The sequence below is a fragment of the Bidens hawaiensis genome, unplaced genomic scaffold (assembly GCF_021521415.1).
Source record: "Bidens hawaiensis isolate Kalapana, Puna unplaced genomic scaffold, B.hawaiensis_p1.1 tig00011791_1, whole genome shotgun sequence".
Lineage (NCBI taxonomy): Eukaryota > Viridiplantae > Streptophyta > Magnoliopsida > Asterales > Asteraceae > Bidens > Bidens hawaiensis.
In genome coordinates this window covers 628,631-700,719 of record NW_027491936.1, presented here as the reverse complement: position 1 = coordinate 700,719, position 72,089 = coordinate 628,631, and the positions used below count along the sequence as shown (strand labels likewise).

General features: G+C 38.9%; 1 protein-coding gene and 1 pseudogene across 1 annotated transcript; both read right to left on the bottom strand.

Annotated features, from left to right (window-relative positions):
* Nucleotides 1-24,119: 24,119 nt before the first annotated feature.
* Nucleotides 24,120-25,357, bottom strand: LOC143539019 (transcription factor MYB41 pseudogene; annotated as a pseudogene).
* A 34,726-nt stretch (nt 25,358-60,083) lies between these two features.
* LOC143539004 (transcription factor MYB41-like) lies at nt 60,084-61,549 on the bottom strand. Its single transcript, XM_077032432.1, has 3 exons — nt 61,228-61,549; nt 61,004-61,133; nt 60,084-60,907 (listed from the first exon to the last, which is right to left on the bottom strand). The coding sequence occupies exons 1-3, from the start codon at nt 61,358-61,360 to the stop codon at nt 60,157-60,159; spliced, it is 1,014 nt and encodes a 337-aa protein (XP_076888547.1). The 5' UTR covers nt 61,361-61,549; the 3' UTR covers nt 60,084-60,156.
* Between the last annotated feature and the right edge of the window lie 10,540 nt (nt 61,550-72,089).

Genomic DNA, 72,089 nt, shown 5'->3' with positions numbered 1-72,089 from the left:
TTAGTTATGAAGTTTTGGAGGAAAAAACTAAAGTGATTGCTGATCGGGATAAACAGATTGCTGACCACCAGGTAAAGGTGGTGGAACTGAACCGCAAACTTGAGCAGTTCAGGAATTCCTCAGCCATCCTTGATCACCTCGTGAGTGATCCAGGTACCTCTGCAAAGAGGGGAGGAATCGGATATAATGAAGTTCCACCACCCTTTAACCACAACTATACTTATAATCCGAGTGTTCAGAAATCTGTCGATTTCGAAGTTCCTCAGACAACTCCAATCAAGATTACAAAACCAAGTGTTAGCTGTGGAGAAACAAGCTCGAAAGTTTCTAATGTGAATAATTCTGTTTTGAGTCCAGTCTCATCGGATTCGGATAAGTTGTCCGAATCTGATCAGACAAAAGAGAAGGTAGGGTTACCCACCGATGGAGATAAAAATAAAGTTTCAAAAAAGAGTTCTCCACTCAATCCGTACGTCCCACCTTATGTGAGACGAACGGCTGGTAACACTACCTCTACATCCAAACCAACATTTGACAAGAAATTGGAGAGTCGGTGTTGCTTTAGATGTAACAAATTAGGGCATTTAGTTGCAGATTGCCCTCTGGAGCCGAAATTAAGAGGTGTAAAGCCAAATAAAACTGAGTATAAGCGTCATTTTGTTACTGCTAAAAATGAAAACTTTAAAAAATGCCAAAATGTAACGAATTCAAGTTTTCATAAAAACCAACCTCAGTTTTACAACCAAACCTCAAGATATAGCACCTTCAATTCTCAAAGGTTTGGAAGGCATTACACACAATCTGCAGGGAGGTTCCCTAACAGGACTTACAGAAATTATCCTGATGCTAACTTAAGAAAGCCAGGGTACGGGACGTATCGATCCAAGACCAATTGGTCTTGGGTCCCAAGATTCTAACTCTTTGTTTTATTGTGCAGGAACAGTTGAACAGGGCTGCAAACAATCTTTGGATTGTAGATAGCGGCTGTTCCAGGCACATGACAGGCAACAAACACTTGTTGCAAGACTTAAAACCTATTCAGGGAGCTAGAGTTAGTTTTGCTGGTGAAAGCGGAGGAAGGATTACCGGTAGAGGAACTGTGTCGAATGGGAGAATGACACTTGAAAACGTAAATTTTGTGGAGGAATTAAAGCACAATCTGCTGAGTGTGTCGCAGATCTGTGATAAAGAATACACTGTCCATTTCACTAAGAATGAAGCGATTGTATTGAAGCCTGGTTTTCATATACCAGAAGAATGGATAGTAATGAAAGCTCCACGTGAAACGAATACATATGTGATGGATATGAGGTCTACTGAAATGGCCACCGGAGAATCCTGTTTAATGACGAAGGCAAGCGAATCAGAATCAGAATTATGGCACAGGAGAATGGGACATATTCATCTTCGTAAGATGAACTTCATTGTCAAAAATGGGCTTGTGATGGGCGTTCCCTTAAAGAGTTTTAACTTTGAAGATAAATGCATAGCGTGCAAGAAGGGAAAACAACACAAGAAAAGCCATCTCACCAAGACAATCAACTCAATTGCTGGTACTCTAGAACTACTTCATATGGATCTCTTCGGTCCGGTGAATGTACAAAGTCTAGGTGGTACTTCTTACTGCTTGGTGATAACTGATGATTACTCGCGATACTCGTGGGTATATTTTCTGAAAACGAAAGACGAGACGACTCAGATGGTGAAGAATCTAATTACAAAAGTTGAGAACGTCATGAGTAAATCAGTTAAATTCATCAGAAGCGACAATGGGACAGAGTTCAAGAACTTTGAGATGGAAATCTTTTGTCTTCAGAAGGGTATTGAGCATCAATACAGCGCTCCGTATACTCCACAACAGAACGGAGTAGCTGAAAGGAAGAACCGAACGTTGATTGAAGGAGCCAGAACTATGCTGGCAGACTCAAAACTTCCTGTGATGTTCTGGGCTGAAGCAGTTGCTACAGCCTGCTATGTTCTGAATCGGGTGTTAACCGTTAAGAGACTTGGAAAAACTTGTTACGAGCTTATGCACGGAAGGAAGCCCAACTTGTGCGGTCTTGAACCTTTTGGGTCTCCTTGTTCGATTTTGAAGACTAACTCGAAATTTGGTGAAGTAGCCGATGAGGGAATCCTAGTCGGTTATGTTGTTGGGACTCCCAACAGACGGGTCTTCAATACGACAACTTGCAAGGTGGAGGTGGTTTGTAACACCGACATTACTAGTTACCAACCGCCAAAACCAAGCAATGGACCTGCTGAGCTGTTTGACTATGTTAAACTTTTTAAGTCGTTTAACGTACCTAATTTGGAAATTTCTGAAGAAGACGAAAGAGCTGTGACGAAGATGATACTTGATGAGGAAGAGAATATATTGCAACATCAGATTTTTGAGAAATCTCAACCTTCCACATCAAACACGATCGATACCCCTGCGGCCTCAACTGAAGATGAATTTATTAATCCTTTTCACTCTCAGCCAGAAACAACCATAGATGAGATCTCTTCGAACTTGGAAGACAATTTGCATGTCGGTGCTGTTCCGACCACGAGAATTCACAAAGATCACCCATTGGAGAACGTTATAGGTGATGTGTCCTCGAGTGTACAAACCAGAAGTAGCCTGAATGAGCACACCTGTGTTTATTCAAGTATAAAAGAAACAGGTATAATGAATGAATGTTTGTACTCCTGCTTTATAAGCCAAATTGAACCAAAGAATTATCAAATGGCTTTAAAGGACAGCTCGTGGGTCGAAGCCATGCAAGAAGAGTTGGCTCAGTTCGAGAAAATGGAAGTTTGGACCTTGGTTGAAAAACCAAGAAATGTGCATGCTATAGGCACGAAATGGGTGTTCAAGTGCAAGAGGGATGAAAAGGGGATTATCGTGAGAAATAAGGCGAGGTTGGTTGTTAAAGGTTTTAATCAACAAGAGGGTATTGACTACAATGAGGTTTTCGCTCCTGTTGCCCGGTTAGAAGCGATTCGATTGTTTTTGGCGTTTGCTGCATCTAAAAAGATGAAGGTGTTTCAGTTAGATGTGAAGAGCGCGTTTCTTAATGGGAAAGTTGATGAGGTTGTGTTTGTTGAGCAACCTCCAGGTTTTCCTGACCCAGACTTTCCGGATCACGTATACAGGTTGAGCAAGGCGTTATATGGGTTACATCAGGCACCTCGTGCCTGGTATTCAACGTTATCAGACTACTTGCTGGAAAATGGTTTTGAAAGGGGATTGATTGACAGTACGCTGTTTGTGAAGAGAGAAGGATGTGACTTCTTACTGGTTCAAGTCTACGTGGATGATATCATTTTTGCTGCATCAAGAGTATCCATGTGTCAGGATTTTGAGGCTGTCATGAAGAAACGATTCGAGATGAGTGCTATGGGTGAACTAACCTTCTTTCTAGGATTGCAGGTTGATCAGAAGAAGGATGGGATGTTCATTCATCAAACAAAGTATGTTCATGATGTGCTGAAGAGATTCAAGATGGAGGACAGTTCTCCATATGACACCCCAATCTGCGTCAATCACAAGTTGGGCGCTGAATCAGATGGTGACGCAGATGTGGACCCTACTCTGTATCGGGCGATAATAGGTTCATTAATGTATTTAACTGCTTCTAGGCCCGATATAATGTTTTCTGTTTGTCTTTGTGCTCGTTTTCAGGCAAACCCAAAGGAATCTCACATGAAAGGTGTGAAGAGGATTTTGCGGTATCTTAAGGGCAAGCCGAAACTAGGGTTGTGGTACCCAAAAGGGGGAGACGTTGAACTGGTGGCGTATACAGATTCTGATTATGGTGGCTGTAATCAGAGTCGGAAGTCAACAACAGGAGGCTGTCAGTTTCTTGGAGGAAGATTAGTTTCCTGGCAGTGCAAGAAACAGACATCAGTTGCAATTTCAACATGCGAAGCTGAATACATGGCAGCATCCAACTGCTGCTCTCAGGTTTTGTGGATTCAGCAACAATTGCGCGACTATGGTCTGAATTTCTTACTTACTCCTATTTTAATTGATAACACTGCCGCCATCTCAGTAATTAACAATCCCGTGAAGCACAGTAAAACTAAGCATATTGACATTCGTCATCACTTCATACGGGATTGTGCTGAGAAGAAACTGATCAAGATCGAAAAAGTTGATACACTTGAAAATTTTGCTGACTTGTTTACAAAAGCGTTTGATAAATCCAGATTTCAAAACCTAATTGAGCTAAACGGGATGATCAATCCCGAGTAACCATGTCTTTGATTTAAAAAAAAAAAAAAAAAAAAAAAAAAAAAAAAAAAAAAAACATGGGTCATTTTTGCTTAAAATTAGTCGGTTACCTCAGTTTGATGGACATATCCTAGGATATGTTTTGGTCCTCGTTTCAACTTAGAGAATGAGGATAGCCATTAACCGGAAGACTGAAAGTGACCGGTGCAGCTATGACGTGTGTTCTTTCAGTTGCTGAAAATTAGTCGGTCATACTTAGTAAGAAGGACACATACTTGTATGTGGTCGGTCCAGTTGATCCATTGGATCTTCAGGATAGCCGTTTACCTGACGACTTTGACGTGATTGGGGCGATTGAATTTAAAGTTTTTTTTTTTAAGGGGAAATGAAATTAATTTTCAAGTCTGTTACTTCGTATGAAGTTCTATGCTGTGTTTAACAGAAAATTGATCCAACCTTGGAAAATGATATATATACTGATCGTGTGTGCTTAACTAGTGAAGTTATTAGGCTTAAAAGGCTTTAGAACAGTCATTGTATGTCGTGGTAATTTTTATGGTGCGTAAAAGTGTATGTGATACTAACTTAAACTACTCGAATTTACGTGGAAACTCCTTAAGAGTTTTGTATGTCTTCACACATATCTTTCCGAATGATAGGCAGAAAAGCGACTACCCAGTCATACACGAGCCCCTGAGTAATCTGATTCCCGTGAAGAAAGCATTTCAAGACACTGCAGTGATCCAGATTCGGGACTTGCAGTAGTTTAATACTCCGAAGTCAATAAGAATGTTTGGTTAAAAAAAAAAAAAAAAAAAAAAAAAAAAATGTGTGTATATTTTTAGTACTTATGAGACAATAGTAACAATCAAGACTTCTCATGCCTGGAGTAAGAAGAGAACGGGAAGCAGTCAACGAGTATATACAAGTTAATCAGACATTATGGGTCGAAGTCAATTCGGGGTGACTTGGGTATAGCCAAATACGCTTTGAGAATAGATAGAAGACATCATTATCTCTGAGATGTTGCCAACTTAAATTTTTGAGCTTAACTGAACCTTAATCCGTATCACAGAAACGATGAAAACCATTTACGTTATTTACATGCTTACAACCTGTGTCTCTATGTCATAATACAGCCAAAGACGGATCTAAGTGACAGTCACATCGTTAGTATGATTCCTGTTAGGATCTTTTCTAAAACGTAGTGGTCCCTGACTAGACTGAAATTTGATCCCTTATTTCGTTAAAATTTTTCTAAGATTTTTTTTAGTTTTTGTAGTTATATTATTTTATTGTTGGTTACTGGGTCTTGATCATATTTGTTTAACTCTTTTTGGTAATTTCTAAGGTTAAATTCAGGATTATTCAAACTTAAAGGGCTGATTTTGAAAATTACGGGCGAAGTTGTTGAATTCGGCGAAGTTGTGCTTAACTTCGCCTTGGCGAAGTTATGCGTAACTTCGCATGAACCAACTCAGCCCTATATAAGGACTTTCTAACGGGAACAGTAACATATATTGAAACTTTCCGGCGAAGATAATATCAAAAACAGATTATCCGCGATCTTGTTATCTTCGATTTCGATCCTTGATTTCAGTTTCTAGTACTCATTGTCGGTATGTATGGTCAATATCTTTCTCGTTATGGTTCTACCCGGTTCGAGACCTCGGGTCGTCGAACCTTAGAAACCAAGTTTTCCGACCTCACGTTACGTGTTCATGGACGACCTTTTCGTCCTAACACCATTGAAATATGTTGGACTTCATTGTTAGATCGTTAAATCGGTCCGAAACGTCGGATAACACTTGTTTGAATCTGAACAGTCGCCGTTTCAGATTCAGGCGAAGTTAAGGTTTACGCGAAGTTATTCTCAACTTCGCCAGTGGCTTAAGTTCGCCTTCAGCGAAGTTATCCACAACTTCGCTTGAAGCTTAATTTCGCCTATGGCGAAGTTATCCATAACTTCGCCTTGAACACAACTTCGCCTATTTCAAATTTTTTATAAGTTTATAGACGAACTTACAGATGAAGCGAAGTTGTTCCCAACTTCGCCTCAACTTTAAATTCGCCTGTACATCACAACTTCGCATATGGTACACAGCGAACTTGTGAGATGATTATATGGTCTCTAACTTGATTTGTTTTGTGCAGATATGGCTGCTGTTGGAGGTACTGGAGGTGATGATGGTGATGAGCAACGACAATTCTTCCCAGCTCATAACCAATACATCACTTTGGATCCAGACGCACGAGGCGTTGAAGACTATAGGGAGATTATCACATTTCTCCAACGATCACGAGTTTTCCACGCGATCACTAATACACTACCCATATCTCTGCCCAACATTCAAGATTTCTGGCAGACGGTGTATTATGATTGCAGACCTGAGCCTCCAGTGATGCGAGCAACTGTCAATGGTCAAGACATACAGTTTTCCTCGGAAGACATACGGTTGGCTCTGCAGTTCGGTAATGAAACGAGAGACGACCCAACGGAATTCGTAGCTCCTTTCCGTGACGGAGCTTACTTAAGGATGGGTTATTCGGGTCCGCTGGGGGACTCGCAGAGGAGGAAAGGCTTTCTGCTGGATCAATGGCGCTTTTTGATGCATGTGTTGATAGTATGCATGTCCGGCAGAAAGGCAGGAACAGATGGGATGGGTGCGACGATGCAATCGGCTATGATTGCGCTGACTTACAACCGCAGATATTCGTTTAGTCAGCTAATCTTTTACGAGATTGATCGTCAGAGACGGGCGACGGCGCGCGAGCGTTTTATTATGTATCCTCGGTTCCTACAAATGATTATCAATCATGTCGCTCCGTCTGTACCGCAAAGACGCCCTATCAGATACGTTGAGTGCGTAACAAAACGTATCTTTGCTCAGTGCAGAACGTCGAGCACTCGAAGCAACCCTGAGCGGCGTCCCAGACATACTCCACTTTTCGGGTATCTCATTAACCCGGAGTATGTTCCTGCAGGAGGGGACGAGTTCAGGGATCCGCAACCACATCAGGCGGCAGCACCTCATGCTGTATCAGCTGCGCCTGTTGTATCTTCTGCTGCTGTGCCAGCTACTGTATCTCACGCTGTGTCTACTGCTGAAGACGTTGACCTTAATGCTGCCTTTGGCGTACATGGTGTGTTTGATATGGATGTCTCGGGTCCTCAGTTTATGGATGTTACCAGAGCAGCTACTTCGGTAGCTGACTCTGATCTAGACGAGACGTTTGCTGAGGCAAGAAGACTTATGGTGTCTCGTGAACGGACTACGGGAAAGAGGCCGAGAACTGTGGGGGAGGATGAGGATGAAGTAGATGAAGAGGAGGCAGTACAGATTGTGCTAAGACGCTCAAGAAGAGAACAGAGAGGGATAGGTTCGGGAGCTGGAGAATCTTCAAGACTAGTACGTTTTGCTCCACCTGCCCTATCTGGTATGTCTCTTATTCCTACTACTGCACAGGTTTCAGCGATCGAGACGTCGGCACCAACAATTGTGTCCCTACCACCTCAACCGCTTAATCCACCGGTGGTAGTTGCACGGTTTGTGGAGTCGACAATCACCTCTACTGCAGGGTTACCAAGTGTACCACCTGCGGTCACTTCTGCTGATGTTCCACCAACTCCATTGCCTACTTCAGATACCGAGAGGATTCTTTCGCTAGAGCGGATTGTTGCTGAACAGTCAAAGACTATTGACCGCCTAGTGGAATCCAATCGACTACAAGCTGCCCTCCTGGTAGAACATGGACGAATAATAGATGCCTTCAAGGATTACTTGGCATCTCAGGGGGAGAAGACGTGTAGGGGCGATGAGTTGAGAACGAAAAGACGAGAAGATCATGACGATGATCCCAATGCACCTTCAGGTGCAGGTGATGAGCTGCCAAGAACCTCTCAGGCTCTTGGAGCTTCCACAACTGAGGGGGAGTCTACAAATGCAGATGGTGATGATGTTGTAGTTGTGGATGACGACGCTGATGTTGAAGACGTTATTGATGCGTTGAAGGAGTTGGATGAGGAGGAGGACGATGAGTTGATGGATGATGATGACGTGTTGCCTATGGATGAGATTGAGAGGATTGGAGAACAGATTAATGTGGAAGATGTGTTAGAAGAAGGTGAGATTGTAGATGAGTCAGTGGAACATGAGATTCCAGCTGTTGAGAGATCAGAATTGGGGGATGAGAGTGTGATAGAAGATACAGTATGGGAGGAGCAGCCGAACTGGAAAGAAGGCTGTGCTCAGTGGTTTGTTAAAACCAAGAAGCCTGCAGTGCCAACGATGTTCAGAAAGACTTATAATATAAAGGGCTATGCAGAGTCAAAGAAAGGAATCATATGCTGGTTGTACGACAAAGAGCTGAAACTATTTGTGATCAAACGGTACGACGGCATTCAGTACTTTAAGAGATTGTTGAGATCTCTGAATTCCTTACCAGAATGTGAGGTGAGAGATTTAGCGAGATTGGGGCTGATCAATAGAAGTAATGATGATATGGCAAGAATCATTGGGAAGATCGTCTGGAAAGAAGCCATTAAAGACAAAAAGTTTGAACTCCTAAAGCCTCAAAAAGGAAAGTTGATAGAAGACAAAGATCGTGGAATGAGGGCTGACGGCAAACCTTGGATGGTAATGAAGTATAAACCAGTCCGTCATTTGAAAGAAGTACCGATGAAAGTTATGCCCAAGAACGTCCTAAAAGATTTAAAATGGTGGTACGTGGATTGTGAGACAGCTGAGGCGGTAATGGAAGATGAGGATGAACAAGAAGTACTTCGGGTGTACGACCCGATGCATCTTGTTAATCTATCGAAGGATGATTTGAAAGTGCTCAACGAGAAGAAGATCTTCTACATTCCTGCTTGGAAGGATCAAGCTAGGAAATATCAAAGGGTAGTGTCGGTATGTGTGAGAGAAGGGGCGCACGCGTAGAGGTAAAGATTACAAGACTCAAGATTTGAAGATCAAGATATGAAGCTACTGCCAAGGGGGAGTCTGTTGGTACATGTATGTCAGTAGTTCATAGTCTAGCATTTGTAATCGAGTCTGTAATGTAATTATGTTTTGTTTATGTTTGTTTTGTAATGCGCGAAGTTGTCAACAAGTTCGCTATGGCGAACTTGTTGAATCAGCGAAGTTATTGACAACTTCGCCTGTGGCGAAGTTGTCGTGTTTATATACTGTTTCAGACGAAACAGTTTAAGGTTGTTCGTTTAGGGTTTTCGTTTCAGTTTTCAGTAACCGAGTTACGTGTCATAGTCTGTAACGGTGACCTCGGGTCACGTGTTTGTTATCAATATAACGTGGTTGGTTTATTGCTTGTGTGTTCGATCTCTACATACTCTACACTCGTATCTACCTACGCAGGGATTCCGCACCTGCGTTGTTAGAGACATCCCGTGTACGATCCGACCAGGAACCTACAAAGATTATGAAGAAATTTCTCTGGGCGGTTCAAGTACGAGTAAAATAATTCACTGGGTTTCTTGGGAGAGGGTGACCCTTCCAAAAGAAAAAGGCGGGTTAGGTATTTCGAGACTAAATGATGTCAATATGCCATTATTGGCTAAATGGAGTTGGAGATACAAGATGGAAGATATTGGGATGCGGAAAAGAGTTATTGATTCGATACACAATAAAAATGATCGGGATGTGGTTCCAGGTAAGAAAGGAAACACAGGAGTTTGGCTAAACAGAGCAAAGACAATTAATAAGCTGAGATTGGGAGGAAGCAAGATGTTTGATATGATAAAAGGAAAATTGGGTGATGGTCAAAAGATGCAATTTTGGACGGATAATTGGGTGGGAAACCGAAGTCTAAAGGAGGTATGTACCAACTTGTATAAGTTAGAAAAAAAATAAAGATTGCAGGGTTAAAGTTAAAGATCAGCTATGGAGAGGTGAAGGTAGGCTTGGTTGGACCTGGAAATGGACCAGAACTCCAAGATCAGCCCAAGAAAGGGAAGAGTGGGAGAAATGACTTAATCTATTGGTAGCAGCAGCCTGGAAGGAGGGTGCAGATGCTTGGGAATGGCTTGGAGACAAAGGTGGGGAATTCTCGGTAGACTCTGTTAAAAGACTGATTGTTAAAAATAAAACTGTGGGGAATAATTATGTTATGAAGTGGAGTAAATGGGTCTCGGAGAAGTGTAACATTCACGCTTAAAGGGCCGAAATGGCTAGGATTCCTTCTCGGGAGGCGCTAAGCGAAGAAATCTAGAGGTTTTGTATAGTGTTTGTGCTTTATGCGAGATGGGACAGAATCGGCGGATTATATAAGCACAGGGTGTTTGGTAGCGGCGGTTGTTTGGGAACATACGTATTAGTCGTTGGTGTAAAATCCCCCTATTTTTCGGCTTTTCGATAGAGACTTATTGGAGCTTTACAAGACCATCAAGATTGGTGAGACCGAAAAAAAAGCATTACATGGGATAGTTATCATAGCTTGTTGGATAATCTGGAAAGTGAGGAATGAAAAGGTGTTCAACAACAAGGATGCTAATTTGGAGGAGATCATTGGAGATATTAAATCACTTAGCTTTCTTTGGTTTAAAAATATGTCAAAGAATAGATCGATAGAATGGTTGAATTGGTGTAGATTTGATTTCATGTAATTTGTTTGTTTTTCGTCTGGTGTTGTGCGCTGTTCTCCGGCTTATGGAGTTAGTGCTTGGGCGGTTTGTTGTGTGCCGGGTGTTGGTTTGTTTATAAAAGTTCATAGTTCGAAAAAAAACCTACTTGTGTTGGAAATGCGTTGGAAGCTTCAGTGTGTTATAAAATGCGTTGGAAACGCGTAAAAACATATTTCCCATGAGGCTTTTTGTCACACCCCAACCTAAGATGAAAATGACGGGGCGTGAGCCGATTGTTCACAGCTCGAAGATACTATTATAAATAAGAATGTGACAATATCTATTAAATTAATTATTTCAAATTACAGTGCACAAATATTCATAACACAAACAAATAATAACAAATAATCCAAACAAAGTTAAAATAAAGATAGTCTTCATTAAGTTTCCCATGGTATTTTCTAAATGTCCTTTACATCAAACTTCAATTCAAATGACAACCTACATATGCGTAGAAAATGGAATAGAGTTTGTACCATTAAGCCCAATATTGTCCGCTTTTTTGTTGCCCAGGTGGAGACTTCCCAGGAGGTCACCCATCCTGCTACTACTCCCACCTGAGCACGCTTAACTGTGGAGCTCTCCTCTCGTACACTATCATTAAGCCCAAAACGCGTTGGTTATTTAAGATGCGGGACATTTACTTATGAACCAAGGATCTCTCCTGTCCACGGCCGATGTGGGATTTGCCTAGGGTGTTACACTTTTTCTCCCAAACTCATTTCTATTGGAAACGATGAGTTCCTATGCATTTCCAACAGACAATGGCGTGGGAAGTCGAGCAATTTTCCTGTAGTGCGCATGGTCACCCAGCTAGTTTTATCAAAAGCTCCAGCAACTTTGACAACCACTCAAATATATCTAAAAAGCTACCAGCTTCCGGTCATCAGCCACCAACTTCCAGTCAAAAGCCACCAGCTAGTTTTGCCAAATATACCCTTAACCTTGGTGAAGTCCAAGGGTCTAAGGGTAACGTGCAACATTGATTAAGTAGCAACTTGCGTTCATAGTAGTAAGTGTGCATCAGTAGCAACTTAGAGCGATCAAATAGTAACTGAGGTACTACTAATAGGCTAATCATCAGCTGTATCTAAGTTGTTTTGTTGATGATAGTAACTGAGGTACTACTAATAGGCTAATCATCAGCTGTATCTAAGTTGTTTTGTTTCATCAACTAACTTGGGTATTCAACATAAATTAAGCTACACAAACTCATATACTTTCAGAGTTTTGTAGTTTTAAGAAAACGTTGTAGTTAATGGTTCCCCAACTATATATAAAACATATTTTGGTAATTTTTTAGTATATGTTTTTCATAACAGAAAAACTTGCTCGTTCTTCGTTTCAATTTGAATGATTAGATTAGTGAGTTAAAGAGTTCCACAAAAAAGGAAAACATTTAATCTAAGAAAGATTCTTACATGACTCGATATGCACGACATTTCCAAACTATAAAACCTACAAACCCTAAGAAAAGTTTTATATTTCACTTCGCTTCCTCTAAATTAGCCACACACAGAGGTTTGATCACTAAAATAAAAAGAAGTGACAGACTTTTTAAAATGAGTTTGTATTGATATATAATGGCATGCATGAGCCTAAAGTCTTGAATGAATAGTGTCACTTGATGTTAGGATTAATGTAATAACAAGAGTTATGTCTTCCCGATAATAAGTCTTACATAATGACTGACTAACAACCTTTTGATGATATTTGAGATGAAAATTCATCTAAAACGCTCTGATGATATTGGAGACGAAGTATTTCTTATGGTAAAACATTTCTCTAGTGCATAGAAGAGAACAATAAGTAATTTGTTTAAATATTAATTGGACTTGGTATACATTTCGCAAGAATGCTCTCAAGAAAGTTAAGTTTTTTATATTTATTTTCTTTTTATTTTTAAATTACGTCCAGCTTGAGGTGCGCCCATATAATGTATGTATGTGTGAATCCTCGGGTGGGCAAAAGTGAAATTGCACTAATTTTGACGTTATTTTACTAATCTAGTGAAAATAACGTTAAAAATGGCGGAAGGTTAATCAAACATCATGTGATGGCGTTAATAGCCAAAAGACAAGGGTACATGCACCAATTAATCGGTGTCCGGGTGATTGAGTGTTATGTGCCTTATGTCCAAGGCTTGATGCAAAACTACTATCGAGCCAGGGGTTTCACCGGAAGCAGCTTCTCTATTCCTACGGGGTAGAGGTAAGGCTGTCTACATTTTACCCTGCTCAGACCCTACCATAGCTTTGCTATTGGTGGGATTTAGTGAGTACGATGATGATAATGATGATTTTTATTTTCAAATTTACTAAACCCCCTTTCTCTTTTAACTGATGTGACTTTCTCAAATGCTAACTTCTTGCAGAAAACTTATTTCCTTGAATTAGACGATAGAAAAACATTTGAACGTGAAAGTAAATTAGACTTACAACCCAGAATCCTCTAAGTTATAGTTGCTAGAGCACTTCATTGAAAGCAATGTCATTAAAAATTATCCGGGAATTGAGGGTAAAGAGTTTCATATCAACCTTAAAAAGACACGTTTTAATTGAATACGAATTGTTAAATGAAATATTTGACATGATTGTACTAAATTATATATATTCGCACTCAAACATAACGATGCTGAAAAAAAACTGATTAATAACACAGCAAACATGTGAGCTCGAACTATACAATATGAATAATTAAAAGGTTAATCATTACTTGGTCATAATAATACAATTTTGGCATTATCCTACATCAGGTTGATTACGAAACCAAATATGATGGGGAAAATTCTTAAAATTTAGCTAGTTTGAAAATAGATTTCATTTTTGTCTCATAAATTTTAGAATTTAAAAATGTCTTCCTCTAACTCATTTTTGATCATATGTTAGGAAGTCTAATACGACTTGATGACGTGTTTGTAGTTAGGCCTCCAAATACATGATCAACGACGTGTTGGCATCCAAATATATAGTCAAAGACGTATTAGCCATCTGTTTTTTTTAGATTATATTACTACTATAACTAATTTTACTTATATTTGGTTTTTCTTTTATAACTTTTAATATATAAAGTTTTATATTATTTCGAGTATACCGATGAGACATGCTTATTTTTATCTACGGACCGACATAAACTTACTCGAACCCGAGCCGTGCCGAATTAATATCGAAATGTTGAATAAAATTTAACCCCATACGGTTTTAAATAAAATTTATGTCAACATGTAGATAAAAATTAGCATGTCTTATCGGTATATTCGAACAATATAAAACTTTTATAAAAGTTATAAAAAAACCAAATTTAAGTAGAATTTGTTATATTAATATAATATTAAAAAAACAAATAAGAGGTTAACACGTCTTTGACTATGTGTTTGGATGCCAACACGTCATTGACCATGTGTTTGAAGGCTTAACTCATCTTTGATCGTGTGCTAGGAAGTCTAACACATCGTTAGTCATGCTAAAGACATGGAGAAGGAGAGGTTCGGCATTCTCGAAGTTGAGTGTCTTGAGAGTAAACCCGGAAGCCTCGCTAGCCTTTTTCTTCCGAGAAGTTGATGCTCTGGTTCGAGAAGCTGGAGGGAGTAGCTTGGAAACTTCACGAGCAACATGTTCCTTCTTCATGAAGATACTCTCAAGGTCATCCAAACCCATACCTTGGCCGGCTGCAGCATAAATCAGGATCCTGAAGCTTAAAAAAATTATCAAAATACGAAGCATTTAGGAAAGATTGTCTTACCTAACATTTTCTCGAACTATACGATATGAATAATTAAAAGATTAATCATTATTTGGTCATAATAATACAATTTTGGAATTATCCTACATCAGGTTAATTACGTAACCAAATATGAAAAGCTAAAAAGCATTAATGAATAAGCCTACCATAATAGACTTAATTTAATACCATAAACTATAAAAGTTCCTGCTTATTGAAACATAAGTTCTTTTTAGTAACGTACATGAGTAGGAAATTTTATTAAATAATGTCAGTAATAACATTTCATATTTTATATTTGTTTTCTCACTGAAATTATTAGATTCGTTTGATAAAAAATATTAATCATTGATTAAAAACATATTAATAAACGTTTCAAGAACATAAATAGCAGATTAATCACTCAGTCTAGAAAAGGTTTCTAGTAAAACGATTCACAAAAATAGATTAATTAACGATTCAAACCTTATGGCAAAACGTTGTTGATCGAACCTATATATCGAACATGAAAATGAGCGAGAAACCCTAAATATACTGAAAGAATGATAGATCGCCAAACGAATAACAAAGAGAAAGTTGATAAAAAAAAAACTAATCAATGGTTCTCTATAGTAAACTAGTTTGTATACCTTAGAGCAGTAGAGTCTTGGACGGCTTCAGTCTTAACAAGCCCGACAGTCTCAAGCCCGGCCTACTTCCAAGCCCAGCTACACAAATCTAGTAGTCCAACCTTCTAAACCCAGCAACCTTCATTTAAGCACAACAAAAATAAGTAAATTAAAAACTTTCAATAAATAAATAATAATCAGTAAATAAATTGTATAAAAATAAATATTAAATAATTTCAAAACCCTCCTCAATCCACACACCAAAAATACCATGCATAATTTCTTTCAAAGAAATCATATTGAGTTACAATTAAGCTTTTTGTTAAAATGTCAACTGATTAAACTTCAAGATTAATCTATTCCATTTCAAAAACCAGACGGTAACCTTCTCTCCAAAAAATACATGTTTATTTCAAAATGTTTTTGTCCACTCATGAAACATCGGATTAGGAGCATGTTTGGAATTAAGTTTGAAAAATGCTTATTGGCTTATTGGCTTTTTCAAAAGCCATTTTGAAAAGTCAGAATTTTGGGCTTTTAAAAAACTGTTTTTTAACTCATTCAAAAAGCTAAAATAAAAAAGATTTTTGTGATTGTCAAACACATTTTAACTTATTAGCATTTTGAAAACATCCAATAAGCATTTTTTAAACTCAATCCCAAGCATACTCAAGGTGAAATCCTAATAGCAGCCTTGCTATCACAAAACATATTTACAGGGAATGTTTGAACTTTGAACACATTTTAAACACACTCCAAATTTTACAATCCAAATTTAGCTCAAACATAACTATACACATAACTCTAAATGCAAACTCAACTGAAGAACTTGACAGGATGGTGTGTTTCTTTCTTAAAAAAACAATAGAATCTCCCAAATACACAAAAATCAGTAATACATCTTTGCGTAGCCACAATTTTACTTAACTCAAACTATCATAATCCTTAAAACTCATACATTTAACGGATGCAACTTTTAATTATCTTATCTAAACAACCTTAGTGCAATTTTCAAATGAGAAACTAGAGGCCTATGCATAAATCGACTCAAAGAATAAACTGCATAAGCAATATCTAGCCTGGTTAATGTGAGATAAATCAACTTCTAACACTCAGTCACATTCTTTAACTCAAAGTCAGTATCTTTTGAGTTCTACAAAATCTTCTACCACTAGGCTTTGTTTAACCGGATTAAGAACATGCTTATTGCCCAAAAGACCAAATTGCACACCTCCAACTATATCAAACACTTGTTAGGTTTTGGTTTTGTTCATGTCATTATTTGAATTTGCATGGAATAAGCTTAGCTTCAAACTTCAAAGTATCACGTGGGTGTTGCATGGCTTGATATTGAAGTCTAAAGCATTTAATAATTTATTAGTGGGAATTGGTATTCAAGTTTGACCATATCTCAAACCGTTGGATAAAGTGAACGTTATAGGAGTGGGTTACGGGTTGTCCGGTTCTTTAGGATTACTAGTATTTTGTAGCTACTTTTGTGCTTTACGTTACTTTTCTGTAAGGCTATTTATAGCCCTCAAGTTTATGGAATATTGTGTGCTTTTCTTTGTTTTTATTACTGAATATAGTTTTCATCTTTTGAATATTCATCTTTCATTTTCTTCCATACAAATCACTCAAGTATTCACAGTTTCATTTTCTTTAAGCTAGCTTGATATCCAACATTTGGTATCAGAGCTTCGTTCGTCCGAAGGGATTGTAAGCTGAATTTGATCAAAGGCTGATGGGTCACGGATTCAGCTTCTGCTCTTGATCAACCTGTTCGTGTTAAGAGTCTAGCCAAAGGAGGTGCGTGAAAAACGAACGTAAAGAATCCGTCAAAGCAGGTGGCTTTGGATTTTGTTCGTTTAGCTAGTTAAAGAAAACGTTAAAAGCGGTTGCTTGTTTTCTGGAGCGGTGGATAGAGCTCTTGAACAAGTTCGATCAGAAAAAGAGTTGAAACTGTGTCAAAAGGTAGAAAAGAATGGCGTTAGTACCTATGAAAGAAGGTGGCTCGGTGACATACCAGTATCCTGTCTTGAACACAACGAATTACCCGGTGTGGGTGATCAAAGTCAAGCGACAATGGATGCATATGAGTTGTGGGAGACAATTGAACCGAGAACATTGGGTGGAGTACCTGATGTAACGAAGTCAAAACAAGCAATTGCCTTCTTATATCAAACTATACCGGAGGAGATGGTATTACAAATGGGAAGTTCCACCGACCCAAAACAGGTTTGGGATGGATTGAAGACACGGTACTTAGGGGTGGATCGGGTGAGATCGGCTCGCCTTGCAACATTGAAAAGGGAGCTTGAAGGTTTACGCATGAAGGAGGATGATTCGGTCAATGAGTTTGCCACAAAGTTGGTCGGTTTAGCCTCAAAGGCAAGAAGTCTAGGATACGAGCTTGAAGAAGTGGATCTGGTGAAAAGGTTACTTGATTCGATGCCCAAGTCGTTTTCTGCAAATCGTGGCCTCGATTGAACAATGCTTCAATCCGGATTCAATGCTATTTGATAAAGCCGTTGGAAGATTGAAAGCGTATGAGGAGCGTCTCAAAGGAATCGAGAAGAAGGAGGACATTCAAGGTGGTTTGTTGTTAGCTAGACAAGAGAAATCACACGGGTGCAAACATTGTGGCGGTGGAAGTCCAAACCGAGAAGACTTTGGACATAGCCGGGGTAGAGGTCGTGGGTCCGTGAAGGGTCGAGATGGTAACAGGCATTTCCGGGAAAAAAGCCACGTGAAATGTTATAAGTGTGATGAATTTGGTCACTACAACAATGAGTGTCCAGAGTTGAAAGATCAAGAGGCAAATCTCATTGAAGAGGAGCCGGTGTTGGGTCTCGTTTAAAATTCATGAATATGGACAAATCAATTAAGGAGGTGAATGTTAGGTTTAATTGCTTTTGTTCATGTCATTATTTGAATTTGCATGGAATAAGCTTAGTTTCAAACTTCAAAGTACGTATCACGTGGGTGTTGCATGGCTTGATATTGAAGTCTAAAGCATTTAATAATTTATTAGTGGGAATTGGTATTCAAGTTTGACCATATCTCAAACCGTTGGATAAATTGAACGTTATAGGAGTGGGTTAAGGATTGTACCGGTTCTTTAGGATTACTAGTATTTTGTTGCTACTTTTGTGCTTTACGTTACTTTTCTATAAGACTATTTATAGCTCTCAAGTTTATGGAATATTGTGTGCTTTTCTTTGTTTTCATTACTGAATATAGTTTTCATCTTTTAAATATTCATCTTTCATTTTCTTTCATACAAATCACTGAAGTATTCACAGTTTCATTTTCTTTAAGCTAGCTTGATATCCAACAACACTTACATACCATGACTTTCATATTTCAGTTTTCCTAAATGTTTTATTAAAACCAAATGGACTATGATTCAGCTTTGATTTCATAAATTAATTTTTCATAATAGTAAACAACGTGCTTATCACCTGTACTAAAAAACAAACAGACCCTTTTAAACCCAATACTTATAAGTAACACAGAAGTCAACTTCTTTGTTTAACTCACCATGTAAGAATGGTGTCTTGATGTCGAGGTGACGTACAGTCCATCCTTCATGAGCGGCTAATGTGAGTAGTTATAACATAAGTGTCTGTATATATATATATATATATATATATATATATATATATATATATATATATATATATATATATATATATATGATTAGGATCATGTGAGAACTTTTTAGGAATTGAAAAACTATGAGAACCATTTTGGAACACAAAAAAATCATAAAACAAAAAATAACACAAAAATAAAAAGAGTAAAAAAACCAAAGTTCTTATTTATCATCCCAGTTTCTAAAAAAAACGTAAAAAAAAAATTCTCGGTTTAGCTAAATTATACATATACATATATGTATAATATGTACATATATGTACACACATGTTTTTTTCTATACACATATGTATAATTTAAGGTAAATGATAATGTACATATGTGTATATTACATAACTAGAGATTAAATGAAAGTATACATATATGTATAGGTATAATACGAATTTAAAAGAAAAAAAAATCGGTTTTTTTTATTATACATATATGTATAATATGTACACACATGTTTTTTCCTATACACATATGTATAATTTAAGGTAAATGATAATGTACATATGTGTACATTACGTAACTAGAGATTAAATGAAAGTATACATATGTGTATAGGTATAATACGAATTAAAAAGAAAAAAAAAATCGGTTTTTTTTAATGAAACCGGAATGAAATATAAGAATTTTGGTTTTTTTACCTTTTTAAAATTTTCGGTTTTGTTTGTTTTATAATTTTTTAAATATTTTTTAGAGGGTTTTTTTAGTGGTACAAAATGGTTTTCAAAGTTTTCAATTTGCCAATGGTTCTCTTAGGATCCTTACCCTATATATATATATATATATATATATATATATATATATATGACATGTTTATTCAATATAACTTATTATTTTGACAATATATAGATGTAGTTTACATTATTTTCTACATAAAATCACCAAACTCCAAACTTTCTATCTCATCCTCAAGACAAATCCGGATGGTGTGCAGCTTGAGATGTGTGTTTGAAAATGGAATCCATGTTTACTGTAGGGGTATGGTACTAAAACCCGGTTCTACGACACTAAATCTATTATGTTTGGCTTATTTTATTACATGGACTAATACAATGTTATTGAGCCGAGGGGGTTTTGTAGAGGTAACCCTAACTGGGCTAGGCCCATTAAGGTACCATGATGGTGGCCATGAGACTCTATATAAGGAGGTCTCCACCTCCTTATCATGGGTCATGCTCAATAAGTGCCACCACCACTTTTTGTGTCTGTAAACAAGAAATCCTCAGGATATCTTAGCAGTCACCTCCACACCCCCGAAACCATTGCAGGTCTCAACATGGAGAGATCACAGGCGCAGCCGCAGAGGAAGAAGATCAAGACGTGGTTCGTTCATCTCAAAATCCGTGGAAACATCGTCATGGATCAGGTAAGATTCATTTCATGATTCGACATTGGCGCCTATGTCGAATCATGAAATGAATCTTAACTGATCCATGACGATGTTTCCACGGATTTTGAGATGAACGAACCACGTCTTGATCTTCTTCCTCTGCGGCTGCGCCTGTGATCTCTCCATGTTGAGACCTGCAATGGTTTCGGGGGTGTGGAGGTGACTGCTAAGATATCTTTAGGATTTCTTGTTTACAGACACAAAAAGTGGTGGTGGCACTTATTGAGCATGACCCATGATAAGGAGGTGGAGACCTCCTTATATAGAGTCTCATGGCCACCATCATGGTACCTTAATGGGCCTAGCCCAGTTAGGGTTACCTCCAAAAAACCCCCTCTGTCCAATAACATTGTATTAGTCCATGTAATAAAATAAGCCAAACATAATAGATTTAGGGTCGTAGAACCGGGTTTTAGTACCATACCCCTACAAGCCCCCAAAGTCCAGTGTTGCTCCTGGGCGCGCAAGCGTCTAGGTGGAGCGCTGGACTTTATAAGGTGTGAGGCGGTTTTTTCCCTTTTCTTTGGCCTTGTCTTTATTGTCTTGAGTTTTGAGAGGTTTTCTTCATGATGGTGACATGTTGTAATAAAAGCCTGCGCGCGAGGCGACTTACGAGCTATAATAATAACGAAGCTTGCGCGTGAGGCGACTTACGAGCTATAATAATAACGAAGCTTGCGCGCATGGCGACTTATGAGCTGTAATAATAATGAAGCTAGCGCGAGAAGCGACTTACGAGCTAAAATAATAATGAAGCTGGCGCGAGACGTGACTTACGAGCTATAATAATAATAATGCCTGCGCGCGAGAGGCGACTTACGAGCTAAGAATAATAAAGCCTGCGCGCGAGAGGCGTCTTATGAGCTTTGAGAATAATAACTGAGCTGGCGCGTGAGGCGTCTTATGAGCTGTGAAAGTAATAAAGCTTGCGCGCGAGAGGCGTCTTATGAGCTATAAGAATAATAATTGAGCTGGCGCGTGAGGCGACTTACGAGCTGTGAAAGTAATAAAGCTTGCGCGCGAGAGGCGTCTTATGAGCTATAAGAATAATAATTGAGCTGGCGCGTGAGGCGTCTTATGAGCTGTGAAAGTAATAAAGCTTGCGCGCGAGAGGCGTCTTACGAGCTATAAGAATAATAATTGAGCTGGCGCGTGAGGCGTCTTATGAGCTGTGAAAGTAACAAAGCTTGCGCGCGAGAGGCGTCTTACGAGCTATAAGAATAATAATTGAGCTGGCGCGTGAGGCGACTTACGAGCTGTGAAAGTAATAAAGCTTGCGCGCGAGAGGCGTCTTACGAGCTGTGCGAATAATAAAAGCCTGCGCGTGAGGCGACTTACGGGCTGTAAGAATAACAACAGCTTGCGCGCGAGGCGTCTTATGAGCTGTGTGAATAATAAAAGCCTACGCGTGAGGCGACTTACGGGCTGTAAGAATAACAACAGCTTGCGCGCGAGGCGTCTTATGAGCTGTGTGAATAATAAAAGCCTGCGCGTGAGGCGACTTACAGGCTGTAAGAGTAACAACAGCTTGCGCGCGAGGCGTCTTATGAGCTGTGTGAATAATAAAAGCCTGCGCGTGAGGCGACTTACGGGCTGTAAGAGTAACAACAGCTTGCGCGCGAGGCGTCTTATGAGCTGTGTGAATAATAAAAGCCTGCGCGTGAGGCGACTTACGGGCTGTAAGAATAACAACAGCTTGCGCGCGAGGCGTCTTATGAGCTGTGTGAATAATAAAAGCCTGCGCGTGAGGCGACTTACGGGCTGTAAGAGTAACAACAGCTTGCGCGCGAGGCGTCTTATGAGCTGTGTGAATAATAAAAGCCTGCGTGTGAGGCGACTTACGGGCTGTAAGAGTAACAACAGCTTGCGCGCGAGGCGTCTTATGAGCTGTGTGAATAATAAAAGCCTGCGCGTGAGGCGACTTACGGGCTGTAAGAATAACAACAGCTTGCGCGCGAGGCGTCTTATGCGCTGTGTGAATAATAAAAGCCTGCGCGTGAGGCGACTTACGGGCTGTAAGAATAACAACAGCTTGCGCGCGAGGCGTCTTATGAGCTGTGTGAATAATAAAAACCTGCGCGTGAGGCGACTTACGGGCTGTAAGAATAACAACAGCTTGCGCGCGAGGCGTCTTATGAGCTGTGTGAATAATAAAAGCCTGCGCGTGAGGCGACTTACGGGCTGTAAGAGTAACAACAGCTTGCGCGCGAGGCGTCTTATGAGCTGTGTGAATAATAAAAGCCTGCGCGTGAGGCGACTTACGGGCTGCTTTATGTCCCGCGCCACGTGCAGATGTTGCATGCGCGTGCGCGTAGACTTTGGTTTTGTGTTATGCGCCACGCGCAGATGTTGCGTGCGCGTGCGTGTAGACTGTGACATTTGTGAGCATGTGATGCGTAAGCATGTGTAATATGCGTGAGCATATGTGATGCGTGAGCATATGGTATGAGGATTCCCAACCCTTATGTTTGGCGCGTAGCCATATGGGATATTGTGAGGATTCTCATCCTTGGCGCGTAGCCATATGGGATATTATGAGGATTCCCAACCTTGAAGTTTGGCGCGTTGCCATATGGGATATTAGGAGGATTCCCAACCTTGGCGCGTAGCCATATGGGATATTATGAGGATTCCCAACCTTGGCGCGTAGCCATATGAGATATTATGAGGATTCCCAACCTTGAAGTTTGGCGCGTAGCCATATGGGATATTATGAGGATTCCCAACCTTGGCGCGTAGCCATATGGGATATTATGAGGATTCCCAACCTTGAAGTTTGGCGCGTAGCCATATGGGATAATAGGAGGATTCCCAACCTTGGCGCGTAGCCATATGGGATATTAGGAGGATTCCCAACCTTGAAGTTTGGCGCGTAGCCATATGGGATATTAGGAGGATTCCCAACCTTGGCGCGTAGCCATGTGGGATATTAGGAGGATTCCCAACCTTGAAGTTTGGCGCGTAGCTTGATGCGCGCATGCACGGCGATAGAGTGGTGACTCGCGAGTGCGCGTGCATAGCGGAGGTCTCTTGCGCAAAACCCAGATGGTGGTTTCCGATCTCCACATGCACGGCTGCGGAGTGAGAACCCACGGGCGTGCGTACATGGCGGCGGAAGTCTGGTAATTTCTGGATCTGCAATTTAAGAGTCAGATCTGCAACTTTAGACCTAAAATCCAGGTCTGTAATCTAGACCTAGATCTGTAAATCAGATTTGGACAGATCTGAAACCCGGAGCAGATTTAAAACCATCACAGATTCGGAGATCTGATCATTCGAATCACGGATTTTCCTTCTTGCCCAGATCTGGAAGCCTCTTTTTAGATCTATGGATCTTTTTGAGCTTTAATAGAACAAGCTTTGAAGCCTTTTTCTGTAAACTTCCAGATCTGTGTTTTTCTTGGGAGAGATCTGACAGCCGAGATGAAGATCGAAGGGCAGTTCGTTGCCGTCCCACGGATGGCGCCAATGTCGAATCATGAAATGAATCTTACCTGATCCATGACGATGTTTCCACGGATTTTGAGATGAACGAACCACGTCTTGATCTTCTTCCTCTGCGGCTGCGCCTGTGATCTCTCCATGTTGAGACCTGCAATGGTTTCGGGGGTGTGGAGGTGACTGTTAAGATATCCTGAGGATTTCTTGTTTACAGACACAAAAAGTGGTGGTGGCACTTATTGAGCATGACCCATGATAAGGAGGTGGAGACCTCCTTATATAGAGTCTCATGGCCACCATCATGGTACCTTAATGGGCCTAGCCCAGTTAGGGTTACCTCCACAAAACCCCCTCGGCCCAATAACATTGTATTAGTCCATGTAATAAAATAAGCCAAACATAATAGATTTAGGGTCGTAAAACCGGGTTTTAGTACCATACCCCTACAATGTCGAATCATGAAATGATTCTTACTTGATCCATTTTATTTTCACTTTTTGATGGCTGGAAGCTTGAGTTTTTTGACGCTTGTAATGTAATCCGCTCGCTGTAATCTGGAATAGTAATGGAATTACGCATCAAGTTATAAGGAGGTATCAAGTTATCTTGACTAGTTTGCCCAATAAGGTTGACCAAGTTATCTGAAAAGCACTGGCCATTGTTTACTTGCATATGGGGATCATCAGCTTGAATCCAAAGTTGATTGGGAGTGGAAGCGACATGATTTTAAAGTTGCTCACTATAGTTTTGGTTCATAGGATCTACGTTATTAATAGGAATCATCTCTTTGTTTCCTTGGTTCGATGATGCTGATGCTAAGAGAGTGGCAAACCATAAAACTTGTGGATTCACTAAGGTTTGGATATTCAAAAGGCTTGAGAGATTGAACAAAGCTGGCTTAACTACGGATGAAAGGTCCAAGTGTTCGAGGCGTCGAGGTTGATGAGTCACAGGGTCAACTCCATCCCTGAGTAGTGTTTTTTGGATGTGGGTGTTCCAGTAGTTCTTGATTTCATTGTCGGTTCTTCCCGGCAACTGAGCAGTAATTGCAGACCACCTATTGGATTAACAAGATTGATGATATGATTAAATTGATTATGCCTTTCATGCTAACCAGAGCACATAAATTGTTCTTCAGATCTGAAAACTTACCAATCCTTAAGTCATTCCATTTTGTCATCTTTTTTTGTTAAAGATTTTGTGGCCAAGGTATAGTAATTTCTCTTCTTTAAGGACTTTGACATGGTCTATTAACTTACTTATTTTTAAAGCCAACCACCCAAACATATAGTTGTGAAGACACAAACCATTGGCCTATTAGCTTACTTATTTCCGAGAACACCATGTAGTTGGATGATGGTCACTTCTTCTTCAAAGGAGAATCTTCCTCTCTTAATATCAGGCCTCAAGTAGTTTGTCCATCGAAGATGGCAACTTTTTCCACATCGTTGAAGCCCTGTTGTATATATATAGTCAAAAATTCATCTAAGAAAATCAAATATAACTCAACAGTGATCAACATTACATTAAGAAGGGCTACAGAAGCGAACACACTCACCAGCGTTCTTGGGAAGGGTTCGCCAATTTCCTGGTCCATGTATCTGAATGTATTGGATGAGTTTAAGATCCTCTTCTTGAGTCCAGGGCCCTTTCTTGAGTCCAGTAATGTTATCACATCTTGGTGGCCTTCCCATTTTCGTTCTTTGGTGATTTTGGAGAAATATATGCGTACGTTAAAAGCTCTATGAAAGCTTGAACATAATATACATGCTACAGTACGTTGTACCAATTTCTGTACGGGATTTGAAGATGGCTACTCCCGTGTATATATAGATAAACATGGGAAAGCTTACGTAAAAGAAAATAAACAATACCCTTGTTATTAATATTAGAAACAGAATGGAAAGTGGTAAATTATAGCATATAAGTAAAATAATTTTGCAAAAGAGAGGAGTATAAAATACAAATTCTATCTTTCAGAAATTGATTTGAAGTGGTGACTTTAGCGGGTACTTTACTCGGTCTTTATGTAGTATCTTCGTCATGTGTCTTCATCACTTTTGGTTTTTAACTAAGCTCCTTGAATTGTGTATTCTTGAACGCCCTTTGTGGTCATCAACGAGAGCTTGATCTGCATCTTCTTGTATGATCCTTTGCTACAAGAACGAACAAACTAATGTTGACGGTTGAGGCTAAGGATTCATGTTCAATATGGGTCCCTTAAAACTAATTTTGGGTCTCTAGTATAGAGTTCGTTTCTCTCAGGGTAAAACAACCAAAGCCATATATACTGCCGGGAAAGCTACGCGCCTGAGGTGACACCAAATAAATTTGTAGTGTTTGAACTTATGAAAAAAAAAATAATGTGAAGGTAGATCGAGTCGAGAGTACTCTTTATATGGTCCCCAACATATGAGTCTTCAAGTGTTTTTCTATTCTTCTTCCTTTTATTTCTCTATTAACCAATGCACAAAACCTTCTATTTATACAAGAACCTTAGGACTCATGAAGAGTCTAACAATAAATCTTAATTATGTACATTAAGAGTAATTTACTTCTTATTATGAACATAACTAATAAGAGTTTCACTAGACATACATGAAGAGTCTCACATTGATATCACATTCATTTCAAAATTTCAAACAAGATATCTATTGCATGATTAGTTATTTATGAGTTTGTGTTCCAATGTGTGAAAGTTTTTTAAAGAACCATACCGTGTTGAAAACAAAGCTAAAATGAATGAGACATAAATTCATAATTGTGTGGTTGAATGATCACAGACGCAAAAATTAGAAAGAATAATAAATGATATACTGAGACTTATCTCATGTTAGTGGGTGGACAAACTTTGAAGTGGTTTATAAGGAGGAGGCGTGCTTATACGTTAGTAGGTTAGAAATACGGAACAAGAGGGAAGCTAAGGCATATATACCAAGCACAAGAACTCCCAAATGCGCGCACGTCTATAGACATAGTGTGACGCCTTGATGACGTACTTCGCACTTGCATAACTGTAAGTCGTATGAGAAACGTCATTATGTTTTTTAAGTTTAGCTCGGCTATATTACAACTGAGCTACAAATCGGCTCAATTACAACTGAAAGACGTTTATATATATATATATATATATATATATATATATATATATATATATATTATACTATCTTTTATCTCTCATATTTCATGGGTTGTTTACATTTTTCTTTTTTAATATTTATATATTCATTTGAATTTTAATTTTATTTATTGTAAGAAAGTTAATAATATATTTACAGTTTGATAATGAAAGAGTTTCAGTAATAAATGAGATATTGTACCACTTTTAAAAGCTATCTAGCCTTGGTGAGACCCATAATCCATTTACTTTTTACTATAAATTTTTCTTAATTATAAATATTGTCTTTTTTTAAAAAAAACGGATATTAATTTTTAGTATATCTTTAATTTATAGAATTTTCATATCAAATATTTGGTAAGATTAATTTTTAATTTAATAATGTGTTATAACCCGTTTAAGGGCTATCTGGGTTTGGTGAGACTTATACTCGTGAATTCGGGTCAAATGCATGAGAAAACTCTATTTAAAAATAAAGTAATTAATTTTGTGGCTTGAGAGGATGTGAGGAGCAACCAGAGAGATTTTAAAGGTTTCGTTTATATATATTTAAGATTAAGATATGCGTGTTATGATGAAGCCATATCCGTTTTTAATGTTCGGTATTCCTTCTTTTAAAACACATATATGTACTTGCTTGATGTCTTACGACATGCATGCTATGAAACTACTTGCTATACTTAATGTCGATTTTCTTGAAACACATATGTTAGGTCCCATTTTGTTTATATTAGTCTTTTGTATTGGTCTTTATGTAATGGGCCGTTTTGGTTATTTAATATGTAATAGGCCCAAAAGAAATAATGTTGTAAAGCCCATTGGGCATTTGATGTGACTTACTTCTCATGCATGCTTCCCTATAAATAGGGAAGCATGCCATGAGAAGTGAAGTGGTTCATTGTTGATATATAGAAAAACCTTTTGCAAACTCTCTTTCTTACTCTCTCCATCTCTCTAAAACCCGAAATAACATCTCAAGATCCGAGACCGCTTAGGTGGCTTAGTGTGATTTCGCACTAAGCTCGGTTGATCCAAGATCATTGTTAGATCCACCCGCCTTGGGACCTACAATTGGTATCAGAGCTTTGGCTCACTAGTTGAGGGTTTTTGGATCACAACCTTGGGTTTTGATCTTGAGAAGAAGAAAACAAGTGTTCTTGATAAGAAAAATACAAAAAGAATCGGGCAAAATATTCACAAAATGTCTTAGAAAGTGTTTGTTGGTGCATAATGTCAGTAGTTCATAGTCTAGTGTCTGTAATCGAGTCTGTAATGATTAATTATGTTTTATATGTCTTAAGCGAAGTTACTAACAAGTTCGCTGTTTAGGCGAACTTGTTAGTCAAGCGAAGTTATGGACAACTTCGCCTGAACATGCCAGGCGAATTTGTCGTGTATTTATATTCCTAGGTTACGGTTTGTTTGTGTTGTTGAACCAGAGAGTTCGTGTGATCGTTAACGTGAGGACGAGAGTTCGTGTCTGTAATAGTGATATTGTATCACGTGTTTTGGTTATAATATAACGTGTTCGTTTATCGTATCCTGTTTGATCTATTCGTGTCTTCTACGCTCGTAACGACCTACGCAGGGATTCCGCACCTACGTAGATCGAGATATCTCGTGTTGATCCATCCAAGGAACCTACAGTGTTCTTAGTGAAGATAACAAGCGTTCAAGTTCTAGATCTGAAAAGTTTTAGGCTAAAAGGTGATAAAATTTGGTGTAACGGGTTGTTGAAAGGTGTTAAAATTGTTAAGTTAAGATTTTCGCTTCTCATGGCATCAAAATCAGCGTACCTACCTTTGACCTTGTACTGACAAGTTAGGTGGAACAAATCCCAATAAAGATTGCTTCTAGAAAACTAAACTTTTTCGCATCAAAGAGTTTTTCGCTTCGCCTAGAACAATTTCGCTTTTCTTCATTTTTTTTCGCTTCGCTTGGAACCTTTTTCGCTTTGCATTACTGTTCACTTTTTCGCTTCGCTTGGAACCTTTTTCGCTTAGCATTACAGTTAACTTTTTCGCTTCGCTTGGAACCTTTTCGCTTCGCATTACTGTTAACTTTTTCGCTTCGCTTGCTTAACCATTTCGCTTCGCTCGAACCACTTTTTCGCTTCGCTTGAAAAAGTGTTTCGGGCGAAAAAGTTAAATGTTTTCAAATTTTAAACTGTTTAAGGGTTGTTAAGTGTTTGAGACTACCAAGACCATAACGAGCACTGATTCTGAGTTGTTAAAGGGTTATTTGCTGTTGGAAAACCAAGTAGGAACCCCTCAGAAGCCTCCTAAGTTTATGACCTTAGATGACAACTTTGCCGACTTCAAATGGAGGATCATGAACTACATCTCATTGACTGAAACTGACCTAATGAGATGTTTTGAGCAAGGTCCTCATATTCCTGTGACTCGCACTGATGCTGGGGAACAACTTAAGACTGTTGAAAACTATGATCAAGCAGACAGAGACTTATTAGCACAAGACAAGAAAGTCTATCTCATTTTAACTATCTGTCTTTCAAATGAGATCACTGAAACTCTTCGTGAACACACAAGTGCCAAGGGTTTGTGGGAATCACTTGTTGAGAAGATTGAGGGCAATGCTGAAATTAGGGAAAACAAGAAGGCCCTATTGAAGGAAGAGTTCAATATGTTCAACCATCGACAAGGTGAAGCTGTATTGGATTTGGTAAAGAGATTTGAGAAGCTGATGGTTAGAGTCAGAGCTGCCAGTGTCAACATAACCAACTCTGAGGTTAATCACAAGTTGATGAATTTGTTGCCCTACAGTTGGAGTACAAACACAATTACAATCAAGAGAACTACAAATCTAAATGCCATGACAAAAAGTGATTTGATTTCTACTATCAAGTCATTTGAAATGGATGAGCAGATGAGAATGAACAATCATCTAAGTTCTCTGAATCAAGCTGGAGTGAGTACTGCTTCCTCAATGCCAACTGCTTTTATTAGCAAGACTCAACAGAATGTGTATCTTGTGACCACTCCTAAGTACTCCCCAAGTGTGCCTTCACAACCAACTGCTTTCATCTCAACCAGCAATCAATCAGACTCTTCAAGTACAAGTTCATTTGAAAAGGCAGTCGAAAGTGCGGTTGCCCAAGCATTAAAAGCTCAAGGGATTTCCTCGTCTTCAAAACCTAAACCAAGCAAACCTTCAAGTTACTGTGAAGCTCTTCCATTGTTGAATGATTCAAATGTCTCAATAGTTCATGCCTTTCTGTCATGTCATGAAGAATTATTGCAGGGAAATATATTTCCACCACAGTTTGAGGCTGGGGATTTGAGAGATATCAATCAAAAGGATCTTGAAAAGCTGGATATCAAGTACCAAATGGCAATGGCTGTGCAAAGAGCCACAAACTTCATGAAGACATATGGGAAGGATAGCTTCAATGACTCTGACAGGAAAATGATTGGATTTGACAAAATGAAGCTATGATGCTACAATTATGGTGAGATGGGTCACTTTTCACGAGAGTGCACGAATCCCTCAAAGCCAGCAAATGATATTCGTGTGATCGAAGTGATAGAGGAAGAAAACAGCAAAGTTGCTAGAAAGAGGCATGAAGTGCAGAAGCCAAGCAGCTCAGCTCAAAGAGTTGGGAATCATCCACACAAGGGCAATTCAAGAACAAACTCAAAGGCCCTTGTCTCCCAATCGGAGGTCCAAACTGGTATGGATTGGGATGATCAATTCCAAGAGCTGCAGAATCCTCTCAACATGACTGGCATGGCTTTCACAACAAACAATGAAGCTTCTTCGTCTACTGCTGCAAGTTTTGATGCGTCACCCTCTGATGAGGTAAATAAAAATCTTTGCTCTAAAGCTTGCGTGAATAAAGTTACATATTATAGATATCTTCAGGATGAAGTTTTGAAAGAAAATGCAAAACTTCGTCAACTAAATGCTGAATATGTAAAGGCTGACAAGATCTATGTTGAAAAGATTAAAACTCATCACGATGATGTTGCAAATCTTAAACTTAAAATCTTTCAAAAGGAGCACAATGTCATCTATTATAAGAACATAATTAATAATTTAAAAGATGATATTGAAAAGTTGAAACTTGATATTTCTGATAAACGAGAAAAGGAAAAACAAGTTGAAAGATTTGAAGCATTCTCTGAACAATTAGATGATCTTATTGGAGCTCAGAGAAGTACTAAAGTTAAATCAGGGCTAGGTTATAATTATTCAGCGGTGCCTCCACCAATGAATGATAATTACACTTGCCTGCCCCATTTTAGCTATAATACTTCTCCTGATGAAGAGATGGCCTATGGTATTGGTAAACTACCAAAACCAGTGAAATTTGTTCCCTGATGTCTCTCCATCGAAAGCTCAAATTCCATCATCTGATAAGTCTAACGTCAACATATCTTGTGTAGCAGGTGATGTAACTGATGATTGCGGGAAGGTTAACCAGGGTTGTAAACCAAAAGGAGAATTAGAACCCCGTTTTAAATCTTGTGTGGGTCTAACAAAAACGATTAACAATCCTGTCTGTAATAAAGTGTGTGAATCAATGTTAGGAAGCTTAATGTCAGGATCAAAAGCTGTGTTTTGTGAAACATTTGGTGATGACTGTTGTACAAATATTTGTAATGAAAGTGAATGTTCTTCTTCTGATTCAGAATGTGAAACTGTTTTTGATGAAACCATTGAAGTCAAGGTTAATGAACAGACTAGTCAGAGTTGCTCATCAACTGATCATAATGTTGAGAACTTAGTAAAAGAGAAATCCACATTTGAAAATAAAAAACCAAGCACTTCCTGTAAATACGTGCCACCGAAGAAAACCTCATTTTCCCAATATACAAATTTAAACAATAGTGCTCAATATTATGATCAGATTGATAGTGACTATTATTATTCTCAACAGAAACCTAGACATTCAAACTATTTTGCTTCAAAATTTTCAAATTTTCATCATTATAAAATAGATACAAGTTATAGAAATGTCAACCCAACTACATCAACCTATCCCACACATCTCAGTGATCAAGATATCTATATAAATGGAACCAAAGAAAATGTTGTTTTGTTTGTGAAAATCCGTCTCATCTTGCAAGACATTGAAAAAACTGGCATAAGCAACAAAGAGATCTAAACAGTAAGTTTGGTTAGACATTTTCTAAGTTTCCTGCTCAAATTAAGAAAATGCCTAACCAAACTTACACTTTATCCAGTGAGACATATTTAAGACCCAAAAGAACCGAAAAACCCAAGAAACCTTTCTGGCTAACCCAAAGGGAAAGGAAGAGGTTAGCTAAGGGATCTGAAGCTGAAAAGCCCAAGAACCCTTCAAAGGTTTTCTCGAAGGCTAATCAAGAAGATTTTGTGGTAAACCAAAACGAAGGCAATCAAGAAAACCATTTCAAAACCGAGGAAATCATAATTCTAGTTCCTCGAGGGATTGCTCTTCAGATTCTGACTCACCAAAAGATTAAATTTTCAAGAATCATAAAATTAAACTTGGTGATTTTGGGTTTAATTTTCCCGAGACAAGTACGTCTCGGGAAACCCTTCACTAACTGGTTGTTCGTGTGTGTAGGGTCAGCCAGGACGGCCTGTCAACAGTATTTGGTACTTGGACAGTGGCTGCACCTGACACATGACAGGAGACGAGTCCCTGTTGTTCGACATCAAATCATTCGATGGTGGACACGTTTCTTTTGCCAGCGACATTGGTGGAGAAATAACCAAATAAGGGAAGGTCTCGAATGGTACTTTGACATTCGATGAGGCCAATCTGGTGGAACAGCTCAACCACAACCTGCTCAGCGTGTCTCAAATCTGTGATAAGAAATTCTCAACCCTATTTACAGAAAATGAATGTCTCATTCTAAAACCAGGTTTTAAGGTCCCTGAAGAGTGGATCATGTTGCGTCCTCCGAGGCACAACGATGCATACATTCTGGACATGAGAAGCAATTATTCCATGCGTTCTGCTTCTTGCTTGATGTCCAAGGCCTCGGAGAACGATTCATCCTTATGGCATCGACGTTTGGGTCACGTCAACTTTAAGAACTTGAATAAACTGGTTAAAGGTGACCATGTGAGGGGTTTACCAGTAAAATCTTTTCACTATGCTGAAAAATGTTGATCTTGCTCTAAATGTAAACAGCACAAACTCCCACACAAACCCAAAATTGTAAATTCTATAAATTCCACTCTTCAATTGTTACACATGGATCTTTTCGGTCCAATTCAACCGATGGCAATAGCTAGAAAAGCCTGCTGTCTGGTTATTACTGATGACTTTTTGCGTTTCAGTTGGACATTTCTGTTAGGGCACAAGGACGAGACATCTCAGTTTCTACTCAGGTTTATCATGTTGGTTGAGAATCAAACTAACAAGAGGGTGAAGTGTATCAGAAGTGACAATGGCATAGAGTTTTGCAACAAGGTGGTGAATGAATTCTGTCACAAAAAGGGAATTGTTCATCAACTCAGTGCACCTTACACTCCCGAACAAAATGGGGTGGTTGAAAGAAGGAACCGTACGTTAGTTGAAGCCGCTAGAACAATGCTCTCATATTCCAAACTACCATTGATTTTCTGGGGTGAAGCCATCAACGCTGCTTGCTTTACCCAGAATCGTGTGCTTCTGAACAAAAGATTGAACAAGACTCCGTATGAAGTCTTCTATGGAACGAAGCCAAGGGTAAATTTCTTCAGAACATTTGGATGTCCCTGTACCATACTCCAAACAAATGCTGGAACAACCTCCAAGTTTGCTGAAAAGGTGGATGAGTGCTATTTTGTTGGTTATGCTGCCGACAAATGTGCTTATCTGGTCTACAACAAGAAAACTAGGGTAATCTCGGAGTCGTTCAACATTGATTGGCAAGAATTGAACCCTACTGATGCACACAATGGTCCGGACTGGATGTTTGATTATGAAAGTTTGTTCAAGCAATTTCGTGGAATGTATATGACCCCCGCTGTACCAATGCTTTCCCCTGTTGTCTCTCCGCTGGTTCAACCTGCTGATGATCAGTCTATCCTGATGCTTGTTGTATTGAGAGATCTCGGACATGTTGACATAGCAGCTGCTACACCCATACTAAATGTACAACCCATGGCTAATCAACTAGCCCTAGTTAATGATGAGCAGCCCTCTGCCGACACCACTGAAATGCCAGTTGTTGAAGACATGACTGATTCAGATTCTGATTCATATGTGTCAGCCGACAACAATCAAAATGTTCAAGTCGATCAAGCAGAGCCACCTCAAGCAGAACCAAGTGTGGTAGAATCTGTCCCCACACCTCCCTCAGATGAAGACAATCAAGGACCTGCAATGGAGGTCAATGCATCAAATGTGCAGGTTGAACCAAGTCCGAATGATGCTTCTGATAACACCAACACTACCTCTGTTCCAGCCGTTGTTGTCCCATTCTATGACAACCTATGGGAAGGTCCCACTGCACCAGAACACTTGGTCGATCAAGAGGAAGGTGAAGTGAATCCTCAACCAAATGTTTATGTTCTTGCAATCACTGTTTCTCATCCCATAGAGAGCCTGACTATCCAGCTTGAGGCCACACCAGTCGAGCATGTCGACCAGATTCCACAGCTACCAATTCATCGTCGACATCCGACTGAGAACATCACTATTCACCAAAGACTTTTCCTTTTCACTCTCTTTCTTCTCTCTCATCTTCAAACTTCAAACCCTAACTTTCTTTCAAAACATAAAAGATCCGGCCTTTCATTATCAATCATGCCGTTGAATCCAGATCACGCTCCCATGGTATAACAACACAAACACCATCGTTCATCTTGATATTCTTTGTTTCTGGGTTCTCGAGGATCGAGACGGCGGTTCAAATGAACCGTCGGCTAGATCTAAGGCAGATCTCTTGATTTTTGGTATTCTCATGATCATAACCTGTAATTAGGACCTTAGATTTATGTTTATATTCATTATTTGTTAGTGTTAGATTTGATTTTGTACAGTTTGTAGTTATAGGTTTATCCATGGGTTCTGTGGTTAAATTGACCAAGTAAATCAAAAGTTTTCGGGTTCAAACTTTCCAGAAACACAATTCAGGGGTAGGCGACACCCAAGGAAAGAAAAGGGATGAAAATTGGTCAAGTTTAAGTTTTTCGCATGAAATGTGTTTCGCTTCGCATGACCATGCGATGCGATAGGCCATGCGAAAAACTTACACTTAGAGAATTTTTTTTTTTGGTTTGGACTATGATTACTGGACTGTTTTGAACATAAGGACTATTGGGACTCACAGACTGTTTTGGACCTCAACACTGTACATATTAGACTTAGTAACTTGGAAATAGACTAAAATCTTATTTTACCTTATTAAAACTAAGTGTACATAATATTTATTAACTAAAATTAATAAATTAAATTATATGATATGTAAATACTTAATGCATATGTATATAACTTATCTTGTTTTAACTTATCTTAATGATGATTCTCATGATCTTATGGTTTAATTTCAGGGTCATAATACCTTTTGTGCTCTCGGGTTGCCTAAATCCAAGGACGACAAAGTATTCACATCAATGGTAAAGGGGCTCAGGCATTCACCCCTTTTACATGCTATTACAGCCAACGCAGCAATTTATTATAAATGGTTTTTGGATTTTTGGGCTTTTGCACATGTTGCTGACGATTCACTATCTTTCTCTACAAGGTTGCCGGGAAGGAATTGACTATTACTGAAGCTGACATTAGAAGGGTATTGAAGATAAGTGATAAGCCCGATTACACGTATGAAAAGGGAGATAGAAAGAAGTTGGAGTACTTTGTGATAAGTATGGGATACAATACGGAATGGAAGAGTTTGGAGAAGAAGCATCTCCCACCATACTGGAGGTTTCCGTTTCACATTATTATTCACTGCTTTGCTGATATACGTGGAGGGGTCGATAGCATGAGGGATGACTGGGTTCGGATTATGTTCGCGTTGACAAGACGGGAGAAGTTTAACTACTCAAGGAAGATATTCCTATGCATGTTGGGGAATATTAAAAGTGGGGCGACATGGCTTATGTACCCAAGATTTGTACAGATGCTACTTGATGATTTGATTCCAGATGCTCCTAGACCCCCAACAAAGAAAGCCAAGGACAAGAAGTCGCTTCCCGAGCCATATCATGCTAATGAGATTAAGACTTCTGTGTTTGGTGTGTTGTTGAGCACTAAGACCAAGGGACATCAATATGAGGGACCACGTCCAGGTCCTAAATTTGGGTTGTTCGAAGAGACAGAGCCTGCTGGGGATGAGGCGTCTGCTGGGAGTGAAGGGGATGAGGAGCCAGAGGTTGAGGCAGTACAAGAGTCGTCTGATGAGCCAGATGAGGGCAGATCAAAGACAAAACATGATCAGAAAAGGAAGGCAATGGCGGTTGATGAAGAGGAGGAGGAAGAGCAGCCACAGCTCAAGCGTATCAGGAAGGTTGGAGACTCCCAAAAGTCATCCAAGCTTGTTGTCAAGCTTCCCTCAAAAGGTAAACCCTCTCCTCCACCTGTAGTAACCAAAGACGCCATAGCCCAAGTCCTTAGAGACCTAGACGTAGCCAAAATCCAAGTACCAACCTATAGGAAACCAAAATCTAGGAAGAAAGCCAATGCCAAACCAACCAAGACCCTACTTCATGATTCACCAGACTCATCACCCGAAGCCTTAGAAGTTGACCAACATGTATCCACTTTCCTGCCTAGAATACCAGACTCATCTCCATCACCACAACCAGAACCTACCCAATCCCAACTCGAACCTTCCCAAACAACCACACCTCCCGAACAACCAACCCACACAGAAACCCTGCCATTCACACCACCTACCCAACCTGAACCATCACCAACCATCACTTCACCCACTCAAACCACCTCAGAACCCACATTCACTTCAATATTCACATCTTCCATGTTTAGTTCACCCATCCAATCCACAAGTGTATGGAGCCAAACCGTTATCTCATCACCACCAACGTCACAGCCTACACCAACCATCACCACAATCTCACCAACACCTACTTAATCCATTATCCTACCCGTACAAACAACCACACCACCTATCATGTCTTTCACACCTCCAAAAACCATCTTTACACCTAGACTTATTGCCAGAGGGAAGCCTTTGACAACTCCAGTATACACCGATCCTATCATCGATAGGATCGTCGCACTGGAGGAATCAAACACAAAGAGGGCAGAACGGGAAATTGGGCTTCTCAGATTTATCAAGGAAATGAAACAGAAAGAGGCTAAGGATGAGAAGGTGAAGGCAGAGTTGAGGGAAAGGATTCGGGTTTTGGAAGAGCAGAAGGAGGTGAGTGACACAATGGCTAAAAACCAAAGACTATTAATCAATACGCTGCATACCCGAGTCCAGAATCAGTAGCTACTCATGACTCACGAGTCCACCAAGAATGCAGAACTAAGACAAGAACAATCAAGACTCGCTGATAGAATAGCAACACTTGAAAGGAGCCTACCATCTGCAAGCGCTCTCAGAACAAATCTTAACAGGAAGATTGAGGATGCCACTCGGAAGTGGGATGTTGAGAGTGAGGCCACAAATTCAAGAGTTACAATCTTAGAGAATCAGCTCGCTTCATCCGCTTCCCTTGATTCACTCAGAGCCGAGATGGAGGCAATTCAAGAAAAGGTGATGGAACATGATCGTCTTAATGAGCTCCAACTTAAGACAAACGAAGAGTTGGTGAGCAAATATCAAGCGGCCTCAGACCTTATGGGTATTCATGAAGATGACTTTCACTGTCTGGAGGATCGACTTGATATAGTTTTCAGAAGTTGGAGAAGGTCTGGTGAGACTTCTCAGGCTGGTGGTTTGCAACCTTCCGCAGGTCCAAGTGTGGCCTTGTGAGGAGTTAGAGTGGGAGTGTCTAAAGGTGAGGTGACTGTTGGTCGTTTGGTACAACAGGGCGGCCAGTCTAGCGGTGTTGGTGGTAGTAATGAAGGTGATAAGGAAGATGTTGGTGAAGATGGTGATTATGAAGATGATGAAGATGATGACGTTCATGATAGCTTTGATGAGGATGACGACGGTGATGATGATGGCGGGAATGGAGGAGATGAAGGGGGGGGGCAGCAGGAGGTGGAGGTGGAGATAACACTCAATCACCTCCACATTCTCAACATGATATTCAAGACCCTGCTGATCCAGACTCTGCCAGCAAAGTCAGGGAGCACGACTCACAGATCGACGATTTATATAAAGATGTTTTTTCTGCAGGTAATGTTACAGGAATGGTGGATATTTTTATTGAGGCGGGTATGAGTTTTGAAGATTTTATAACAAGAACGGAGGAGGCAGTAAACGAACCAGATGGCGAGATCAACTACTCGCCAAATCCAGATACTCCTCCTGCTCATGCTTTAGATGCACCTGCAACAGATCCCGTCTCAACTCCAGCAGCCGACTTGACACAGGAACCACCAAAGAAGAAGAGAAAGACGAACATTGTGTCAAGTCGTGCGTGTACCCGCTTGCTCAATTACCCTTATCATGACGATTCGCTGATCGTTTATGCGAAGTATGATAAAAGGAATAGTGTTTGGGCCATCAGAAGATATAGCGGAGACCTTATTTATCTTAACCACCACGAGCTAAAGTCGCTACCAGAGCTTGACATCAATTATCTCCGAAAAGCTCTAGGCCATGGTGCATTTGGAAGTACGTTAGAAAGTTGGGTTCCCGATTATCTACATAGTCAATCGAACATGGACTACAAAGACTTCGAGCTGAACAAGGGTCGCAAATACAAGAACCCAAGGGAGATTGATCCAGCTACCGGAGAGCCTCCTACTATGTGGAGATGCAAGGCGCCGAAAGACTGTCACGAGATTTATCACGGCGAGCCTTATCTTCCCAACACTCTCCGAGATTTCATAGATTGGGAGTTTGATAATACCACCGGTGAGGCCGTCATCCACTGCCGTGATATGCACGAGATTCGAGTGTTTGACGAGCATGAGCTTATGGGTCTACACATTGAGGATGTGAAGAAGCTTTACAACAAGCCAATGGGAACCGTCAAGGACTTGGGACGTCAGAATACAGACCAGATAGTTGAAGCCTTCAACAAGTTTGTGCGTAGACTTGTTGAACTTCCACTAACTGATGACGAATGTTTGGTCTATGACACCGACGGGTTCCAATACTAAAAACTAGAGGGAGATTGTTAGGTCCCATTTTGTTTATATTAGTCTTTTGTATTGGTCTTTATGTAATGGGCCGTTTTGGTTATTTAATATGTAATAGGCCCAAGAGAAATAATGTTGTAAAGCCCATTGGGCATAGATGTGACTTACTTCTCATACATGCTTCCCTATAAATAGGAAACATGCCATGAGAAGTGAAGTGGTTCATTGTTGATATATAGAAAAACCTTTTGCAAACTCTCTTTCTTACTCTCTCCATCTCTCTCTAAAACCCGAAAATAACATCTCAAGATCCGAGACCGCTTAGGTGGCTTAGTGTGATTTCCGCTAGCACTAAGCTTGGTTGATCCAAGATCATTGTTAGATCCACCCGCCTTGGGACCTACAATATATACACTACTTTTGCAACGTATATATGTTGATTTGTTGTTGGTATTCTTGTTATGCATGTTAGTTTAAAAAATACACAGATTTAGGGCACTTTCAATGTTACTGTGTAACAAGATATGCTATAATTGCCTCCGTTTTTCCTATGTCAACACTTAAAAAAGCAATTTAATTTGCAATTGTGGAAGACTTTCTCCGCTTGCACCTCGTGCAACGCTATTACATTATCGAAACATTAATTTGATTTTGCAAACCAAGACAACATGTATGTTTAAAAAAAGCCTATAAATCACCGGTGATTAATTGAACACGCTCGCCTTCTTTGTTATATTGAAACAAAAAACGTGCATGAAGAGGACTTCAGGCACCTCATAAAAACAAATAGGGAAACACGTCTTGAAGTAAAATGATATCATTAGAAGTTTGTTAGATAGAATAACAAGAAACGTTATAAACCTTTCTTCACAATTGGTATAGCATTCACCAACTTTACCCATCAGGGCCGTCTTTGAGAATATGTGGTTCTTCATAGTCCCTGTGCGAGTAAAAAAAATGGGCCCTAATATAGACTTTCACACAAACATATTTATATAATCAATGATAGAACGTTAGTGTTATAACATTAAACAAAACAATATTATTATAAATTTATATAAGGATAAACCCAATCAAATAATTTCAACTTTCAAGAATTAATTTTGTAACAACGCCTCGTAATCAGCCTTCATGAACTCAAAGTTTGCTTCAACTTCAATTGATCATAATTCATGTAATAGCCAATTTTGCGTGAACATTTCAGTACTTCAGTATAGTGTAATATTAAATGGGAGTAATAATAATGGAAACTTTTAATAATACTAAAAGTTTGAATGAAGATGCAATAATATGCAACTAACGGGGTGTTATGGAAAATTATTTTTTTAGTTTGAAGCTAAATAAATTATGAGGGCCTATATAAAACTTTTCAATTAATTCAACCTTCTTCCTCATTCTCCATTGCCGTCCACTGTAAGGTTTCAGGCATGTCCGCGGCTTCTACCGGCCTAATGATTTCAAGATGTTTTTCCGTCAAACCTTGTCAATATTAAAACAATCGTGGGCCCGTGGGTTAACGGGCCATGTGCGGCTGCACAACCTGCACAGGCCCAGAGCCGGCACTGTTACCCACCATTAATTAATCTTCACCGAATAAAAAAATCTTCACCTTTTAAAGGTTAAACATAGGAATCTTGTTATTGTAAAGCCTTTGAGCTTGTTTTATATAGGTTTACTAACTAATTTCTTTGGAGCTAACTAGTCTATTTATATCCTATAATGTAATTGTAATTTTTGGTTCTGTACTAATAAAGGGAAACTCTATTTGCAGCCAGTAGATGCATGCCGTCTTAACCGAATCATGTAAAATCTCATATCGTTTATATTTTTTGATTCAGTGTTAGTAATGGTTTGTAATTTTTATGTTTGTTGTTTCCCGTGTGCCACTTTGTTCCAAACAAGTGGTATCAGAGTCTTTCTTTGTTGAACACGTGATTTTTACACTAAAGATACAATTCGTGTTTTGAGAGCTGTTGGATTTTATGTTTAAGATCAGGGTTTGGATAACCCTTGAGAGCTGTTGGATTTTATGTTTAAGATCATATTAGAATGTGTTGTGTAATTTTGGGTTTGGATTTGTTGCCGGTTATAGTCAACTAGAAGTTGGGAAAGCCCTTGGAGATTGATGTTTTATGTTATCAGTCGCCGCTGCTGTCGCTGATATGAGTATGCCTAATATCAGTTCTTTGGTGCATGACTCGTACTGTAGTCGAGTTATGTTCTAGCTATTCTATTTCTTTTCGATTGTGATTAGGGTTGGTTTTAACCCTTGAAGTCGTTGGTGTCGAAGGCTATCAGATTTGCGCACAAGGGTTTCGATTGCGGGTATCATTAACGAGATCTTGCTTTGATCAAATCGCTTGATCAGTTTCTTGAATCACCGAGAGTTTACATTTTTAGCTCGATCGAGTTTAGGGTTTTCAATCATAGAGTGACCGACATCTTGTGAAGTTAGGACATGGTTAAGCTCTTTGAAGCTACCGACTAGGTTAGGTTAGAAACTCTTGAATTCATTGGGTAATGGTTAGAGTTTTATATTTTCAAGTTCGAGTTTGACTATAAATTATCAACTGAGAAATTAGGGAATTGGGTTATGTGAATTTAGCGTTTTGGGTTTCGTATGTTTGCAGGAAATCAGCCTGAGATAACTGTTAACATGTTAATACAGTTAGTTGATTTATTAGTTATTGTAGAACCTAATCGATCTAATTGGCAGTGTTTAGTAGAAAAACCGTCAAGTTCAGGCCCATGATACTGATGTGTCTGTTTCACTATTTCGATCTGATTCCTGTTTGTTATTTTTATGGTTGTGAACTGGATGGTTGTGATTGAATGTCCCTAACAGTTTGGATTGGTTGGTTTGCCAAGAGAACTTGAATACGGTACTGCGGGATAAAATCTTTAAAAAAAATGGAACCAGCTAGTGAAAAGAGAGCTTAGTGGCAAGTCAAGTGAACTATTGTTTTTTGTTTTTTTTTACCTTTTTAAGATTTTTTGGTTAGGGTGTGTGTTAACTGATCGTGTTCATGGTCATAGAACCCTTGGTGCTGCTCGTTTTCCATGAAAGTTCTACTGTTTTCTAGCATTTACTTATTAGCCGGTCTGGAATTGTGATATTGTTACTTTTTGTTCGTCTTAGGATTGTAACTTACCTAAAGCTTGATGTTGTACGTATTATGCAAATTTCTCTAACTGTTATTAGCAATCTTCCTTTTAATCATGTAGCCTCAATAACACATTGATTATTTCAATTTTGCATCCTTCTTCATCCAATTATCCCAAGGTTAGAAGATTGGTATTCAACTTAGACATATAGAACACATCACAAAACGTTTTCTTTTCACCATTCTATTACATGTCCACTTTTTACATTAAAAAAGAGAATATATATTGATTTGTTTGTGGTTCTAGTCAATTATCAAGAATCAACATTAACAATTCTTTTTTGGTCGCTTGGATTTTGCGTCGTCAAAACAAAAGGGGGTTTTGATCGATGTCGAAAGGTCAATCAAAAACATTTATAAAATACCTTTACTAGCAAGGGCAAGTAAGGTGTCGAATCCACAGGGAATCAGTGGAAAGTGCTAATCAAGCTCAATTCTTACTGATTAATTATACTAACGGACAAACGATGTCAAGCGGTTTAAAAGATGTGTTAAACAAAAAGACTATTAATTTGATTTGTAAACAATTATGAAACAAGTGTAACCAATCTCCAGATTTCAGGTTTTGAAGTAAGTTGGGTGGATAATTAAACCTATTAGATGATAATCTTTGTTTTAATCAATTAAATCAAAAGACTAAATATTTGACTATGTTGATCGTTAGTATTAGCCGATATCTTTGTATATATATTTTATATTTAGATAATGATTGTATTTAGGTTTGGTACATATATGTTTCCTTATTGTTAGGTCTTGTTCTCCCTATATAATGGGATTGATATTTCATCAATGAACACACAAGATTTTACCCTTGATATCATACGTGTTTATTGTATCAGAGCCATAACGTGTAATCCTTTACACCCTGTTTTTTTTTCTCTTGTCGATTAGCTATGGCTAACGGTGACAAAACCCACAATGACAAACCATCATCATCCGGCGAGCAGGCTACGGCCAAACCTCTCCATCCGGTTTACGCGGTTACAAATATCTAGCATAAGGTTCGAGTTCTTGACGGCACGAAGGTCACATACACGTCTTGGGTCAAATTATTCAAGCTTCACGCAAAAGGCTACGACGTTCTTCATCACATAGATGGCAACGAACCACCTGCAGACACCGATCCCGATTATGCCTCATGGGTCAAAATCGATTCCATTGTGTTGCAATGGATATATGGAACTCTCTCCGATGATCTCCTAGTTCGCATACTTGAATCTGACTCTACCGTCAGAGCCGCGTGGGTTCGTCTCCAAGGTGTTTTTCTCAACAACAAAGGGTCTCGAGCCGCTACTCTTGAACACGCTTTCACAAACCATAGATTATCAGCCTGCTCCTCCCTTGAAGAATATTGCACCAGATTGAAAGAAATTGGCGAACAATTGAAAGACGTAGACCAACCGGTAACGGAATCTCGTCTTGTTCTTCAGTTGGCTCGTGGTCTTCCACCAGAATATGCCATTACGGCGGCATTAATCAACCAGCAATCTCCTACGTGGGATCTCGCACGGGATATGATTGAACGCGAAGCACAGAGATTAGCGGCTTTGGAAACCAACTCGGTACTTCTTGCCTCTAATCAACCTTCACAGCCGCCTCCCTCTACCGACAATCCACCTCCGAATTCTTCTACACGCGGTCAGGAATCATCCTCCCAGAACCGTCGCGGCCGTGGTCGTGGCCGCTGGAGAGGTAATCGGAACAACGGTGGTGGTGGTAGCTTCGGTAACACCGGCTACGGCCGGCAATCTGGGTCCTCTCACAACCCTGCTTCAAATCAATTTTTTGCTCCTTGGGTCCCATGGAACACACCTCCCTGCCCATATCCCACGTTACCTATGGATGGCCCAACTCTTCAAATCGTTGGCCTAATACACAACATGCTTCATCATCTGGGCCTACTTCTCAACATGCCAATATGGTCTTTAATGGGTCTGCTCCTAATAATATGAGTCCAACTGATCTTAGCACAGCATTCCAAAAAACATGCAACTTTCGGGACAACCATGGAACTTTGATACAGGTGCGTCATCTCATGTAACTAATGAAAAACAGAAAATTCAATATCCTTTACCTTTTACATCTTTGAACACTATTTTTCTCGGTAATGGTCAAGGGCTTTCAATTAAAGGATCCGGTAATACCTTACATGTTTTACCCAACAAAAACTTACTCTCTAACCGATATCCAATATTCACCTCATATTATTAAAAACCTTTTATCCGTTCGTAAATTCACCCGTGACTATAATGTTTCGATTGAGTTTGACCCCTTTGGTTTTATTTTGAAGGATCTCAAGACTGGGCAGGCACTTACCCGCCACAATAGCACGGGGGACCTCTATCCGTTCACTCAACCGGCTCAAGTTTTTCTCACCAATTCGCTGCATCTCAATGGCATAATCGCCTTGGTCACCCCGGGGCATCAGTCTTAGATTTTTTGTCTCGTAATTTGATTATTTCTTGTAATAAACATCAAACTATGTCACTTTGTCATTCGTGTCAACTTGCTAATAGTAAAAGACTTCCTTTTTTTGATTATAATACTTGTACTTTTGCACCATTTAACATTATTCATTGTGACTTGTGGACTTCGCCGGTCACCAGCAATTCTGGTTATAAAAATTACATGGTTTTGGTTGAAAATTTTACAAATTTTGTTTGGACTTATCCTCTTAAATTTAAATCTAACACTTTTCCTACATTTGTTAAATTCCATAAACTTATCAACACCCAATTTAATAGAAAAATAAAATCCTTCCAATGTGATTTGGGTGGGGAATTTGATAATCATCACTTTAAATCTTTTGCCAACAACAATGGCCTTGTCTTTCGGTTTTCCTGTCCCCACACCTCCTCGCAAAATGGAAAGTCCGAGCGCATGATACGCCGGCTCAATGACATCATTCGTGCTTTGTTGTTTCATGCAGACATTCCCCCAACTTTTTGGGTTGAAGCACTTCATACGAGTACTTATCTTCACAACATTCTCCCTATAACATTTCGGGTTTTTCGAAACCACGTTCATTTAAGTTTAACCCGACATGAAATATTTTTAGATCTTTAATATTAATCAAAATCCAATATTTTCAAGTAAATAAGTTTCCTAATGTTCACTTTAGGCCCTTGTACTTCAATCAATGTTCAAAACCAAATTATATCAAAACTAGTTCAAGTAATGTTCAATTAACAAAGTATAGGGACTAAACTTGTAAAAAAATGAAACTTTCCCCTCCTAAACCCCGGAGCGCCGCGCGGGCAGACCCCCCACCCCCGTCGCGCGCCGCCTTGGCCTAGCTGGTCAGATCGTTTAACTTGATTTCGTTTCTAAACTCGTTTAAGGCATAAGATCGTTATTTTTTAGGCATGTTTGAGTGAATTAAGGTCCAAGTAAACATCATATAACTAAAATATCATTCCTAATTCGTTTCCCTCTGCCCAAGATCAGATCTTTATAGATCTTTCGACGATTCTTTCCTTAAAACGCATATACTTGCTTAAACGGGCCAAAAAGCCTATAATTAGTTCGATTTAGCTATTCCTATATAAACAGCTGTAAACCTTAATCTAACCCTAATACACCTCCTCCAGCCGTCACCTACCTTTGCTCATTCTCAAACCCTTTGGTTTTTGCATATTCGTTAAAGATACAAGCCTTGACGTTTGACTTTGCTTATAAGTTGATCTTTGACTTCCTTTTCTCATCGATCCTTTCACTTTTCGGGTAAGTTGTAAACTGTAAAATTGTTCATACATATTCCCTAGTCAATAACCTTCAATCAATTTTAGTGATTGAAGGGTGTTGACTGGTCAATTGCTTCAAAACCCGATAAAGGGTAAAACAGTCAACAAATTTGACTTCTCGTTTTCTCATACTTATGGTCGGATTCAATGTTCGGTCCAGAAGACTTTTCTTCTCGTAATTAAATTTTAAGGGTTCTGACCAAAACCCGACTCCCGACTCAAAGTTCGGATTCTGGTCAGACTCGACTCGTTTAAACATTAAAATCAACATAACTAGAGTTCTACTCATCCGTTTGGATTGATTCCAGAGGCATTAAGTTCATTTTTATTTATAGTTTCATATCACAAAGTTTCAGATTCTGATCATTAATCTCGTTGGACGCGTATTGGACGACTCGCTTAAATCATTAGTTCGTTTGTCGAATTTATTAATCACTTGCCTTCCGTCTAAGGTGAGTTTTATCATTCCCCTATTTTACTCGATTTTCATAAACTTTTTGGGGACATATGCGTATATAATACTATATATACATATCTATATATACATACATATCAAAATAGCAAACGTGTAATTGTGTGTGATTAATCAAATCTACTTGTTATGTGCTTATGTGTTATTGTATTGATTCGCTTGACATATCCCGTTGGAAAGGGTTCTCATTCTATTGGCCACCGCCCGATTCTCTTGGCAACGGTCTTGTTCTATTTATTTGCTCATGGTTGATTTACCGGCGCCCGATTCGCTTGGCAATGGTTTAATCGACAATCTATTTGCTTATGGTTTGATTTCATTACCGCATTTATTACGTTTTGCTTATTTATTATATTAACATTATTTTTGGTGTCAAAACTTGGTGATAAAGTCACTCAACATGTTTGTTGACAAAACTTCATTTTCTACGCATATGCAGGTTGCCCGAGTTGAAGGATAGACACTTAGAAAGACCTTAGGGTTATATTGAAGACAAGCTTGAATTTAAATGATTGTATTTATTTATTTGAATTGTTTTGTTGTATTTGATTATTGTGTGTATTATTTGAACAAAATAATTAATTAGATATTGTCATTTATATTATGATAGTATCTTCGAGCTGTGAGCATTCGGATCACGCCCCGGCATTTCCGTCTTAGGTTGGGGTGTGACACTCCCAACCCAAAAACTTCGTTTTTTTACTCCCACCTTTGCTCTTTTCCGTCGTCATCCTTCATACGACCACCTACGGGTTTTTGGTTGTGCATGCTATCTTTGTATATATGTTTTCTATTTAGATAATGATTGTATTTAGGTTTGGTACATATCTGTTTCCTTATTGATAGGTCTTGTTCTCCCTATATAATGGGATTGATATTTCATCAATGAACACAAAAGATTTTACCCTTGATATCATACGTGTTTAGTTAGAACATAATCCAAATGATTGACACGGTGAAACAATAATCTAATTGATTGTTGATTTTAGGTAATGAGGAACCAGCTAAGTATTATGGTTAAAGATAAATAGGCCAACGACACTAAGAACTCAATCCTAATTGTTGATGACCAAAATCATTAAGTGATAAACTTCAAATCTCATTGATTACCCAAAAACACTTTCAAGCACACAAACAAAATCCAAAAGTTAGGTCTAGAGTACCAATAATCAAACAAACAACTTAACCCTACACCCGGAGATGGTCACGAGCGGTTTAGCCTAACATATGCATCTTGAATAGATCCTTTGATTCTTGAATAGATGATAACATGGATGATTCGGGTGATTGGAAGGTGTTAGGATGGTAGAAAGAGGCTCCAAATTCGTCCAAGTATGTTAGAGTGTCCAAGATGTGCGGGATAGGGTTGAACCGGGCTTAAAATAGTCAACAAAAACCTAAAAATCGAGTTTTCCCGTCCAGGCGACCGTAGGCTACGGCCGCCCCACTGTAGGCTACGGTGGGACCATACCCTACGGTCTCTGCCCGCTACCTTACGGTGGTCCTGTCACCCACCGCAGTCTTTTGCCCATAACTTCTTCATTCAAACTCTAATTTATGCCCAGTTTTCGTCCACGTCTTCGTCTTCAAATTCTCTATAATTTCATGCAATAAAATCTTCATTTCCATTCCATATCATATGTTACAATTTAGCTCCTTTAAGCTCCACTCACCTGTAATCATAAAACTACTCAAAGTAATCGTGTTTCCGGCATATAAGCACACAAAACTCACGACATGAATGATTTAACAAACGATATTTCACCCATACATCAGGTTTTTCTTTGTTGTATTTTTTTGTTTTTTCCTTGTTCGATAAGGATAAATTGCGCAATTTTTTTTGTATTTTCTTCATTTCCTTTCCTTTGACTAAGGAATTAACACCGAGCACTTGCAGTTGAACGATAAAGAAAAAACATGAGGTGTCAAGAAATAAGCAAGTCATGGCTGGTGATAAAGAAGGCAATTCAAGGTACTCAGGAACAGCGAAAGAATCGATGGGTGGTTTTGTTTTGTAAGCACCAAAGTTAACTTCGACCAACTACACATCATGGTTGGTTATGGTGAAAATTGTCTTGGGTATGAACGGTTTAGATGCGATTGATAAGGAAACGAGGGTAGGAATTGAAGAAAGAAAGAAGTTAATGGCATTAGGTGCTATCTTCCAAACCTTACCGAAAGATATGATGCTTTAGATGGCCAAGTATTCGGAACCGAAATATGTTTGGGAAGCACTAAGAGTTCATTATCTTGGTGTAGAAAGGTCGTATTCAAATGCCAAGAACCGGGTAAAATGGATTGAACATTGGCGAGACCAAAAGTATTGATGAATATGTAGTGAGGTTGGGTGGAGTACAATCAAAGTTCAAGAGCTTGGGAGGAATACTTAAAGAAGAGGTTTTGGTAAGAAAATTCTTAAACTCTATGTCGGATAAATATTTACCTATTGTTTCTTCGATGGGGCTACTCGCAAGCATAGAAACAATGGCGCTCGAAGATGTTGTTGGACGTTTAAAGGCATATGAAAAAAGAAACAAGCTCAAGAATGTGAATCGAAGTTCATCCCAAAATCAGATTTTGTTAACCGAAAAGAAAGTTGGAAAACTACCAAGGACGTGGTATAGGTCGTGGAAGATTCAACTGATGAGGAAGATAGAATCCAAGATAGAATAGCGTGCATGAGAATGACGAACAGAGTGAAGACTAGAAAAAGAACCCTAAAGAATGACAAGACAGAAGGAAGTACATAACGTGCTACAGCTGTGATAAGATTGGGAACTACTCGAACAAATGTAAAGCATTGAGCAAAGGGAAGAAGAAGTGAATTTGACAAAGACAGAAGATGATATAAAGAAAGTAAGTTAGAGTGAATAAAGGAGGGAAATTCTTTATGTAAAATATATTATGTAAGTGAGGGTAATTCGGTTTGGAACGAACCCAAATGATTTGTTTAGAGTGTATACTCAAAACGATTACAATAAAGTGGTAGGCAATGAGCAACAAGCTGCGCTGCAACCCCATAAGTTTGAAGAACCGGTGAACCAAGTATACTATAGTCAATTGAAAAGAAGAAACAAATCAAGAAGAAGAAGAACAATTCAAAATTAAGGGAGTGAATGAAGGTTAATCATGATTTATTAGTAAAGTCAATGATTTATTTTATTATGCTTTATTTTAGTTAACTAAATTGTAATGGTGTAGGAAAGGTTTTATTGTCTTGGAAGAAAGTTTAGTAATTATCTTGGAGACGAAGTTTAGTATAACTATAAATAGGGATCTAGGTTATTGTTTATATTAAGTCTCTTTTCCTTTTAAGTTTGTTAAGTTCGTTTGATTATAATAAAAGAGTCGCGAGTTATCCCCCTAATACTTGTTTTCGTTTGCTTGATCCGTTTAAGCCAACAATTTAGTGTTCGGTGGTGGTCATTGGTGTTTGACTTTTGAGGGAACATAGGATCTTCTGCTAGGTCAAGAAATTAAATGAAGATTAAATCACAAACATCAAAAAACTCAAGTTTCCAGCCATCACATTGTAAAAATATCAATTTCAAACATTAAGTTGATATTATAAAGATATTAATGTAGACTAGACCAGTGAACGGAACATGTGGTTGTTCTTGAAGTTTGTTATTTCCTGGAAATTTGTAACTTTATATTGTATATGCGGCCCCCCTCTCCAAATTAATAAACAAATACATACCAGTGATGCATTTAAACTTTTTTCTCATTTTCTTTTCTCTTTTTTTATATATAAACTCGCACACTCTCTACTACGCCTAAATTGCACTAATTTTTATGGCCAAGGGACTTAAAACCTCACCATTTAAAAATACAAAGTCTTATCAAACTTATTGGTACGCACCAGCGCCGCTATGAAAAGACCATTTGGTAAATAGAATTTAATTACTTATGCAAATTGTTTTATTTCATGATTAGAGAACGGACATGCTACATGAAGATTTTCAATAGTCTTGTTGAATTTCCTGATCATAAAAGATTATTAGAATAATAAAATAATAATAATTTATCCATAAAGGGATCAATTCGTGATATTTCACGGGATCCTTAGGTAGCCTTAAGGATTGACATTAGACTAGACAGCGAGGGCACGCACCAGTGGCAGATTATAGACATGGGCAGAGAATACTGCCCAATTACTAAACGTATTCAAGAATCCTTACTATCCAAAGAAGAGGGCGGAGAAGTACTTGGGCCAAAAGTATCGTACTTAAATGCGATCGGCGCATTAATATCTAAAATGATATTACATTCTATTACATGTGCAAGCAAAATATATTACAAACCCAACACGTATAAACTAACACAAAAACACATTTGTAGGACATGAGACTTATATATTCTTTTTAAATTAAAAAGGATATGTCTCATCCATTTGGGTATTCTTATGATGTAGTAGATATATATAATTTGATCTAAGATAGAGTACATGTTCACATACATTGAAACAACAATATCCTTGAGGTCGATAGTGCAAACATCAACAACAAAGTATCAAACGAAGGCGAAATTACAACAACAAAGTCAATAATTCTTGCAAGCAAGTTCAATCACATATGTTAGAAGCATCAATTCAGAGAAAATGAAGAAGGACCCGAAGATTATCTATGAGGACATTGCAACTTACTTATTGATGAAAAGAAAAGAATGCATCAAATATCAAGTCAAGTACTCATAATAGAAGATGAAATTCTACAAATTGACAGATGTGTATAACTTTGGGTGGGAGCATCATACGCACGAAACTCTTTCCTCTTGACTAAGTTTTGTCCTATAGGGTTTTCTTAGTAAGGTTTTTAATTAGACAACATAAATGATCCAACAATTATTTTTCCTGGTCTTGAAGTGTCAACTTAACATAATCTTGAACTATGTTAATGTATAATGAACGGTAATATGTCTAATGAAGAGTGTTATGAAACTTATTGTTTAATGACAAACATCAATCCTCATTATATCCTACTAAGTTAATTAAACAACATTCTAATTATATTGTCGGTTCCAATATGCATTTTACTATACTAGCGGGTGAACCCGCGCTTCGCGGCAGGTATGTAATTTTAAAAGTAATTTACTAATTCGGTCAGTATGGGTGAGGTTCGCTAAGTTTTTTTCCTTAAAATGTTTTCATATGGAAACTCAACATAGTCAAATATATTTATTTATATTTTTGAGACTTATCTTTATTATTCGGCAGTTTATTGTCTGTAGAGAGTGTGTGTGCTTTGGAGCAAATGAAAATTGGTAACGTGTGTTTTTGGGGCACTAATGTTACTCGTAACAAACTATTTTGATCATAGTTGTTGTTTTGGTCAAAAATTACACAAGGATAATCAACTAACCAAACTTTGATTGTGAGGTAACCAATAGCAATATAGCGAGGGAAAACCCTTAATCCTTGAAAAATCTCCGGAAAAAAACCTCGGGACAGGAAAACTATCCCACTGCCTAAATTATATTTATGAAAACCGGTGATTACAAGGTTGAAAGTTGCTATAATCGCTGCTATAAGTACAAGTAAGTGTTCATAGTGTGTGTAATTCGTGTCTTATACGATCAGCTCCTTCTATTTATAGTTACAATAGTTATATCTAGTAATAACAAGTAATAATGAGCATTAATTGTCCTGATAAGGATCCTGGAGCAGTTACATATTTGCATATCTTCATCATTAAAATGGTGGTTATAATAGCTCCAACGTCCTAACATTGAATGTTTAACCGAGTCTTCAATGCCTGCAAGACCAAGTCAAAGGTGAAAGGATAATGCAGTTACCAACGTTAATTACCAATGAAACTGTCATCTGCCTGAGATCCAGGTACACTGCGACGATCGTTAAGATGATTCTGTCTGTCAGGATCTTGATGCGCTGCAAAGATCCTGAAACCGTTACATAATATCATATCTTCATTAAGAACTTCTTGTGACAGCCCTAAAGTCCTAATATTTGATCTTCTTGTTAGACCACCAAAGTACGTTGACATACTCATATGTATATGCTCACACGACACGTGATATGCATGTGAGTTTTCTAATGAAGTTAACGAAAATAACAGAGTTTAGCTAATGGAGTTAACTTAAAATTTCTGGGTGTCACAAATATCATCTACGACCTATTTCTCAAATCTCCTGCATGTACTTTTTCATAGCCTTATATACGCATGCAAAATGATCACTGGCGGTGCTACACCTTACACGAGTTGTGGTTGACCTTCTAGACAATCTAGAAATTTTAATGCTTGGCTCATTGCTGGGGGATTGGACAGGAATTTCACTCAAAAACACACACTTCACTCTCATATTGATGCCATTGAAAGGTGTGTGAAGGCCAGGAAGGATCATGGGCAGAACCACATAAAGAGGACCGGGTCCTGAGAACCCAATGTCTTTAAAAATATCTTGAATGCGGTGTATTGAATTTTTAAGGAACCCATAAAACTTATTAGATGGAACCCATAATACAAATACTAATTTGGTGTAGTGGTATGCCCCTTGCTTACATGTGAACGGTCATGGGTTCAAGCCTTACAAAAACTCATTTCCTAATGTATTTTTTGTAATACTCAATAATAGTTACTTAGTTTGGGTTTTAAACTTGAGCAGTCAATAGCCCAGCATTCGGATGCATGCAGTGGCAGAACATACTACTTGAGACCACATATCAAACTTCACTCTATATGCACCTCATAACTACTTCACCGGATCGCCTCCCTCCTCTACCGACAACGGACCGCCCCCTCTCAGTCTTTGCCCCTCTCGACTCTTATCCCTTTCCTCCAACATCGTATTTTGTTTATTTTCTAATGAGTAATGATTAATTTTTTTATTATGATATTGTTTTTTTATTATGTTCCTCACCTCGGCCCAACCCAAATATCGATCGACTCGAAAAATCTAAACACCGAAAAATGGGACCCAACTAGATAAAAATTCTGGATCTGTCACAGGAAAGGATTCATCATCCAAGAATAGAGAAGAAGACGATATCACTTATTATTGTTTGATTATCATAATTCTACTATTTTAATTGTTATCATGCTTATTATGAGCTAAACTTTTAATACTATCATAATCGTGATGAATCTTAATTTAATTTGATGATTGTAATAATCTTGTGGTTTTAATTTTGTGGACTAATGGTTTAATTATAATTATCTTTTGATGAATTATTGTTCTTAACAACTTTATTAGCAAATTCAAGGTTGATAATTGGTGGAATTTCTATCTTGCTTCTAATTTCTACCAATTGTTTATAAATTATATGTTTTGCATGTAATCCATGTTCTTTAAACTAGGAATGGTTGGAGAAAACTTCGATAAACTTATTTCATGTTAAAAGCAATTTCTTTGTGTGGACTTTGGAAAGTTGAAACATTTGTTATAATCAATTGTTCTAGGCATTATATTCTCTAAAAAAATATTGTAGTCACAACTGCTTAGGTTATTATGCTAGTTTAAAAGCCTATATTGTGAAAGAATGTATATATTCAACCTAATTTAATCAACATTAGGCGGGTTATATGATTTTTTGTGTAATCTCTTCCAAAGTTGTTAGATTTGATTTTCAAAGTGGAAATAGAATACAACAACCACCACCACCATACTCAGTAAGTCCCATAAATAGCAATGTTATAAGCAGGGTTTGGGGAGGATGAGATCTAAGCTAATCATACCTCTATCCCAAATAAAGAGAGAATATAATTTTCAAAGAGACCCTCAGCTCTGAAACCCATGTGTATTAGATAACATAAAAAGACAAAGTTCAACACAACACCTTTAGATATTAGAGAAAAAAAATTAGATAAAAGTAATAGAAAATAATAGAAACATTAGCCATAAAAAATAAATAAATAAATAAAGGTAGTGATAATAGTATTAGATAGTAAATATATACAATATTAATAATATATATATATATAGGATCAAGATCATGTGAGAACTTTTTAGGAATTGAAAACTATGAGAACCATTTTGGACCACAAAAAAACCCAAAAATAAAAAAAATCATAAAACAAAAAAAAACACAAAAATAAAAAAAGTAAAAAAACCAAAGTTCTTATTTATCGTCCCGGTTTCTAAAAAAAAATTCTCGGTTTAGCTAAATTATACATATACATATATGTATAATATGTACATATACGTACACACATGTTTTTTTCCTATACACATATGTATAATTTAAGGTAAATGATAATGTACATATGTGTACATTACATAACTAGAGATTAAATGAAAGTATACATATGTGTATAGGTATAATATGAATTAAAAAGAAAAAAAATCGGTGTTTTTTATACATATATGTATAATATGTACACATATGTTTTTTCCTATACACATATGTATAAATTAAGGTGAATGATAATGTACATAAGTGTATATTACGTAACTAGATAATAAATGAAAGTATACATATGTGTATAGGTATAATACGAATTAAAAAGAAAAAAAAATCGGTTTTTTTAATGAAACCGGAATGAAATATAAGAATTTTGGTTTTTTTACTTTTTTAAAATTTTCGGTTTTGTTTGTTTTATAATTTTTTAATATTTTTTTAGAAGGCTTTTTTAGTGATCCAAAATTGTTCTCAAAGTTCTCAATTTGCCAATGGTTCTCTTAGGATCCTTACCCTATATATATATATATATATATATATATATATATATAATTTACTCCCTCCGTCCCTCTTTAAGTGTCATGGTTAGAAAAACATAAAGTTTAAGGTAGATTGAATAATTACTTTTTTTGCTTACTAAATGATAATAATGCCCTTGAAAATTGGGTCCATCAATATTGTTTATTAATACTAGTTGTGTGTTTAATGGTAAACTTGGAAATTGGCTAATAAATTTTAAAAATGAGCATTTGTAATGAGACAAATAAAAAAGAAAATATAGCACTTTTAGTGAGACGGAGAGAGTATTATTTAACACTAAAACTAGATAAACACATAAACAAATTAAATTAAGCTTAGTAAATACAAAAAAATATAATAATACTAATAATAATAGTAAATTAAAAAGTAATAAATAAGTAAAAAAATAAAAAAACAACATATAAAATAGATAAACTTGAAGAAGTATAGGGGTAAAAAAATAAATATCAAAAGGGCATGTGACAAAAAAAAGGTAAATAGAAACCTCTAACATATTTATAACCAAAAACTATATATTCTCTCTAAAACTTCTTAGCATTAATTCTACCTCTTCAAGAATTCATATTCTTGATTAGCTCGCTTACTTTAATCTTTAAATACTTCAAAAGCTCGCTTACTATAATTGATATTTTGGTTATTAGTTTATAAGTTGCTCATGCTAAATTTTCCAAAATATCATTAGAATAATCATCTTAAAGATAAGAGTTATTCTATCTTTTATTTTATTTAAAATGAGTTTTACCACATGTTTTGCATCAATTTGTCCAAAAAAAAAAAAGTTAATGTGAATTCTTGATTAGGATGGTAGTCTTTTATATAGTATTGGTCTTGTACAAAGTTATTTACTTGCTTTAATTTAATTTAATTTTAAACAAGAATCAATTCAAAACAAACTTTTCAAGATTTTTATTCCTCGTTACTTTAATTAGATATATATAGTATTAAAAATATCTCGTGTTTTTGAATTGATACTTGGGTCTTATCAACACTATCCTACATATACGATATGTGTATTTGCATAATAATGTTGTACAAATAGTTTATTTTGGTTTTACAAATAGGTTTTTTATATATTAAAGCTTATTCATGCTTTATCATATACGTAAATGTGTACACGTTTGCGTCGCGGCTTGGGGCTCAATCACCATGGTGTGCCTCCCTATTAACATAATTTTGTTATGTGTTTATTTTTTAACTTTGTTTATTTTTTATGTGGCCTAACCTGACTTGAATATATCGAAAAAATTTAACATATAGCAAAGACAATTGCACAATAACTTCCAACCCTAGCCATGAAACAAATTTTGAATCTGTCACCGAGCATGCATCTCTAAGTCATGATGAACCGGCTCTAATGCCACATTTGGGTTTGTTGCAAGATAGCCCTAGAGAGGTATGTAGATTCGAAAGCAATTTCTTGATTAATCCATTTATGCCCTCTGATAACACAATCATTGCTCTTTGGCTTACATATCAACTGAAAGGAAGTTATATAGACATAATTGATAATTAAGTACACGCTTATAATTTCAAAAAACAACCAAGCGATTTACAATGAAGTGGCAGGTAAGCGGACAACAAGTTGCGCCGCAACCCCCTTTTGGATAGCAAACCCAAGCCTATTGAATTAAATAAACTGCATCCAGCCAATAGAGGTGTGTACGTAGGAGACCTGTGCATGTATCGAATCCTAATTCCTAACCAGCTGTGTTGTCACTAAACGATGAATAATTTGTTTAAATACCACATGAATCATGTTTTGCCAACTAGCCGTTTGTAGTACTTAAAATCAGAACAAAGAAATTAGCAAAGACCAAAATGTAGAGAACCAATTTTGAGAGTACTATTAAATGGCTTCTGTAAACCTCTTTATAGCTCCAACCATGAATACACACCTCCACTTTCAATACTTGCAATTCCCCAAGACCATAAAGATGAAAAGCTCGAAGCGTGTGTTCGCCAACAAATTGGTGCTCAAAGCATTATCACGTCTGCCATCACTTGCTGTAAACCTTCAATCAGTATGGCCGTTATCACCTTCTTCGGTTTTTTCTTAATATCTAACAGAAACCGATCAATAAACAGGAATCAGTGTCAGAAACTGATTACAATCATAAAAGGTGAATACGCCCTAAACTTTTACAACTCTTTTAGAGTCTGAATGGTTTGCATAGGATTTACGAATCCTTAAAACTTTGTGTTACAATAATAAGAAACATGCATGCTTGGATTAAGAGTATACATGTGTCTGGATCCATTCATATATGGTGACTTGGAGTTCCCTAATGCCATGCATATCATCAAACATGCCTCTGGAAGTCTGCGGGACTGTTCAGAGAAATGATATTGTGTATATGATTAATTGTACATGTACTCAGGGTAATTTTAACCCAATTGAGTTGAGTGCCTAATGAGTATTGTCACAAAGGTATTATTTTTGTTTTCACAATGGTATTGATACTGAGTCAGCGTCATTCACCGGCTGTGTGCTTACGTATTTTTCCCCCACATTCCAGGGAAACTGTAAAGAATAGAACTGACAGGCAAGACTGATAGAAGATTGGTGACATAGTCATTAGAGATGATCTGATGACTTAAATAATTTATTCAGCGTATTATTTAAAGAAATATATTTCAAAAGACAGGTAATTGAAATATAAAAAGGGTATTCTAACCCGACATTTTATAAACGAATATTATATTCTTAAAGACTTCTGCTAAAACAAACCCACAACTCTGATATATTTTCAAAATAGATACCAACTAACGGGCGTCACACCCAGGCCCTAAGTCGGGGTGTGACATGAACTATTCGTTTAGATTTTAAATAAACGAACATGATCACATATATTTGTTTGATTAAGTGCTTGTGTCCGTTTAAAATTAAACGAACGAACATGAACATGAACACATATATTCATCCGATTAAGTGTTTGTGTTCGTTTAAAGTTAAATGAACGAACATGGTCATGCCTTTGTTTGTGTTCATTCGGTTTGTTTAGAGGACTAAACATGTACCATGGTACATGGCATCCACCAAAGAAACAAATAGATCATCTACTCATATGTCATCATGAAAGGTATACATACAACCAAAATCAAAAATAACACTAAAATGTAGATTGTACGATTGGCGTTTGAGTCAGTCTGTATCATCGACAGAGCAAAGACCCAAGCAACCGCACACACGATTTGTATGAGTTAACAAACCAAAATCATCAACATATGATTGGCTAGCATTAAAATTCATCTGCTAGGAGTGGTGTAACCAAGAAGGCATTCTTCAAAGATATGAAGTAATTTTTCCTGCAGTTACCACATAGTATTTATTAATCCTATTATTATATCAATCAATTGCAATAGCAAAACTTCAATCTCAAATACACAACAGCAATGAATCGGCCCCATAAACAGAATTCCCCTAATTAAAAATCCTAAAACTCCATAACGGAATAAGAAATATATCAAATTCGAATCAAAGATTGTTACCAATGACTGGTCCTTCTGTCCAGAATGCTTATCGGAAGTCGGACTGATCATCGGAGGCGACGCTGCAGTGATGGATGGCGGAGGACGGCAGAATCACAATAGTAGTGAAAGAGAAGAAGGTGATGTAGTGACGAAGGTTAGTAGGAGCTGTGGATTGGATGGTGATCAAAATTAGGACACACAGAGGAGTAAACAGGGAGGAGGTCATGTATCTGTCATAACCGCAAGCATGTGACAAGTGAATGGCTTTAGCTACGTGTAAAAAAGTAATTTGTTACTCGTATGAACAGTATGTTTATGTGAGACAACCGTTGTTTGAGATTTAGTATTTATATATAATTTCTTAGGCCATCTTGCCTATAATATACAACATCTAAAAAAGTTAAAAAAAACAAACAAAAAAAAGATTTAAATCACTGATGTAGCACAAATCCATTTATCTCGTTATCCTTAAGATCTAGTTAAGACCTCTCAGCCTCCATAGTATAAAATATTAGTATTAAAATAGTAAATAATCAATTAATCTTAATTAAACACAGCTGATGTTACATCGCATGCATGCGCATATGATTTTAGTTTTTTAGTTTTTACTCCTTCGAAACTCAAAGCAGCCGCCGCCATCATATATTTTTTATATTATTATTAAGTTGAGGATGAAAACTTATCATCTCGTTCATTTTCTGGAAAACATGGGCATCAAATCTATTTAGTTTTTATAATAACATTTAATCATTTTTCTGTAAAATTTACCCTAAACTGTGATAAAAACAACTTCAATTTATCCTAAACAGTGATAGAATTTCATGCTCCATCTTTGGCAGGCACTGATGTTTTCAAGAATTGCTAAAAATTTTGGGCCGAATGTGAGAAAAATATTTAGGCTTTAAGTGAAAGGGTTTTTTGTTTTGTTTTTTAGTTGGGTTAAACCCTATATTTTTCCATAATCTTAATTTATCAAAATCCTATCTTACAAATCTCGTCGAATGGAAAAACCTTTCTAGAGACATTTTTTGAATATTATTTGTTTTCTAGACACAAAACAGTTATAATATGCGAGTTTATGGTAATGAGATTTGTTTTGAAAACATAATTTTTATTTTTAAAATATAAAAAATTAGATTAATTAACCAAAATAAGTCAATGATGTGAAATGAAAATAACACACGAAGGAGGGAGTCATCTTCAACCGCCTAGTGAATCACAACCCTTTATTTGTTTACGGTTTCATGTTCACTTACATTAGAGATGCCAAGAAATTCTATGGATTTAACCCCTCCCCCTCCATAAAGCGGCGCAGACTAATATTAAAATATTATATCAAGAAGAGTTGATTATATGAATGAGTCATGTGTTTGCACGGATTTTACATATGCACTCTGACTTTGAAAAATTACTTTGATACTTTGATGGGGGCAAGCAACACTTGTGCTCCCTAGCATGAATGGACATTAAGTTATTTTTAAGTGCATGTAAAATTACTATTTTACCCTTGATACTAATAGTTACCATAATACAGTATTTCAACCTTTACTTAAAGAAGTAAATAATTAACTCTATTTGCATTACTCGTGTGGGGGAGGGGGGGCATAATAAAATTACAATTTTCCAGGAAATAATAAACAAGAAAACCGCATGAACAATAACATGTTCCATTGACAAGTCTAGTTTTACATTAACAAATCATCAAACTCCAAACTTTCTGGGATCTCGAAACTAAAATTTTTGGCGGAGTAACTTTCTATCTCATCCTCTGTGGTACTACCATTGATGAACATGGAAGATGAGTCTAATGGTGTTGAGCTTGAGATGGGTGTAGGAAAATATGAATCCATGTTGAAATTGTTGTTTTCACTATTTGATGGCTGGAAGCTAGAGTTTTCTGAGACTTGTGATGTAATCTGCTCACTATAATTTAGAAGGATAATAGAATTATCCATCAAGTAAGAAGGTATTAAATTTTCTTGACTAGTTTGACCATTAAGGTTGACCAAGTTATCTGAAAAACATTGGCCATTGTTTTCTTGCATGTTAGGAGTTTGGTCCCATAGCTGATTAGTTGGAACAAGTGAAGGAGTGGAGGTGACATTTGCAAGTTGGTCACTAGAGTTTTGGTTCATAGGATATAGATTATTATTATGAAACAACTCTTTGTTTTCTTGAGTCAATGATGATGATGATGCCAAGAGAGTTGCAAGCCTTAAAACTTGTGGATTCACTAAGGTTTGGATGTTCAAAAGGCTTGAGAGATTGAACGATGCCGACTTGAGTATAGAGGAAAGGTCCATGAGATCTAATCGAGGACGATGAGTCACGGGGTTGATTCCGTTCCTGAGTAGTCTTTTACGGATATGCGTGTTCCAATAATTCTTGATTTCGTTATCTGTTCTTCCAGGCAACCGGGCAGCAATTGCGGACCACCTATTGGATTAACAAGATTGAGGATAAGATAAATTAACTAGCTATGGCATATAAATTTAAGAAACAAAATAACATATCATTGGCATGTTAACTTACTTATTTCCGAGAACACTATGTAGTTGGATGATTGTCTCTTCTTCTTCAAAAGAGAATCTTCCTCTCTTGATATCGGGTCTCAAGTAGTTTGTCCATCGAAGACGGCAACTCTTTCCACATCGTTGAAGCCCTATTATGTATAAGCAAACAATAATATATGAAAATCAAATAACTCAAATCAACCTTACATTAAGATCAAGGGTTACAAAAGCGAACACACTCACCAGCGTTCTTGGGAAGGGTTCGCCAATTTCCAGGTCCATGTATCTGAATGTATTGTGTGAGTTTGAGATCCTCTTCTTGAGTCCAGGGGCCTTTTTTGAGTCCAGTTTTATCACAACATGGTGACCTTCCCATTATTGTTCCTAATTTGGTGCTTATAGAGAAAAGATGAAAGCTTGAGCTTTGCTACCCAAAGGAAAAGGTGAAAGTACGATGTAGTTATATCTGATCATGAAGATGGCTACTCCCATATATATATAGATGAGAAATGTTCATGTTAAGATGATTGTGGGGTCAGATGGATTTGACAGTCAAAAAGATTTGGTAATATAATATACGTTGTGTATGCATATTAATTTATATATGCTATTATTACTTATTTGTGTGTCCTTGTGTTACCAAAGATGAAAATGGGAAAACAAAGAGGTTAATAGGATCTTGAAAAGTGTAATTTGGATAGTTTTTATTGATTAAATGAGGTATTATGTTTGACCTTTAAAAAAAGTGATGATAAATTAATGGTGGGTAAGGTTGTTGGATGCTCTACCAATTGTGAAGAAATGTTTGAATTGTTTCTTGTTATTCTATCTAACAAACTTCTATCGACACCAATTTGTCATGAAGTACGTGTTTCCATATTTGATTTGGAGAGGTACAAAAAGTCCTTGTGATGCACGCTTTGTATTATAACTAAATAAGAAATGTGTTTAGTTATTTACTTCCAAATTAAGTCTTTTTATGTGTAGTTTGATTTATAAAACCAAGTTAGCGTTTTATGTAGGAGTGTAATAGCACCACAACTTATAAGTAGGGAAGCTTAAAATCAGATAACCGTAATTCAATAGTTCATTTCGGTATCCGAAATTTCGGATACTGTATAGAAACGAATATCCTGAAATTTGAAATTATAATTATTGAAGGGGTATGCACCCGCCTTAACATCGAGCGGGGCGGGTCAACCCACAAGATATAGACAAGAGGCTTGAAATCAGGATGTCATGAAGACACAAAGCCAAAACCTATGCGCAAGCGCATGAAACATCTGCGCGTGGCGCATATCACATATGCACACAACACACACATTTAGTGTGAGAATAAAGAGAAGACCCTGCGCATCCCCGGGATAGGCGCATAAAGGCCGCGCGTAAGCGACACACAACAAATGAGACAATAGTCTAATCCAAATCAGGATAAGGACAACCATGATTGTACTCATCAGACAACCTTCCAGAAGGTATCTTTTAAGGAATAAAGAATGTGCTGATGTTGACAGCTGCCAATGAAGGGTGGACAACTCAGCGAAGCCCATGTGCCACCACGTGATGGCACATGGGTCAGGTGAAATACCTTGGTCAGAGAATAATCAATGAAAAAGCACCATGTGTCCTAAGTACACGTGGCGCGAAGCAATAGGAGGAGGCCAAAAGGCCCTAATTGGGTCTGAGCCAAATCATTGGAAACCCTAGTACTATAAATACTAGGCCGCCTCCACAGTTGGAGGCAGGCAAGAAAATATATTCTAAGTCCTTTACTCATTTTCACATCCTGATTATCCTCTCCTACAATATCTGATTCTCACACCGGAGGGTTACCCCAAAGAGGACCCCTCTGTCCCTTTCTGAGGGGTAAGCTCACGGTACTGTTCGTTTTGTAGGTGGAAGAACTCGTATCTCGGAAAACCATCGGTGATATAGCACACTCGTACCCGAGGAACGTTGATTGTATACAAGTAAGTCGATACACGCTTCTTCATTGGCGCCATCACCTGTTACAACGGCAACAAAACCACTATTTCATCAATTTTCTCTCTGAAAATCTTCACCATGGTTTCCGGTGTTCGAAACAACGATCAAGTTCTGGAGGATAATGAGCTTGAGGATGTTAATGAGGGACATCAGGTTCTGAGGGCGCCGCGTGACACTGCGCGCACCACCAGTAACCATCCCTTCAACACAACACCTCATAGTCAAACTGAAACTCCCCCAGACGATCTCACGTTCCAAAATCTGACTGGTACAAAACAAAAAGGACCAATGGGCCCGGAAGTTGAAACCAATGACCCTAAAGAATGGCTCATAAACGAACAACGGCGTTTAATGGACAAATACAATGAGTTGGTAAAACACAAAAAGTTAGCCGATTTAACACAAAAGCTCGCATTTGATAAACAAACCATTCAGGGAACAACAAAAAAGACGCGCGCGCTGGAAGACGGTCATTCTGTTCACACCGAACAAGCTGATATTAGTGATGAGGAAGAGGTGCACAACATGAAGAAGACGCGAGATACTCATGCAGGAGGTTCACAGCTTCGCGCACACATGCACATAGCACCTGGAGCCAAAGCTGATATGGATTTATGCACACCATACAACCCACAAGCGAAAGGGCAAGTGGACGTAACCACACATATAGGCCAGCCATCTTGGTAAAACATTCAAAATTCGCTGAGCGCATTGCGAAGGCTCCCATTCAACACAAAACCAAGATGCCAAGTGGTTTAGGCAAGTACGATGGTACAACAGATCCAGATGATTTCTTACAAGGTTTTTATAATACTGGAAACTTAGAAAGCTGGACGATGCCAACATGGTGTCACATGTTTGCTCGCTGCCTCACGGGTGCAGCGCGTGTCTGGTTCGAAAGCTTGCCGACAGGACAAATCGATGGGTTCGAAGAGCTATTGGAAAAGTTCCAGGCTCACTTTGTACAGCAGCACAGACACACGCGCGACCCCGATGACATCATGCATTGCGTACGCAGGAATGATGAAACCATTGAAGACTACATAACTCGTTTCAATCAGGAATCTCTTGCAATTGGAGGCATCACTGAACAACTCTTGCGCGTGGCCTTTATACAAGGTGCGCGCAGTGATCAACTCCGCAGAGCTCTCGTGAGCAGAGAAGGCATGCCAACCACTTGGGCTAAGCTTATGGAAGCATCGCGAGTCTTCGCGCGAAATGAAAAACAAATTTCCCAAGACAGAGCAAGAGATAAAGGGCATCAAACAGAAGCACCACACAACAATGAAAGGAGGGGCAAACAAAACTCCGTATGGTCCAGGTTGCAACAAACCAATTATTCTCCTGCAGAAAAGCAAGCGCAACAAAGCTCACCCCAACCCCAAAAAGACATTCTTAATCGCGAAGAAGGTGACAAAAAGGAAGGCGGCAGAGAGCCTAACAGACCTCTACCAAGAATATGGACTCCCCTCACCAAAACGCCTTCGCAAGTGTTAAGCACAGAGAATATCCAGTTTAAAAACCCCAGGCCATTACTCCATAAGGGACCACCGAACAGTGGCAAATATTGTGAGTTTCACAAATCCACAGGGCACAACACCGATGCATGCCATCATTTGAAGGATGCGATCGAAAAAGATGTGAAATCAGGCAAGTTGGCTCACCTGGTAAAAAATCCAAGACCAGAGAACGAACAACCAGACGGAGCCTCAGCTAGTAAAAAATTCAAAAGAATCTGTGTAGCTGAAGGAAGAGGCAAGGGCAAGGATCGAGGAAGAGAAGCGCGCAAATCCAAGGGGATTGGCGCGAGCAACAAGTAATCTTTCCAAGAATCAGAGGAGGCCCGTCTATCAGCAGTCCTCTAGTCATCACTGCACACATCGCTCATTATGAGGTGTCAAGAGTCCTGGTGGACACCGGTAGTGAGTCAGACATCATGTATGAGCAATGTTTCAGGAAGTTGGATCCAGCAGACCAAACAAGGCTCAAAGTTGTGAGTGCACCAATCTCGGGTGTCTCAAACGAAATTATTCACCCCCTAGGTCAGATACAATTCGAACTAACTATGGGGGATGAGAAGCACAAGCGAGCTGAAATTGTCAACTTCCTGGTCTTGCCCACCACTTCATGCCATAGTATGATCTTGGGTAGAGGAACGATTGCCCAATTCAACGCCATACCGTCACCAGCGCATGGCGCGTTGGGGTTCCCAACACCAACAGGAGTAACATTTGTGTACCGAGATCATTTATGCGCAGTAGTAAGTATACCTCGATAGGGGAGAATGAAGCTTCCAGTGGCAAACAACGCGCCAGAGGAATGGATTCTCAACCCAAAATTCCTAGAACAAACAATCACAATCGGAGCTACGATATCAGATGACACAGGAGTGAGAATGAAAAGATTGCTCACAACGTATATGTCAGCCTTCGCGTGGCAACATTCTGATATGACTGGGGTTCCGCGAGACCTGGCGCAGCACTCTCTCAACACATTCAAGTCCGTGGAGCCAATTGCTCAAAAGAAAAGAGTCATGGGAGACGAGAAGACAGAGGCCATGAATGAGCAAGTAGAAGATCTACTGCGCGCGAATATCATTCGCCCAATACGATATCAAACATGGGTAGCCAATCCTGTGATGGTAAAGAAGAGCAATGGGTCATGGAGAATGTGCATTGATTTCAAGGACCTCAACAAGGCGTGTCCAAAAGATTGTTACCCCCTCCCAAACATTGACACGAAGGTGGACTCTGTGGTGCCATTTAAGCTCAAATGTTTCCTGGATGCCTATAAGGGCTATCACCAAATTCAAATGGCACCACAGGATGAAGACAAGACTGCTTTCAGAACTGACAATGGTGTTTTCTGTTACACAAAAATGCCCTTTGGTTTGAAGAACGCAGGAGCCACTTACCAAAGACTCATGGATGCAATTTTCAACGAGCAGATTGGAAAAAACTTAGAAGTCTACGTGGATGATTTAGTGATTAAAAGCAGGGAGGAAAAACAAATGCTCAAAGACATCGAAGAAACCCTTCGGCGCCTAAAGGAAGTAAACATGAAGCTCAACCCGAGCAAATGCACATTCGGCGTGGAAAAAGGGAAATTTCTCGGCGTAATGGTCACCAAGGATGGTTTCAAGGTGAACCCAGAGAAGGTGGAGGCTATCCTCGGCATGCCCTCACCATCCACCATGAAGGAAGTTCAAATGGCACCACAGGGTGAAGACAAGACTGCTTTCAGAACTGACAAGGGTGTTTTCTGTTACACAAAAATGCCCTTTGGTTTGAAGAACGCAGGAGCCACTTACCAAAGACTCATGGATGCAATTTTCAACGAGCAGATTGGAAAAAACTTAGAAGTCTACGTGGATGATTTGGTGATTAAAAGCAGGGAGGAAAAACAAATGCTCAAAGACATCGAAGAAACCCTTCGGCGCCTAAAGGAAGTAAACATGAAGCTCAACCCGAGCAAATGCACATTCGGCGTGGAAGAAGGGAAATTTCTCGGCGTAATGGTCACCAAGGATGGTTTCAAGGTGAACCCAGAGAAGGTGGAGGCTATCCTCGGCATGCCCTCACCATCCACCATGAAGGAAGTTCAAATGGCACCACAGGATGAAGACAAGACTGCTTTCAGAACTGACAAGGGTGTTTTCTGTTACACAAAAATGCCCTTTGGTTTGAAGAACGCAGGAGCCACTTACCAAAGACTCATGGATGCAATTTTCAACGAGCAGATTGGAAAAAACTTAGAAGTCTACGTGGATGATTTAGTGATTAAAAGCAGGGAGGAAAAACAAATGCTCAAAGACATCGAAGAAACCCTTCGGCGCCTAAAGGAAGTAAACATGAAGCTCAACCCGAGCAAATGCACATTCGGCGTGGAAAAAGGGAAATTTCTCGGCGTAATGGTCACCAAGGATGGTTTCAAGGTGAACCCAGAGAAGGTGGAGGCTATCCTCGGCATGCCCTCACCATCCACCATGAAGTAAGTTCAAAAGTTGAATGGTAGATTGGTATCAATTAACAGGTTCCTAGCAAACCATGCAAGCAAATCTACCCCATCATTAACACATTGAGAAATTGCTTAAAGAAAAGCCAATTCAAGTGGACGCCTGAGGCCGAGCAAGCTTTCAGTGAGATAAAAGAATGTCTGATAAATCTGCCTGCGCTCACAGCTCCACTACCTAGTGAAACTTTAACGTTGTACCTGTCAGCAGGAGAGCGCGCCATTGGCGCAGTATTATTGGTGGATCGCAAGGGAATCCAAACACCAATTTATTATGTAAGTCGGGTGCTAACAGATCCTGAGACGCGCTACACCATCATAGAAAAGTTAGTTTTATCACTAACGCATGCGTCGCGCAAGCTTCACAGATACTTCAATGGTCATCCTATTGAAGTCCTGACTGATTACAACATCCAGCAAGTCTTGCGACGTCCCGCGCTCTTAGGAAGGCTGACAAAATGGGTGCTGGAATTAGGGGAGCACACGATCACCTATAAGCCTCGTCCAGCAATCAAGGGACAAGTCTTAGCTGATTTCATCGCAGAAATCCCTGAAGGAAAAGTCGAAGAGGCCCAGCGCGAAGTAGACCCTCCGCAAGCCAATAATGAAGAAAACGTTTGGAGATTATTAACTGATGGAGCTTCAAACAACGAAGGGTCCGGCGCAGGCCTCAAACTGGTGGATCCAGAAAATCATGAGTATACTTACGCAATCAGGTTGGATTTCAAGAGCACCAACAATGAAGCTGAGTATGAAGCCCTGCTGGCTGGTTTGCGCATCGCGCACAAGTTCGGAGTTAAAAAGCTAGAGGCTCATGTAGATTCATACCTGGTAGCAGCACAAGTCAATGGCTTTTATGATGCCAAGGAGAACACCATGCCTCTGTAACTAGAGCAGGCGAAGAAACTCACCGAACAATTTGACTTTTTCAGAATCATACACATTCCGCGCAGTGAAAATAAGTCTGCCGACGCGCTAAGCAAGATGGCATCAACCAGCTTCGATCATTTTGGCAAAGATGTCAGGGTGGAAGTAATGAGAAACCCGTCAGTGGGAGCGAAGTCTGTTCTTGTAATTCATACAACACCTTCATCATGGATAACTCCAATAATGGAATTCTTGAAGGAGGGAAAGGTACCAGACGATCGCGCACAGGCGAGGAAGATAAGACACAAGTCGCAGAACTACGAAATGCTCGATGGTACGTTATATCGACGCTCTTATCTTGGACCACTCATGAAATGCCTAGACGCTGAGGAAGCAAGCTATGTGATCAGAGAGATACACGAAGGAATCTGTGGAATACATGCTGGCCCGCGCATGGTGATCGCCAAGGCAATGAACGCAGGTTACTATTGGCCAGGCATGTACTTGGACGCGTTAAAAGAGATCCAAAAATGCAAAGCGTGTCAGAGCTATGCGCCAAATACCATGCGGCCAAAGAACAACTTGATTCCGGTGACCTCTGCATGGCCTTTCCACAAGTGGGCAATCGATATTGTGGGTCCCTTACCACAAGCGCCAGGGCGAGTAAAGTTTTTGGTAGTGGCAGTAGACTATTTCACAAAATGGGTTGAAGCCAAGCCACTGGCAAAAATCACAGCCGAGGCAATGAAGCAATTTATTTGGAGCCACATCGTATGCCGTTTTGGCCTGCCCATGGAAATCGTGAGCGACAATGGCAAACAATTCACTGACAGGAAGATATCCATTTGGTTCAAGGAATTGCACATCAATCAGGTCTTCACTTCAGTATACCACCCTCAAGGGAATGGCCAAGTGGAACGCGCAAACCAAAGCTTGCTGAATGGGCTGAAGAAAAGGTTGGAGGGAGAGTCCCATGCATGGGTCGAGGAGTTACCTAATGTCCTGTGGGCGCACAGGACATTAAGCAAAACCAGCAATGGCGAGTCCCCGTTCAGCCTAACCTATGGAACGGAGGCTATGATTCCAGCAGAGATTGGATGCCCATCCTATAGAGTGCTCATGATGAGTAAGACGGATAACGAGCAAGAAAGGAGGTTGGATCTCAATTTACTTGAGGGACGCAGAGAGGCGGCTATCATCAGTGAAGCCAAATACAAGAAAAAGCTAGAAAAATACTACAATCAGCGCGTGAAAGAATGCCACTTCAAGAAGAATGATTTTGTTCTTCAGAACAATGAAGCTAGTCGCGCAATACCCCCGGGAAAGATGTCTCCCAACTGGGAGGGACCTTATCAAGTCTCGGAAGAATTGGGAAAAGGCGCATACGCTTTAAAAGATTTAAATGGAAAGAAGATCCCGCGCACATGGAACGCAGCACAACTTAGAAAATGTTTCATGTAAAAGTTGTCAAGTTTGTAATCAAGGCTTTTTAAGCCATTATGAATAATGATACGCTCTATTTTTTCTTAATATGCGTTCTATTACCTTTTGCATACATGTTTCACACTTCCCTTTATTAATTTTGAGCAATATGACAACATTGTATTGACATCAAACTAAAAATAAAACGAAGTAAAACATACATGCGCGAGCTTCAAGCTCAGACGCGTTAACGAGTTTTAACTCTAAAACGTCAGGGCCTTAGCCCAATAATTTGAGCCTTAGCTCAAATTACTCATAGCATCCATCCTACATATTGCGCAGCTGGACCATAAAAATACCTAAGCACAACTAAGGCAAAGCACATGCCAAAGCATAGTTGTTAAGGTCTCAGGTCGGGGCCGCGCATGGGATTATAATGGATATAGGCAGAGTAACACATACTGAAACGTAAAGGCTAAAAAACTCATTCATAATTCCCTATAATAAATGCACGATAACGTCGCGCAATAGAGGAATAATGAAATGCCAAGGCACGTGTCAGCATATTCAGAATATCGCAAAATAACTTGAAATATGACAACTGTTAAGGATTAAGTAAAAATAATTTCCTTACAACCTTGTTCAAGTTTCGATGTGTAAGCATACCTTATATTCAACAAGCACACACACGTAATATAAAGAGATGAATTGGGAATGCGCAAGATGCGAATAAGGGAAAAACAAAATTTCATTCCGAAACATAGAAGTTTACAAATTTACAAATGATGAGGTAAAAACTACAAACACAAAAAAAAAAAAAAAACAAGAAGGGCTTTTCAAGTCTCTATGTTAATATCAGCCTCTTCATCTTCCTCATCATTATTTCCTCCCTCAGCATCTGGCGCAGCCCGCTCCTCGTCATCTCCAAACTTACCATAATCAAGCTGTTCGTCTTGAATATAGTCGTCTTCTGTCATGATAGCGTCAGGAGTAGGTCCTTTGGCCACGCCAGAGCCGCTGGCAGAGGTAGCGTTGCCCGCGCCATCGTCATTGCCACCAGTCCCTTCACATTCATCAAGTAATTTCTTTAAAGCGCCAAGATCGGGCTGGTCAGCAAGCGCGGCTATCTGCAAGTCACAAGGAACAGTATAAGTACAAAAGATTATGAAAATAAGTCAAGTCAACTCATTAAGGTTAAAATACCTGCTCAAGGATGGGAATTGGAGTATTCAAGTATTTCTCCCCCACCTCAGCCATGTCAGCGTAGACAGCGTCGAGCTGATAAGGGTAGTCAGATGGATTCTTCTTTAGCATGCCATATTCATAACCATCCTTGAACCCCTCAGCCCGACCCACCAAGCGCGACGCCGCATTACAGTCCATCACAAGGGTCTGAAACTCGTCTGAGTATTTCATGGCATAAGCGCAACGAGTCACACCCTGTGAAATCAGCCATTGACGGTCCTGCGCGAGGGAAGAAACAGACGTCTCAAGAGTAGGGATTTGAGAGTTTAACAACTTAACAGTTTCCTCGGCTTGTTTTAGCTCTTCTTTGTCAGACGCTGCTGCCGCCAAGGCTTCATTCTTTTCCGCTCGCGCAGCATCGAGCTCTTTCTTCAGGCGCGCAACCTCACTCTCCAATAAAGATTTTTCAGTATTAACCTGCGCAATAGTTTGGTCATGCGCCTCCACTGCCAACTCCAGGTCACGCGCTCGACGCGCGTACTTGGCCGCATCTGCCTCTGCCACTTGCAGTTTCTCCCGCGCAGCTTGCAGCTCAAGCCCGCGCTTCACAAAAGCAGCGTTGGAACTTGCCCGGTTCTCGCTAAGTTCTGCTTGGAGTTTCTCAGCTTTCTCTCGGGCATCAGAAAGATTCTAAGCAGAAATCTTAGCCTCTTGCTTGGCCTCCGCAAGGGCATCACGTACCTTTATATATTCATTGCTAAGCTCTTAGGAGGTAGCAAAAAACGCAGACCCAGCAAAAAGGTGGTCATTAAGCAAATCCACGCGAGCGCGGTCCTCTTGAAACCTCCTTTCAGCTGGAGGAACAGAGTGAGCCCAAAAGTCTTCACATACGCCCAAGGATTGGAATGAGCTCTCTTCAGTGATACTCCAGCTCGGGCGGTATATGTGATCGGCTCCCTACAAACACAAAGCAACGCAAAGAAACGTTTTAGTTATCTAAACACTAATTTGGAAGTCTCCACAGCGGAGCAAAATAAACTTATACCTGAGGAGAACCGGCAGAAAGATTAGCGCCATCTGATGAGCTCCTGCCTGCCCCATGAGAAAAAGGCTGCGCCACAAAATCTCGTGGCGCTATAGGGCTTACGCGGCCACCATCAGAATTTTCAAAATTAACCTCCTCATCATCCTCTATAACAGGTCTCTTCTCCTGCGATTTGGAAGAATAAAAAATAGTCTTACAAGGAGGGCTGCGCGCATGAGGAGGTGAGGGAGGTCTTGACGCTGTTAGAGCAGCACGAAAAATAGTCTCCTGCTCCTTAGTGATCCTAATGAGGGGAGATTCAGTACTTGTTGGAGCAGGAGCAGAACTAACGGCGCCAGCGCTAGCAGTGCCACCAGCAGCTTGTGTGCCAGCTATAATTCCTATGAAAAAACCAACAAGGAGAAATGATTCATGACTTGAACTAAAGGAAAAAATCAGACAATCAAAACGCAATAAATACCTTGGCGCACCGCAGTCCGCGAATTAAGCATCGCCATGAAGTCCATTTTCCCCCTTTTTGAGGGCAAAACAGAGGACTTCAAAACAACCTTCGGCATAGCCTTGGCACCTTGCTGCGCCTGAGGTTGAG

Bases quoted from the DNA above. Each gene is read 5' to 3' on its own strand.
- LOC143539004 (XM_077032432.1), bottom strand. From the start codon at position 61,360: ATGGGAAGGTCACCATGTTGTGATAAAACTGGACTCAAAAAAGGCCCC. The intron at 61,134-61,227 runs GTGAGTGTGTTC...TATACATAATAG, and splicing joins AACCCTTCCCAAGAACGCTG to GGCTTCAACGATGTGGAAAG. The intron at 60,908-61,003 runs GTAAGTTAACAT...TTAATCCAATAG, and splicing joins CATAGTGTTCTCGGAAATAA to GTGGTCCGCAATTGCTGCCC.